The 72,089-nt window shown below is 37.9% G+C and overlaps 1 protein-coding gene across 2 annotated transcripts; it reads left to right on the forward strand.

The window, feature by feature from the left end:
* Window positions 1-6,352: 6,352 nt before the first annotated feature.
* On the forward strand, window positions 6,353-52,735 carry LOC108699815 (proline-rich membrane anchor 1). 2 transcript variants are annotated; one of them, XM_018232410.2, is made up of 5 exons: window positions 6,353-6,870; window positions 12,764-12,879; window positions 16,259-16,406; window positions 40,600-40,711; window positions 51,553-52,735. In XM_018232410.2, exons 2-5 carry the CDS (start codon window positions 12,796-12,798, stop codon window positions 51,620-51,622), a joined length of 414 nt encoding a protein of 137 aa, XP_018087899.1. In that variant the 5' UTR covers window positions 6,353-6,870; window positions 12,764-12,795; the 3' UTR covers window positions 51,623-52,735. The 2 variants fall into 2 exon arrangements, with proteins under 2 accessions (XP_018087899.1, XP_041430886.1); XM_041574952.1 differs by lacking the exon at window positions 6,353-6,870 and adding an exon at window positions 11,958-12,423.
* The last annotated feature ends 19,354 nt before the right edge of the window (window positions 52,736-72,089 follow it).

Below are 72,089 nucleotides of genomic sequence, written 5' to 3' on the forward strand. Positions count from 1 at the left end.
CTGCAGTACTCTACTATAGAGGGGATAAACATTAAAGGGATACTGTCATGGGAAAAAAATGTTTTCAAAATAAATCAGTTGATAGTGCTGCTCCAGCAGAATTCTGCACTGAAATCCATTTCTCAAAAGAGCAAGCAGATTTTTTAATATTCAATTTTGAAATCTGACATGGGGCTAGACATTTTGTCAATTTCTCAGCTGCCCCATGTCATGTGACTTGTGCCTGCTCTTTAGGAGAGAAATGCTTTCTGGCAGGCTGCTGTTTTTCCTTCTCAATGTAACTGAATGTGTCTCAGTAGGACATGGGTTTTTACTATTGAGTGTTGTTCTTAGATCTACCAGGCAGCTCTTATCTTGTGTTAGGGAGCTGTTATCTGGTTACCTTCCCATTGTTCTTTTGTTTGGCTGCTGGGGGGGGGGAAGGGAGGGGGTGATATCACTCCAACTTGCTACAGCCGTAAAGAGTGATTGAAGTTTATCATAGCACAAGTCACATGTCTTGGGGCAGCTGGGAAATTGACAGTATGTCTAGCCCCATGTCAGATTTCAAAATTGAATATAAAAAAATCTGTTTGCTCTTTTGAGAAATGGATTTCAGTGCAGAATTCTGCTGGAGCAGCACTATTAACTGATTCATTTTGAAAAAGAGAAATTTTTCCCATGACAGTATCCCTTTAAAACATTTAAACCTCTGTAACCACATACAATGTCCTTGGCATATTTCCGCTTTCATTATAGGTAATGTGCTCTTCTTCTACAGCTCCTTACAACCCCATAGAAAACAAGCTTTGTATTGAAAAGATTTCATTCCCACATTCAGTACAATTTATGAATTCTTAGTCTTTCCTTTAAGGACAATGTAATCCTGCAGAGTCCTCTGTGCTCAGAATAGCTTCTTACGAGTACAATTAAAGATTGTCCCTAGGTCACGCTTAACAGTGAAGTTTATGGATGTGTGATCCACTCCAGGGAATACTGTTTATATCACTCAGGATATCTAGGAACGGCTGTAATTACAGAAATTGCCCTAAATATGCCAAGTAAAATCCATGCCAGATGTGTGGGCGTGTTTCATCTTACTCCACTTGATTTATATCACAACCAATTTATTTTAATCTCTAGTCAGTAAACATGCCCCAGCAAAGTCCTTTTATTTGTGTGAAATAAAGTTTGTACCCGTCATTTTGTGGCTCTATATATGTCAGAGATATTGCTATAATGTTATAATTTACATGAAAAGCGCCCAAGCAGTACTTGCTAAATGTTTCTTTAAGGGATCCTGTCATCGGAAAACATGTTTCTTTCAGTTAATAGTGCTACTCCAGCAGACTTCTGCACTGAAATCCATTTCTCAAAAGAGCAAACAGATTTTTTTATATTCAATTTTGAAATCTGACATGGGGCTAGACATTTTGTCAATTTCCCAGTTGCCCCTGGTCATGTGACTTGTGCCTGCACTTTAGGATAGAAATGCTTTCTGGCAGGCTGCTGTTTTTCCTTCTCAAACTGAATGTGTCTCAGTGGGACATGGGTTTTTACTATTGAGTGTTGTTCTTAGATCTACCAGGCAGCTGTTATCTTGTGTTAGGGAGCTGTTATCTGGTTACCTTCCCATTGTTCTTTTGTTTGGCTGCTGTGGGGGGGGGAGGGGTGATATCACTCCAACTTGCAGTACAGCAGTAAAGAGTGATTGAAGTTTATCAGAGCACAAGTCACATGACTTGGTGCAGATGAGAAATTGACAATATTGACAATATGTCTAGCCCCATGTCAGATTTCAAAATTTAATATAAAAAATCTGTTTGCTCTTTTGAGAAATGGATTTCAGTGCAGAATTCTGCTGGAGCAGCACTATTAACTGATTCATTTTGATTTTTTTTTTCCCCATGACAGTATCCCTTTAATGCCATTAGGGATAATTTACTCATATAGATGCTAAATAGTACTAGTGCAGTTACCAGTATCAACCAATCAGTTATTGTTTTTGTTTAGACTACTGCAGAATAGAAAATAGAAGAAAATATGTGGTTGATTGCTACGGGCAATTGCACTTTGCCTTCTTTCACATTTTTCCTTGATGAAGCTGGATTGTGCACGTAATATGTTTTACTTGGGGTGATCGCAATTTTATGGGCAAGGCTTATTCATTGTTTGTATAACCAGGACACCATGAAAAACAACATTGCTAGTTTGTTTATCTCAGTATACCCCAGCCAACATATCCCCTTATTTAAACAAAAAATGTTTTGTGTTTTTATGCGTATGGGATCCAATGAATGACGTTATCCAAGAATGATGCAAATGTATAAAAATATGGGCAACAAATAAGAACACCTTTTTGTAATTGTTTCATTATGCTTCTTTTGTGCTCAAATGCTACTTTTATATTCTCCTTAGAGTGAGATGTAGCAACTTAAATGCTAAGCATAAAGATTAAAATGTAGGCTGTTTCCAAAGAATATAGGGCCTAGTATGCTGTCAGAAAAGTGTGTGCAGAGAGAAGTTCTGAGACAGGTACAATGAATCTGGTAGTCAAACAGTCTGCTGGCAGCTCATGCCTTGTTTCATTAAAGGAGAACTAAACCCTAAAAATGAATATGGCTAAAAATTCCATATTTAATATACTGAAGTTATTGCACCAGCCTAAAGTTTCAGCTTGTCAATAGCAGCAATGATCCAGGACTCAGAGCCCACTGAGCAGCTGTTGAGAAGCTAAGCTTAGGGCTCGTCACTAATTATCAAGCAGAAAATGAGGTTTGTCTGCAATATAAGCGGATGCTACAGGGCTGATTATTAAATTCTGATGCTAGTTGCACTGGTTTCTGTGCTGCCATGTAGCAATTATCTGTATTAATTACTAATCAGCCTTATATTGTGACATTTCTATTCTATGTGTATTGTATATTGTGAGTGGGTCCCTAAGCTCAGTAAGTGACAGCAGCACAGAGAATGTGCAGTGAATCAGCAGAAAAGAAGATGGGGAGCTACTGGGGCATCTTTGGAAACATCAATCTTTTCTACTAAAGGGCTGCGCTTGCCTTGGGCTGGTACAGAATTCCAAAACATAATGTACAGCAGTTCTAGCCTAATTATTTGGTTAAGCTTTAGTTCTCCTTTAAAGCTTGTGCCTCGATCCAGCCTCTCTGGCCTTATTTTTGTATCTTGAGCATGAAGGAAAATCCTACTGCCATAGTTCCACTTTCAGAGCCCTTAGGCCACTATTCTATTCCCAGAGAACTATGTATTTAAATGATGCTGTAAAATTCCAATCTCTGTTGTGCAAACGAGCTGAAAGGTCTCCAGGTCACTGTAATGGAAAGCTGTGCCATATACACTACAGTACACTGAACATGATAAAAAAGCACAAGAACCAAGAAATCTGCTATGGGAGATTTTATTCCCTATATAATGGACTTATCTTTGAGCCTGTCGGTTTTTAGCAGAAAGTGATACACACAGCACACATGTATAATATTTGTAGGAGTTCTGTGGGTTAATGAGCCTGCAGGGCAATGTACCCTCAGTCTTATGATGTTTGTGAAAACTCACTGGCACCCAAAAGGTTAAGCATTACCCTTGGCTTGTTTGGCTGCAATATCTGAATGATAATTATGGGAATGTAAGCAGCTCTGTGCTCATGCCCTGCTCATTGCCTCCCAATGGCCTGTTTCTTCGTTCTAATGTTTAATGGCATGCAGCCAAGACCCCTGCATTTAAGCAAACTGGATACATTATTCAGCCTGGGGCATCTCTGCAGCAATGTTTTGAATCAGTGATTTAGATGAATACTGGAAACTAGAAAGATTCCTACAAATACAGAAGCAGACAATCATATTAAAGATATCATAGTAAAATAAACAGTTTTTAGCGTTGCAAATGGTTCAAGGAAACAAATCTTAGGAAGTGAGCTCCTTGATAAGGGACCTGACCGTTATTTAATTCACACAACAGAGCGACCGTGATCTTGGCTATCTGCAGTACGTTTGTCATTAGTGTTTAAACACAGCAGGTTCGTTAAATACTGCTATAGGATTTTTTAACATTATTAATCTTTATTTATATAGAGCCGACACATTAATGCAACATCTAGTGAGCAACACAGTGTCAACACTACTCAGTGACTCAGTAACCTTGTAGGGACAGTATACAATCTTTTTAGCATGTACTGAATGTACATTTTCCTTATGGTCATAAATAAATATCACAGTTTTTTTGTTATTTCTTGCACTAAACAAGATATTGACACTCTTTTAATTTTGTTGCTTCCAGTCTCGCTTCCTTGTCCTAGAGAGTTCCTGTTTTAGGAAGAGTAAGGAGTAAATTAATTTACTGGTCCACAGATAAGCTCTTTATATAATGAGTCCCTCCTTGTCTCAAAGGGCTCTTACTGACGAGCGAGGTTGAGACGCAACATGCTGCATTTTTCCTGCATTCGGCGCCTACACGCGCCTGTGTGAGTACAGCCCCATTGGAAAAAATGTAATGCATCTATTCCTGCGCTCCCCTGCGGCTGAACGCAGAAAAACGGAACGCAGGTCGAGCGCAGGTAAAAACACTTGTCAGTAAGAGCCCTAAGTCTAACAAAGGCTGCAGCTTAGGAAAGCTAGGGATTTTTTGATACAAAACTCAGTTCCCTTTCAACAAATTCACCAGTTTACAGGTGGGTCGTTCCATGTAAAACTGCATTTTTTTTGACTTATGTGTGTGCATTTGTCGTTAAGAAAAGGTGTATATAGGTGTATACTGCCCCTTTAAGATTAAGATCAGCTGTGTCTGAGACTCACAGATCTGACCTGCAACCTACAATGCAACTGACAGCCTCTCTGTGGCAGATATAAATATTCAGATTTATTCAGTTTCTTTCTGAAAAATATCAGAATAGATGTATTCACTATGATGTCCTCCTGCATTAGTTAAATCACATTCAGCATGTCCATTGCCCACATGAAAATGCCTCCCCTGACCTATGGGCAATAAAAGGTGCAGGATATCCCTTGATAATGCACAAGAAGAGTTACATTACTATAATATCCTGTAATTTATAACCTAGTGAGCTAGCAGGCTGTCACTTAAGGCATATGACTGCAGCAGCATTCATACCTGTATGTTTTAGTTGCTACTGCTCTCTTATTGTAGTAAACCCACCATGTGGCATCAGCAAATGCTGTATTATGTAAGAGCACACATTGTATGTACAGAGATGTAGTCTGTATGCACTGCTAGTGTACAACATTCTGACTAATGTGATGGCAACACATACAGCTTACTGTAGTTTACTGGCTATGTACGTTGCAACAAGCTTGAATATGTAGTTTATTCATGGCTTTGGGAAAATAACATTTGTATTATAAGATATGCTCTAAGAGGAGTTTTGTGCCCTTTATAAAACATGCAGCCTGTAGCCTTGTGCATTTACTTTACCACTGTATTTATGTATAACTGCATTTATAAAGCGATATAAGGATATGCATGACTGTAGACTTTGACAACATAGAAAAGTACAAAGTGAGGATATACAATGTAATAAGTAAATATAAATATACAGAAATAAAGGGCCATAATGTTGAGACCCTGTAGAAAGGCAGTCCCTTACAATTTCAGAGAGGAGATAACATACAGGCAAAAAAAAGTCAAATATATTATGGTAGTTTAGCAGAGTAACCCAGAAGTTTACTTAGGGAATGTGCATTGCAAGGGTATATAATTTCCTATAAAATAAGTGTCTTTTTTTTTTCTTTCTTTTAAGAAAGGTACTTGTCAGCAAAGGTTTATGTATCTTAGTTGCGATCAGGGGTTTAACTACAGAGGAAGCAGACCCTGCGGCTGCAGGGGGTATAGGGGCCCCATGAGGTCCTAATTCATATACAGTACAATTTAAATAAATATTGGTCAACCTGGGGGACTGACTTGTCGCAAATGGCTCACAAATGAGACGGGTTTTTGCGTGAGTGTGCCTAACGTGCAAGTTTGCTGTGCGCGAAAATTCACAATTTGCGAATATTTTCTCCGCCACCAAAGTTGTGGCATGACTCAGACGCAGAGTATTCTCAATTTGCATTTAAAAAGCTCTTATGGACATTTGCAGTGCACAAAAAAAATGGCAATTCTGTTTGCACATTAAGTACCCCACTCTTATCCAGCTTTGTAAATATAACCATGCACAGGGCAAATATTTTGACTGTATGAACCATTCTGCCCTGCGCGAAGTTTATAAATGAGCTCCAGTGCATTTATTCCCAGTGTGGGGAGAAAGCAGAACCCTCCTTCCCTCCACCTACCCAGGGTCATGTGGCATCAGAGAATGGAATGATAAAATAACAGTGAGTGCCAAATACACAATGGACTCGCTAGATGGGGATGAAAAATCACTGCAGCATGCTGAGGATGGATTGCAGTCAGGGAGGAGAGCTTCTAGCTCCGGTCTCCTACTAGTTCTGCATTTCTCCTGCTCTGCTCATTTGGGATCTGCTGCGCTGTAGTTCTGATTAGTGGCATTTTATTTCCCTGTTGTCATAGTAGGATAGTTTTCTGGAATGAAAGATGGGAGGAATCCCAGTCTGTAGCTGCACTGGGGATCACAACTGCCTGTGAAACTGCTGCGCTCTGAATTATTCTTGGCTGCTGGGACGCACGGCGCTCAATAAAGCGCACGGGATCTGTCGCAAAATGCTGCCCGACTCGGGCCAGGTTGAACCATGGGAGATTTAATCAATAGCAGGGGAGGAATCGGACCTGGGAGGTTACTCAGAACCTCCTCCTTTATTGCCAACTTTCCCCTGAGGAGAGGGAAGGAGCCGGGAACCTGAACTCGGTGGAGAAAGAACATGTGAGCAGGAGATTTCATCCAGGCGCCACAGCATCTGCATATGGGTAAGATACACCTTACATGGGAATCATACTGACCACTCATGGATTTAGGATGCTTTATATTGAATAGGACAGGGGTACTACTCCCCAATGGCACACTAAATGCTTACTTACAAAGTTACTATTTGATTAAACAGAGCAGGTTTCTTGGTGAGGTGTGGCCTTTGGACCTACTGTTTGATTCCAATCCTATCAATAATCATTGATTCTCCTCAGCATAGGGCTGTTGGGCAGGTGCCATTGTATATTCAAATGGGCACAGGAATACATCTCCCTGATCAGAATGTCCATGTGTAAAAGAAACAATGAAAATAAATCCACTTATAATCAAGGGGTTTTATTAATATGTTATGGGTTTTTAGACTTTTGGCACTGAAAGATGAAAACTTGTGGAGGTTTATTGCTACTACAAGGTTTTATTATCCAACTCAAAAGCTTTTGGGGGATGCGGTAGTTTTGTGGTTCCACAACAACTGGATAAATGCAGGTAGGACAGTTGCTAAGTTGAAAAGTATCTACATGTCTGCCTATTGATGTTATTGTTTCTTTTTGATTGTCACATAAATTAATGGATAGTCTCTATTTGTGCTGAAGGAGATCATCTTTAGTATTGATGTGATATTCTCGAGTAGTTCTTAAAGTAGTACACACGCAAAAATTTAAAGGGGTGGTTCACTTTTAAAGGATAACTAAACCCTAATAATGAATATGGCTAATAATTCCGTATTTTATATACTAAATCTATTGCACCAGGTTAAAGTTTCAGCTTCTTAATAGCAGCAATGATCCAGGACTTCAAACTTGTCACAGGGGGTCACCATCTTGGAAAGTGTCTGTGACACTCACATGCTCAGTGGGCTCTGAGCAGCTGTTGATTATCCAAATTATCCAGCAGAAAATGAGGTTGGCCTGTAATATAAGCTGATGCTACAGAACTGATTATTAAATTCTGATGTTAATTGCACTGGTTTCTGTGCTGCCATGTAGTAATTATCTGTATTAATTATTAATCAGCCTTATATTGTGACATTTCTATTCTATGTGTACTGTATATTGTGAGTGGGTCCCTAAGCTCAGTAAGTGACAGCAGCACAGAGCATGTGCAGTGAGTCAGCAGAAAAGATGGGGAGCTACTGGGGCATCTTCGGAGACACAGATCTTTACTGCTAAAGAGCAGTGCTTGCCTTGGGCTGGTACAGAAGCCCAAAACATAATGTACAACAGTTCTAGCCTATTTATTTAGTAAGCGTTAGTTGTCCTTTAAGGTATTTTTTTAGTATGATATAGAATGGCCAAGTCTAAGCAACTTTTAAATTGGTCTTTATTATTATTTTTTAATATAGTTTTATAGTTATCATAGCAAATACTCTGTAAGGCTACAAATATATTGTCATTGCTTCTTTTTATTACTTATCTTTCTATTCAGGCCCTCTCCTATACATATTCCTGTTTCTTATTCAAATCAGTGCATGGTTGCTAGGTGAATCTGGACCCTAGCAACCAGATTACTGAAACTGCAAATTGGAGAGCTGCTGAATAAAAAGCTAAATAACTCAAAAACCACAAATAATAAAAATTTAAACCAATTGCATATTGTCTCGGAATATCCCTCTCTACATCATACTAAAAGTTATTTTAAAGGTGAACAACCCCTTTAAGTTTCTTTGCAGCTTTTTAGTAACGGAGTGCATGAGTTAGTTCACACAACTTAACAGCATTATGCTAAATGCTCCACAGCAGAAGGGAGGTTAATGTATTGCATATAACTGAAATGGTTAACCCTCCACCATGCATTATATTCCATTTAATTTCTGTTGCCTCTATTGTCACACATATGAACAACACTTTCATGCACCTTTTGGTGTTTTACAGTTCGATATACTTTAGCTCATCAGATGCTCTACCATAAATGCAATGAGCTGAACTGTAGAAGGTTTACTAGTTTCTGATAGGGATGCACCTAATCCAGGATTCGGTTCGGGATTCGGCCAGGATTCAGCCTTTTTCAGCAGGATTCGGCCGAAACCTTGTGCCTGGTCGAACTGAATCCGAATTTGCATATGTAAATTAGGGGCAGATAGGGAAATCACGTGAATTTTCATCACAAATGTAGATTTTTTTTCACTTTTTCTGTCCCTGCCCCTAATTTGCATATGCAAATTTGGATTTGGATTCGGTTCAGTATTCGGCTGAATCTTTCACCAAGGATTCGGCGAATCCCAAATAGTGGATTTGGTTCATCCCTAGTTTCTGAGTGGGCCAAGTAAGCCCCTCGGAAAACATGTTTTTTTCAAAACGCATCAGTTAATAGTGCTACTCCAGCAGAATTCTGCACTGAAATCCATTTCTCAAAAGAGCAAACAGATTTTTTTGTATTCAATTTTGAAATCTGACATGGGGCTAGACATTTTGTCAATTTCCCAGCTGCCCCCAGTCATGTGACTTCTGCCTGCACTTTAGGAGAGAAATGCTTTCTGGCAGGCTGCTGTTTTTCCTTCTCAATGTAACTGAATGTGTCTCAGTGGGACATGGGTTTTTACTATTGACTGTTGTTCTTAGATCTCCCAGGCAGCTGTTATCTTGTGTTAGGGAGCTGTTATCTGGTTACCTTCCATTGTTCTTTTGTTTTGCTGCTGGGGGGAAAAAGGGAGGGGGTGAAAGTACTCTAACTTGCAGTACAGCAGTAAAGAGTGATTGAAGTTTATCAGAGCACAAGTCGCATGACTTGGGGCAGCTTGGAAATTGACATTATGTCTAGCCCCATGTCAGATTTCAAAATTGAATATAAAAAAATCTGTTTGCTCTTTTGAGAAATGGATTTCAGTGCAGAATTCTGCTGGAGCATCACTATTAACTGACTCATTTTGATTTTTTTTTCCCATGACAGTATCAATTTAATGTTTAAAGTATAGTGTTGTACAAACGTTTTTAAAACTCATGAATGACATTGGTGTCCTCTAGCAGTTTTACCTACATCTTATAGCAATAAAGCTAGCGGGGATTGGGAATACTGGGAATTGTAGGTAAGACCATCTTCGTTGTCCAGCATTGACATGTACCATCAATAACAAAGACTGCCAGCTTATCAAACATTTACTCATGAACTAGTGGGGACTTAGTACAGGTAAAAAAAGTATCTGCCTTGCAAATGTTTTTAAACCAGGCATTTTATAACCCATCTCTATAAATGCATAATTGACACTACAAAGCTGAAACATTGTTTACAGATCCCAGTGGCCAAGCCAACAATAGATTTATCTGTTTCGTTGATGAATTTATATACTGAAAAGTTCAGTACACTCACTTTTCTAATTTGTTTCATAGTGATAGAACACAGTTTCAACTGTCCCCAGGTTCCAAAATGCCAGTCAGATATTCCCTGCCACCTAACTTAAAGGGGAACTGTCGCAAAAAAATTAAAATTTAATATAGGCGTCAGCATACTGAAATAAGAAACTTTCTGAATACAATCAATTAAATATTCTGTACCGTTTCTGAAAGAATCAAGTTTATCTTCACTATTCCTCTCTCAGCATCTGTTTCTCTTCATGCAGGAGTTGGGTGTCAGATAATAATTTACAGTTAGATCCAATATATCTTATAGATGTGTTAGATCTCACTCTATTAAAATCACCAGAAATCATGTCTCTCTACATGCAGGATTTGTGCAAAAGGCAGTTATTTTGTTAGATTTTGTTTGTACTGGAATCAGTTATTTGAGTGATCTCTAATACATCTGGTAGGAAAGGAAGCTCCCCTATAAGATATATTGGATCTAACTGTCAATGATTATCTGACACCCAACTGCCAAGAAGAGAGAATGAAGAGAAACAGATGCCGAGAGAGGGATAGTGAAGATAAACTTGATTATTTCAGAAACAATGCAGACTATTTAATTGATTGCATTTAGAAAGTTTCGTATTTCAGTATGTTGAAGCTTATATCAAATTTTCATTTTCATGATAGTTCCCCTTTAATGGTAGTTCCATTTACAATTCATAGACTTCTAAAATGTGCAACTGCTGTTCCAGTTCAGATAATTCTGAGCTTAACTAACTTTTTGTTCAGAAAGGGGTCAAGGGGAGATGCGATTTCTGTACCATTTGCACTTTCTATAGTGGAAAGGCAAACATTTTGAAAATAATTGGAATGCAACAAATCATACAGGGATACATATCAAAGTTTGCTGAAGCTGAAAAGCCAAGGGGAAAAAAATCCTTGGTAATGAGACATTTTGCTAAATCTGATGCAATTATTTTACACTTTTCTTGTCCGAGTTGTAAATTCTAGACACATCTCATGGCTGCAAATCTAAACATTTTTTAATTGGGATTTGGACTATAGACATTTTGTGACAAAAAGATAGACGAAGGGCACAGTTTCACTAGTTAATTGCAACCCTGCTCAAAGTTTTTATTTTTTCCTTCCTTTCCTTAATTTTTTTCAAAACTGACCCACTGTGCACACACACACACGCACACACATACATATATATATATATAGTTCCAGCCATGGTGCAATATGTGGTGTTTATACAAATGGCCTGCAGGTGTCACTGTGCACATGAGTTATACATAGTACTATCAATACTGCTTAAGAGTGATAGAGTTGGAAGTTACTGTTGTGTAATGGCTGCATGAGTCTGCTAATAAAGCACTGTTATACTCTACTAATCCTCAGCTACCAAAACATTACACACTCCAATAAAGTGTTCTCTTTATGCCTGGGTGCTGTCACATATTTTATAGATAATAGTTCCCCAAAATTGGAACTTGGAGCTTGAGAAAGGTCCGGAACAGAACCGAAACGTTGAAAATAAAAATATATATATAACAATAGGTATGTAGGTATTTCTTTATTTATATAGATGTACTTCTAAGGAAATTTCATGGGGAATTTATAGTACGGACATGGGGTCAAATGGTTGATTAAACAAAAAATATATAAAAACAAAATTTCACCTTGTAGTATGTAGGTATTACAAAACCTTTCGGTACTAGCTTTATTATATTGTTAATAAAGCTGAGTGCTTTAAAATGTGAGCAATTTGTCAAGTTTGGCAGAGGCTCGGCAACAGAAGAGGTATCTTCATTTTTAGCCTTGTGGATCCTTAAGCCCCGTGATTATAGACAACGTAAGTGTGAGGGTGACAGAAGGGAGCGTTTGCCACAGAGATTAATTAATTCTGCTGTCACGACCAGTCAGACAGCTCCCTTTTTCCTCCCCTCATAAACTTTCATTGCTGTGTTGAAGGTTAAATTACATTTGTGAGAAGCATCTCAGGAGCCAACAACAAGTCTCCTCCACTGAAATGTGCAGGAAGGAAATAAGTCAAAGTTGACATAAGCATATTTATAAAGCAGAAATCCTAGTGTCACTCAGTACCACAATGTACCATCACAATAGGAGTGCTGTCCCCATTGGGGGAGGATTGCCTTTCCTCTGCTTCATCTCTGGCTGTAAGGGAATTTGCTTACACTGTGTTTACCACCGCAAAGAATTCTGCAGCATCATCATCATCTCATCTTAAAGGATTCATTTGTGAAGGCTGAACAGGTAAAGTTTGGAAACTGTTAAGTGCAATGTCATATCACATCAGTGAGGCTGCGAAAACTTTCCAACCTCGGGTGTGTAATTCATAGTATCATCCATGGCAGCCCTCTCTGCTCATAAATAGTTGTTTTCTATCATTTGATTTACTGTGCATATGTCCAGGAATATATATATATATATATATATATATATATATATATATATATATATATATATATATATATATATATATATAACTTCAAATATGGGAAAAAAATATAGCCATGTTTAGAACCTTTTAGTTGTTATGCTAATACTGTAGTGTCTCTATGCTTCTTCACTGTTCTTTCTGCCTCCTGTTTAGTTACCACGGGTTTGAACAGTGCTTGAGGAGTTATGCAGATCAGAGGGACATTGCTACCTGGTTCTTTTACTCTCCTGCTTCATTGTCTCACTCTACCCTTGCTTGGACTCATTCAGGTAAGCCTGTAGATTTTAGGAGGTAAGAAGGCGCACACTCAATGCCAAAGCAAGGGGCTGATCCAGAGGGAGGCTACCCAATAAGTCTCCAAGGTATATAAGCTAAAAATGCAAGTTTGCATCGTACACAATTGGCCTATTGATAATGATTATGTATTTTTCTTTTTATATTTAAATGTCCTTTCTTTTTCATAAAAGAGTATGAGATACAAACTTGCATTTTTTTTTTCATTCAGGTAAAGCCAACAGGCAGATTGGTTTATTATAGAGGTATGAAATATTCATTCCACAATGTTTGCTGTGTGTAAATGGATTCAGTCTGCTCTTGTGAGCATGTTGCATTATTTAAATTGAAACTTTCTGCATTCTAAGCAGGGTTGAAAAGGAGTTCCTGGCTGCCTGTGAGCTGTGTATTTACCGAAGGGCTCCCCAGCCTACTGTAACCAAGAGATCAAAGCCCATCTGCCCTAGAATTCTAATTAACCCCTGATGCCTGCCGTATGTTAATGGCCTCTTTGGTTTACAGAGCATAATCAGATTCTCATCCCCCAGAGAAGTAGCAAACAGTTATTTCATGATTTGGGGGTTAATTAAAGACAAAAGCAAATGCCACAAGACTAAATCTATTTTTATGCCGACCAAGCAAAGCTACAACATAGCAAGCTGGAAAAATCATTTTAAGCAGTTTTTGAGAAAAGGAATTATATAGTATCTTGTCCAGCCTGCAGCCCTGTGCCCCCAAATGACCAATTTTAAGATAGTCTGATATATTTATTAAAGGGATTTTGTCATGCTTTTTGTGATGCAGTTTTTATTTCTAAATCATGCTGTTTACAGTGCATAAAATTCACTCTACCATATAAAATGTAATTCCTGAACCAGTAAGTGTATCTTTTAGTTGTAATATTGGTGTGTAGGTGCCATTTCAGGTCATTTTGCCTGGTCATGTGCTTTCAGAAAGAGCCAGCACTTTAGGATGCCACTTTCTGGCAGGCTGTTGTTTATCCTACTCAATGTAACTGAATGTGTTGCAGTGGGACCTGGATTTTACTATTGAGTGCTGTTTTTAGATCTACCAGGCAGCTGTTATCTTTAGGGAGCTGCTATCTGGTTACCTTCCCATTGTTCTGTTGCTGGGGGTGGGGGGGGATGAAGGGGGTGATATCATTCCAATTTGCAGTACAGCAGTAAAGAGTGACTGAAGTTTATCAGAGCACAAGTCACATGCATGGGGGCAGCTGGGAAACTGACAATATGTCTAGCCCCATGTCATTTTTCTAAATTAAATGTAAAAAAATCTGTTTGCTCTTTTGAGAAACGATTTAAGTGAAGAATTCTGCTGGAGCAGCACTATTAACTGATGTATTTTGGAAAAAAAAAAATTTCCCATGACAGTATCCCTTTAAAGTCTTGTAAATGGTAATAACACGGCCTTGAAAATCAGTCAAGAAATAATGAAATGTCAATGAATGTGAAGGCATTCATTGTTGAATACATAAATGCTTACTGCGCATGTGCGGGTGATGTGACATTTGAAGTAAACAAACGTTCATGTCTTAATGAGAATAGGTAGAGAAAGAACTGAAATGCTTCACTGTACCTATTCTCAAATTAATACAAATAGTGATAAAAATGGCCCCATTCATGCATGTAAAAAATATGAAACCCAAATCTTGCTGCAATATAAACATAAAAGGTAGAAGTTGTAATTAGGCAACAGGTTCATGATAGAAATGAGGCTCATGCATGCAAAGCTGTGCAGACCCGCACATCCACTGGTACTAAACTCTGTGCTGTGTCTTTCCTATAGACAATGTCAGAATAATTGGAAGAAAATACAAATGGTCACCAGAGAATGTAAAGCCACAATAACTAGACTGTTTTTGAATCAGAACACCCAGTATCTACTGTCAGGTTTCATTATATTCCAGAAACATTTGAATGCAGAAGAAACATGCCCACTTGCTAGGTCAGGGGTAGTATTTTCGGTTTGTTGCTGTGGAACTTATGTTTAGTAAAAGCTTTTGTAGGGGGAAAAAAATCTAAAGGCACCCGATCAAAATTTTCCGTCCAGCCTGATCGACGAGCCGATCGATATCCAAGTCTTCTGCCGATATCGGTCGGCTCTTTTCCCACCATACACGCACCGAATATTGTACCAAAATTTGTTTCATACCATTTTATCTGTGCGTCTATGGCCACCTTTACAGATCACTTTGTTACTTGATCAATGCCAGTGATGCAGGTATGCTTATGGGACCTATTATTCAGAATGCCAGGGAACTGGGGTTTTCAAGATAACAGATCTTTCTGTAATTTGGATCTTCATACCATAACTCTACTAAAAAAATCATGTAAACATTTGGGGCCCGATTCACTAAGGGTCGAATTTCGAGGGTTAATTAACCCTCGATATTCGACTAGGAATTTAAATCCTTCGACTTCGAATATAGAAGTCGAAGGATTTAGCGCAAATAGTACGATTGAAGGATTATTCCTTCGATCGAACGATAAAATCCTTCAAATCGTTCGATTCGAAGGATTTTAATCCAACGATCGAAGGAATATCCTTCGATCAAAAAAAGTTAGCCAAGCCTATGGGGACCTTCCCCATAGGCTAACATTGAGTTCGGTAGCTTTTAGATGGCGAACTAGGGGATCGAAGTTTTTTTTAAAGAGACAGTACTTCGACTATCAAATGGTCTAATAGTCGAATGATTTTTACTTAGAATCCTTCGTTTCGAAGTCGTAGTCGAAGGTCGAAGTAGCCCATTCAATGGTCGAAGTAGCCCAAAAAAAACGTCGAAATTCAAAGTTTTTTACCTTCGAATCCTTCACTCGAAGTTAGTGAATCGGCCCCTAAATAAAGCCAACAGGCTAGTTTTGCTTCCAGTAAGGATTAATTTTATCAGTATGGGTCAAGTACAAGGTACTATTTTAAGTCTGCACCACATACAAATGAGTACAGTAGAATGTTTTTACATATGTGCTTAGGCCATTGATCCTGCTTGTCAACCAAGAGCAGCAGAGAATGGAATTATACATTTATCTTTGGGCTGCTGTCCTAGGCTTAAGTCCTTGGGTGCCTATATAGTAAATACTGCCCAGATGCAAAATGCAGTTTGTATATTGACCCTCCCTAACATTAAATTACAGATTCCCATAATGCCATACAGAATATGGAGTTAAGTATAAAAACACATTCAAATTGACTTGTTATTTTATCCACAATGCAAAACATCATTTCAACTTTCAAACAGTTTACTCGTGTTGGACTGGCAGATAAATTAGAAACAGTTGGATGCCTTAACATCAAGTTATCGGATAGAACGCTACTGAGATTTACAACGATCGATAATTTGTATTTCTTTTTTTTTAGATTGCTCAGTCAGAACTCCAGAGAACATGTTCCAGATCAACATCTGAGAGCCTTCCCAGCGGGTGCCAAAAATCATGTCCTTGCAGACCTCCGCCTTTGCTCCCGCCTCCTCCGCCACCACCCCCGCCTCCAAGACTTCACCCACCCAGTGAGTACACATGGGACATATATGTGTAATGTGCAATATATATTTTTCAGATGTTAGTAATTTAAATAAAGTAAAATAGACCCCTGCTGTTAAATCAACAAGTAGTTCCATGACCATGTGCTTTATAGAGATCACAGAACTCCAAGGTGACTTCTAATATAATTATGTTTTGTAGCAGGAAATACATTATCCCTTTCTATACATGTAACTGGCAAATTAAAGGCATTACTGGGCATATCACTGACAATATTGTTTGGCTGCTTGTCTATATAGTGGTATTTAGTGCAGTAGAGATCTATCAGCATCAGTGAAGCTTCCTGATATTTTCCTGATTTATTATATTATGTTTTTGGTGTCAATTTGACATTTCATTCTGAAAGTGTGCCACAATAGAACGTAAAGATGGCAGTGAACGCAACACACTACTACATATTGCAATTACCTCCCTTTAGAAATGTGATTCATTCCAATTTCTATTTCAAAAGAAATATTGCAGTCCCTATTGCAACAACAACCCCATCTAATTCTGATAGAAAGGAATGAATCAAAGTTTAGCTGAAAATGGAGCCTAGATGATTCATATGAAAATGTATAAATCAGTGGTCGTCATTTAAGTGTTAGATTTCAGATTCAGAACTACAAGCACAGTGAATGACAGTTTACATTGGTACAGAGTTTGGAATTGGCTTTCTGTCCGCCAGAAATCTTGCAATTTTCTAGGTGAACATTTTGTATTGGAAAATAGCAGTTGAAACTCTTGGGAAGAGGACTGACAATGCAGTTCAAAGCTTTCTGCGGAATCCACAGAACTTTGACTGATCACTTTATGATGTAGAATGATTTTCAATAGATCTGGATTGTATCATTTATTAGCTTCCTTTCTAAAGAACATTTAGCCTCTGACCAATGTTGGCTAAGGGGGTTATTTATCAAAGTCCGAATTCAACTCAATATTTTCTGCTACAAATTCTGATCAAATCCGCTTGGGTTTTTTACGTTTCTTTATTATAAAACTTTCCCGAAAATGTATTTTGCGTGAAAAATTCAGATTTTCACGATTTGTTCAGGTTTATTCATCCGATTTTCATGATTTTGTTTTCTGAATTTTCACAAGAAACCCAGCGCACATCAAAAAATCATTGGGACTTCTCCCATTGACTTACAGTATATACAACCTCGACAGGTCTGAGATGCCGGATTTTCTGATTCTGACTTTTTCATCCTTAGGGTTTAATTAACTCCGAAAACGTCGTGATTTTTTAAAAGTTAGATTTTATTAAAAAAAAAATCACAAATATTTTTTGGGCAGAGTTTTTTTCAGAAAATATTGAGATAAATTGGGATTTTGATAAGTAACCCCAGAAGTGTTCAGTTAGTGAAATGGTTCAGTGAAAAAATAAAAACTGGGTAAATAGACTGTGCAAACTAAAAAAATGTTTCTAATAAAGTTAGCCATAAATGTAATCTATAAAGGCTGAAGTCAAACATAATAGCCAGAACCCACTTTCCTGCTTTTCAGCTCTCTAACTCTGAGTTAGACAGCAACTTTAAGGGGGGCCAAATGGGATATACCTTTTCCTTGAGTTACATTTAATCCTTAGCATGCAGCTCAGATTCTAAAGCAAATGGTTATGACCCATATGGCTCCCCTCAAGTCACTGATTGGTTACTGACTGGTAACCAATCAGTGGAAACCAAGAGAGCTGCAAAGCAGGAAGTAGTGTTCTGCCTATTATGTTAGTCATCCGCTCAATCCATCTTTTATAAATACAATTTTCAGCTAACTATATTAGAAACGTTTTTTTTTATTTTGCAAGACTACCTATCTACCCAGTTTTTATTTTTACACTGAACAATTCCTTTAAGACCAAAAGTGCACAATGAACACATTGGGTGCACAGATTGATGTTTTTCATTAAAAGTTCTTTACATATAAACACACTCCTTGCACTGCAGCATAGCATCTGTTTTGCCTCTTCCAATGCATCCTGCACAAGCCTGCCTATTAATGCTGGGGAACCCTGCAATTGCTGCCACACCCATGGGTCAGTACCAACAGTGGGCTACATCAATGTATGCAACAGTTGTGCCAAAAGAATCACATGCTCATGGTATTTTAAAACCTTATGTACCTCTGTGCCAAAAAAGTGTCAGGTTGGAATCAGCACTTTCATTATTGCTTTAGAACTATTTTTTTTTTAATGATATAAGTTAATTTTAATTTATATATACCTAAAATACTCATATACCTGGGTTTGTCTTCATTTGGAGCAATGCATTTTGAATGATAGCGTACCATCCAAAAATGCAGTTTTTTTCTTTAGCGAACCTGTGGCGTGCAACCAATTCTGCCAACAGAACAAAAATAGCCCAGCACTTATTGTCAATTAGGCTGGAAAATTGTGACTAATGGACTAGGGCATTTTATCTACATATAGACTGGTATGGACTGATTCACTCTGGAGACAATGTCATTTTTTTCCCATGGAGACTGCAATAATGTTTCTTCAAAGCTTGAAGATATAAACAGATCCAATACAGGAACAGCTTTGGCAGAAAGCGTTTCTAAACTGTGGGGATAATAATGATTTATTTATTTTATTGTTTATCTTTTTATAAAAACATAAATCAGTTTTACATAAATATTTAGCATTTTTACCAAGGATAATGTAACACTGAAAAAAAAATTGCCCTAACTTGTGTACAACTTGTATACATTTATTATGTTTTTATTTATTTTTCTTCTGAGTTTGCATAATGGAAATATTCCAAGCCAAACACATATTTAATTTGAATTTATTTCCAAAAAATCTGTGTAGTTATATCTAGCTCACATACTCTTTTTCACTCCCCCCCAAGACTCATATTAAGGGGAAAAATTCACTAAAGGCTGAATTTTCTCTAGCGAACGCTCAGCCACACTTTGCCAGGCGTAAATTCATTACCACTACACTAATTCACTAAAATGCGAAGTTGCGTCTCAGCAGCCGAACGCTGGTGAAGCGTTAATTCGTCAGCACAAGCATTTCTATTGATCTTTTGCTAGCATTCAATTCTGCGAAACTAAACTATAGTCTATAGTCGCCCGAAGTTGCCTCTGAGGCAACTTTGGGTGACTATTGAAAACACATCACCGCGTGTGCATTAGCGCAGGCGACTTTTCATTGTAGCCTATGGGGAAAAACGCTGAGGCAGTTCGGGGAATTAGGCGCTCAAAAGACGAGGCAATTAGTCGTCAGACGACAAAATCTCCCCGAATCTCCTCTTGTGGACTAGCCCTTAAAAAATGAAAAACACGACAGCATTTTTTACAACAGTTTCCGGAATACAGGATATGATGTCACTGACATAAGATTGAGGAAGAGGAAGCTTCATCTTATCAGTTCGCCAGTCTAAGGTGGCAAAGGAAACTCTGGAGAAAGAGATACTGTAACATTCTGTAAAATTCACACTTTAGTGTATTTGCCGAGTAATGATTGTTCACCTAAGCGAAAATTTGCCTGGCGATAGGTCGCAAAACTGCGCTAGCGACGATCTCTTTCGCTAGTAAATTGGCTATGTCCCTGCGGATGGCAAATTTTTGCTAGCGACAGCCAATTCACCCATTAGTAAATCTGTCCCATGTGTAATTCCTTTAGGCTAATAGCACACAAGGCTTCTAACTCGGGGTTTTAACTCTTATTTAGCATTACATTTTCTCGAAAATTACCTTTGCGGGAAAAGCTCAGATTTTCACGATTTTTTTGTGAATTTTCCCCGAAAACTCAGAATTTTTTTGAGAGATTTCACCCGAAAGCTCCGAAAACATTGTGAAATTGCCCGAAACCCCCGACACAACCAAAAATCAATGGGACTGTTCCCATTGACATTTATGCAACCTCGACAGGTTTGAGATGCCGTGTTTTTATATTCGGGCTTTTTAGTCCTCAGGGTTTAATAAATTCCGAAAAATTTGTGGTTTTTTTAAAGTTATTATAACACAAAAAATCACAATTTTTTTGGATTTTGGGGAATTTCGGGTATTCGGAGCTTATTAAATAACCCCCTAAGTCTTCTCTATCTCAGACGACAAACCATGAGAAAATACATTTGCATTTGTATCAGTGTGAATTGTCAGTGGTAAAACATTTGAATGACATACTGTAAGTGCTAGAAATTGCTCCCACTTCAAAGGTGCTTAATTGGGTATGCCTAAGTTTGCAAGGTCATCCTTGCACCCAGACTACCCCACTGATCCAGTGTGCGCTGACAGTCCCCTTCAAATGATGTAGTCATGGAAAAGCCCAACACACAATGGACACCTACTAGTTATCCAACCACTCTTGGGTGAGAACCCATTAGGGAGTATTCTCTGTCATAGTGCCTACCTACAGAGACAGAGGAAACTTCAGTTCAGGACACAGTCTATTCCAGTACAGGAAGAAGATTCATATTCTAGCTGTGAGGAAGATTTCCCTGTAGTGTGCAGGAACCTCCCTGGGTAGATCATTCAAAAACAGTAGCCAATATTAGCCACACTGCTATACTGGTACTTCTAGGCTTCAGCATGTGATTATGGCTCTTTCAAATATGCCATCCTTGCTGTCAGCCTATTGAAAGTCATCCCTCCAGGACATCAAGCTTGGCACATTGTCCTATGCAACGTCCTTAACATTTTAACCAAAATCCAATCTGGCTCCAGAAGTACCTGACTCTCAGCTCCGTTCTCTCATCTTACCAAATAGGCTGAACAGGCAAACATTTTGTCCTACGGATGCAAAAAAAATTGTATTATGTTTTTTGGGAATATTTCACTTTGTGAATAATCAACTCATTTATACTGTGCATGTCATTGAGCAATAATTGGGGTGGCTATTAAGCAAGGCTAGCAGACTTCTATGCTACAGGGTAGAGCTCCACTTCGGATCGACCCCCTGGCGACAAAACACATGCTACAAGTCGGATGGAGTCGCACGCGTGAAGATATAATAGGACTGAATGAAAGGTCGGAGGTAACAACTACGTTACATCCAAAGCGTCATGACTGTCCGATGTGGACGCAGAAAACAGCGTCTTCATACGACAGTCGGACCGTGTAGTTGTTAACTCCGACATTTTCATTCAGTCCAATTATATCTTCACGCGTGCGACTCAATTTGACTTGTCATGTGCGTTTTGTCGGTGGGCGTCGATCCGGCGAAAAACACTCGTGGGGTCCAGCCCTTACAGCTTATCAATACCAAATACAGCTGAATCACTGTGACAGCGAATGAAGCCTGTCTTGTTTCTTAAAAATTATGGTAACCCTTCTATTACCAAGCATTACTGCAGAGGACAAATTAACTGACCTATTAATTCTCCATACACGTGGGTGACAAAATGTAACATGTGCCATTACCCAAATAGCGTCTCCGTGTAATATTTGCAAAAGTTAAGATATACGGTAGCTCACTGTGAAGTTTTGCTATAATGCCCACAGGTAAAATAATACCTGTTGATATTACAACATAATTGACAGCAAATTATAATTTTATATTTTTAATTTAACATCTAAACCCTGAAGAGCTAAAAATATCATGTGTCTTTTGCTGATAATCCCATATCTCAAGGAGTGTTCAAATTTTGGAACCTGGCCCATGCCCCCATTGTTCAGTTGCAATTACAGAAAAGGCATATTGGCATTAAACAAGAGTTTTCTGTCTTTATATTCTGGCAGTAGTGATTTAGAATCATGTTATTACTATGGATGAAGCAAGGTTTGTTTTACAGCTGTTGGTTTTTTAATGTTTTCCTGCTCATTCACCTTGCTTTGATCAATGTAGGTTATTATTTTAGCATCCTCATTATTTACAAATAAGCATACTGTATCTACCTTTATTATTATTATTATTATTATTTTGGCTTCGGTTTAATGCTCTAACCTGATCCTCCTCTAAACACTGTGCCCTTTTAACCGTCAATAGTCCATCAACAGTCTTGTCACTCAGGATGCATTGTTGCAGTTTAACGCTTGTCCATCACTTAAGTGATCTGCATTCAGTCCTGTGCCCTACACATTCATGCATTACTTATGCCTAAGTAGAGCTCATTTTTTAATTTCAATTCAATTATATTCAATATGCCTTCCCAGCTTTCTCCTTCCAGTGACCTCTGTACCCTTTTTGCATATGAAGACAATGCACTTAAACTACTTGCAATGCTGGAATATATAGTTATGAAATATTAAGAGAGCAGCAGGTTGGAGTTCAGGGTGCAGGCTTCACTGAATTCCAGTAACAAATCAACTTAAACAAATTCCAGAAACAAATCTCACTTAAAAATCCTTTTTAATTTGTCGAAAACTTACATTATAGGGAATTATGGAACCTTTAGGGGCCGATTCACTATGGGTCGAATATCGAGGGTTAATTAACCCTCGATATTCGACTAGGAATTAAAATCCTTTGACTTCGAATATCGAAGTCGAAGGATTTAGCGCAGATAGTTCGATTGAAAGATCGATAATTCCTTCGATCGAACGATAAAATCCTTCGAATCGAATGATTCGAAGGATTTTAATCCAACGATCGACGGAATATCCTTCGATCGTTCGATCGAACTATCTGCGCTAAATCCTTCGAAGTCGAAGGATTTTAATTCCTAGGCGAATATCGAGGGTTAAAAAAGTTAGCCAAGCCTATGGGGACCTTCCCCATAGGCTAACATTGACTTCGGTAGCTTTTAGATGGCGAACTAGGGGGTCGAAGTTTTTTTTAAAGAGACAGTACTTCAACTATCGAATGGTCGAATAGTCAAACGATTTTTAATTCAAATCCTTCGTTTCGAAGTCGTAGTCGAAGGTCGAAGTAGCCCATTCGATGGTCGAAGTAGCCAAAAAAAAACTTCGAAATTCAAAGTTTTTTACCTTCGAATCCTTCACTCGAAGTTAGTGAATCGGCCCCTTTGTGAAAATGATGAAGTATATTAAAAGTGACTTTTTGAATGCCTTGTGCCTTTCTACGGTCAGAGATCTGTTCATTTCTAAAAAATACCAATTATGTGCTGCTTTCCAATTCCACAATGGTGCTATGTAATATCTATGATGTCTATGATTTGTATGTATGATTTGTAAAATATATTTATTTAATGTTGTGCATTGAAAAAGTCTGTGCTCAATAAAAACAGTTTAGGTTTTAGAGCTTGGGATGGGGAAAAATAATTGGGTTGGAGGAATAAAGGTTCACCAGACCTCAGCCTCCCAAAAGAAAACAAAAATGTATTTAAGCTTATGTAGTTGGAGATCTTAGGTTACATTTATCAGATGTTTAATTGGAAAGCCTGACATGCCAATGTTTGTACACTCTGCGGATGATTGAGTGACCATTTACTGCAGTTTATTTAATAAAGTGGAAAGCGTCTTAAGCAGATCTAAAAATAGCATATAGTTAAAACAAAGCCTTTGGCCTATTTCCTAAATAGCTTGCTCCGAACAAAAATAGTAATAATTTATCTAAAGAGGGGAAAAAAATGAATTGAATTATGTCGAAGCTATAATGAATCCATATTTGTTATACTATTTTAAACCCATTAAAGGATGCACTGCCTAATCATTAATGAATGTTGTTTTGTTTAGCCATTACAATAATTGATCTTGAGCAAGGAAGGGAAACTCTTAAAGCTAATGGGAAAGCTTAAGTAATTTTGTCATTGGACCTGGATTGCTGGATACCAGTTCTCAACAAATGCTCCTTTTCTCTTATTTTTGTGCAATTAATACTGTGCAATATTGTGCAAATAGTACTGGGGTTTTGTAGAAGGATAATGGCTGGTGGAAAAGAGAGGATGGAGTGGTTCTTAGCATAAGGAGATGGGGAAAGATCAGGAGTATGTCACATTGCAGAGCAAATGTGGGTTGGGGGGGAGAGAATGACTTATGCCTGGGAGAAACACATAGAAGAAACTGCCAGGTGGAAAAAGGGGGGGAGTAGCTTACAGTAGGTTGTTGCCAGCCTGGATGGTGGGCCCTTGAGGTCATGTTCTCTGGAGGGCCTCAGGTACCCCAGTCGGATACTGGGACTACCTATGTTGGCATTGCCATATGCTACTGAATGTAATGTGGGAAACATTGAGAGTTGTTCCTACTATGATGAATTTTGTTAGTGTCGTGTTCAAATGGTACCAAAGTCTATTATCAACTCTGCAATGTTCAGCCATCTAGTAAAAAAAGCCCTTCCCAGTATATCATGATCAGTGAAGCCTTATATAATATATATTCATAAACTACACTGCCAAAGGAAAGTAAAGGTATTTATAAATATATATTTTGTGTGTTGTAGACATGAAGCAGTACTGTCAAAAGTGCAGACTAGCGTAAATGCATTTAAGTCATTTTAATTCCCAAGTGCCCCTGGCCTTTCATAATAATGTAATAAATCCTTATAAAGTTCCTATTTATAGTCATCTGTCATGCTTATGTTTGCACAGAGAATTCGGAAGCTGTATTTAAAATTATTTTCCCATGGCCCTCTCCCTTGAACAGAGTAGAGCCTACATATAACCAGGTCACTGTGTGTTAAAGTGGAACTTCCATTTTCCAGTAGTAGCTTTCAGCAAAGACTCGTCTCAAAGGTGGAACAAATTATTCATTTATATAGCTCACCTCACCTACCAAGATGAGAATAAGGGTGGCCATACATTGTAAGATTTGCTTGTTTGGCAAAGTCACCAAGCATGAGAATCTTCCCAAAAATGGCCCACCTTGGGTGGAGATATTGTGCTAATGTTATTGTGTATTACAATGAAGGGGATATGAGCCAATGCCATCCTCGATCTGACAGATAATTAAGCCAATCAGGTTGATTTTTGGCAAGATAATGATTGGGGAGGACTGTCGGAGGTCCACATAGATGGGCAGATAAGACCCGAATTGCCAGCTTAAATCTGCCCCTATATATATATATGGGCACCTTTATAAAGGGTTGTTGTATATAGAATATTACAGCCAGGATCACCCTCACAGTCTATGGATAGATTTTGGTGGTTTTGAAACAAAGACTGAACTCACAAACTCAAAAAACACGATTGTCATTGAATTTAATAAAAGATCCAAATACGAGAAAAGAGCACGTTAGAGGCGTGAAAAATACAAATACTTTGAAAACCTTTCAAAGTCCAAATTGATTAACAGTGGTCCAATAAGCCCAAGGCAGTTCTGATTGACTTCTAACCTCAACACCTTTTACTTGGCAAGTTTGGTATTAAAGGTTTTCCTGTTTTTTTTCACTTACATTATCAAATACATTTCAAATTTGTAGAGATTTTTAGAAACATAGGAAAACCACAATTTTTTGAGATTCGAGGAAAAAAATCGCTATTTGATTGTTAGTAAATGGGCCCCTTAGTGTTGTGCTAACTAAATAGGCTGGCTCTGTGGTATGGTCTACTAAAATAGTACAGGTATGGCATCCAGAAACTGTTATCCAAATGACAAGGTGGCCATCTCCCTCTAATTATTAGAAATTATCTTCTTCTGTAATAATAAAAGAGTACCTTGTACTTGATCCCACTAAGATATAATACAGGACTGTATTTACTATATAGGCCCCCGAGAGCCTGTGCTTACGGTGGCCGCTTTAGGTAATGGTAAATAAAACTTTTACACAAAAAAAGTCCTCTTCCCATGTGCCAGATACATTACCACGGCAGAGGTGGAGGGGTGGAGGGTATCTGATGTGGGCCACAGGCGGAAGTGACATCACTTACAGAGGTGTTACATTATGATGTCATTTCCAGCGCACTTCATTGCGCATGCCCTGAATAAACTGAATCATTATTGGAGGCAAAGCAAACCTTTACCACTTCTCTTCACTGAGAAATTATTTATCACAACCCATTTGTTCCATATTTACGTTTTAACTATAAATGAGACTAGGTAACTGACAGTTAGTGGATGGGTTTTTGTTGATGTGGGTTGCTATAATATAAGAAGCAGTCAATCCCATTTCACCATGGATTGGTTAGGGGGGTGTTAGTATAATTTTCCAGGTCGTAAACCTTGTTGTGACATTTCCATTAGCCTGTATAGCTATCAAGGAAATAATTAAAAACTACATGGAGTCAGCAAGTAATGGATCAGCCTCAAAGAACAATCAAAATATCCAGTGCAGCAAGGTGGCTCAAGAGTAGAGATAGAAGAAAGCTCCTCTTTCATTCACAAAAAGGGCAGTTATTTTTATTTTACATCATGTTATTGTTTGCTCTTACTAATCCTTCTACTGGTTAATATAACCCTGTGTGCATAGTTAATAAACACTATCTGAACTTTCAAATATAAATTTTACATTTTTTCACAGACAGGGCCAGATTTTGTCTGTGGGGTCCCCGAGGGACCTCAAGTCCCAGAATCTATCACTTTACAATAAAATTAAATTAGGAATGGGTTGGAGGAGATTTAAAGCAGTTGCCAAAATGTCCCATGTAATTGCCATTAAAAGCAGTATCTGTCTGGCTGTTTATATTCCCTGAACTGCTGGTTATGACTCCTGACACATTGTAACAGAAGCCAGATGATTTACATTGTTGCACAAGAACAAAAGAACAAACAGTTGCATTTACAAATAACTTGAAAACCACTGACAAATGTGAATACATATATGTTGGAACTTTGCTTAGAATTACTTTTTTAATGATGAAAAAAACTGTTATTGGGTAGATTTGGTCTTTAAGGATGACACTGGGGATCTTTAACTCAATTTTTAAAATGAATTACAGGAACCAGGATATCCATGCTATCATAATTTTTATTTTTCCCCTCTTGTTAAATAATGTCCAAATATGTCCATGTTTTCTCCGTTCTCATTTAATCAATGCAGCTTGGATGACTGCTATAGCTATTATTTTATTTTATGTTTGGTACAGAGGAATTCTCATGTTTATGGAATATCTCTTAAGGCTCTGATAAAACCATGAGAGTTGTGCCTGCTATAGAGAGATTTGTTTGCAGCCCCATTTAGCTAACTACAATTCTTTACGATATTGTGCTCCCGGGCTTCTAATTCTCCTTCTGTCTTCTTACAGGGGACATATATTACCCTAGCAGAACTTTGAACGTTAGCTTGCCATCAGCTAGCCAGACAATAATAATATATTATACTTAATTTACTGTTTCCATTACACTAATACAAAAACAAAACAAAAAAATATGGCATAGTTACCCTTTCACAGCCAGGGAACTGGAAAGCTAGAGTAGATATTGTGAGCCTATTAGTGAGAATTAAAGCAGAAGGAAGTCTACAAATCACTGGGGGTAGCAGATGTTAGGCACCCCCAGTAATTTTAATAGCCTACCTGATTCCTTCGGCTGGTACTCCTGTTAACAGAAAACTGCACAGGCCCAGGTTATTTCTGTGCAAACACCATGGAACGAACCTCTTATTCTCCTTATGGCATTCCCACCACTTTCCTTCTCCTTTAAAGTATAAATGTATTGTGATATGTTGCAGTTCTCGCTGCCTATCTATATTTATATTTTTATTGCCACCTATATTAATTATCATTTTAATCAATAGATAGGGGAATATTTTGCTTTTAGAAGTTTTCGAAGTGTGTTTACAAAGGTTACAGGAAATCGTTTATGCCTAAAAAGGTTACCCTGTTGCCGTCTGAACATTGCTTTAACCATTCTAAGCTATGGTGATGATTTAACTCATTTTTGAAAAGTTTGCCAAATGTAAAACTCTTTAAAAAAAGTTTTTTTTTTAATTCTCTTTTTATTAGGTTTTTATTAAAAACAGGGATTACACATTGTCAAAGAAAAAAAAGAACAAATCATTGCTACAGTTATCCCCCAGTTCTACTATCCCTACTAAAATAGGGGGGGGGGCTAGATTGCTGTATCCCAAAAGTAACAAAATAAGAGAAAAGAACGACCTAAAGAAAAAAGAATCATATTATTTGGGCAAATTCCAGATAGGTGTTTATGCAATAATGAATATTTATTCATAAGTCTCTATGGTTTCCATTTGGTTGTCTCCCTCAGGTTCCAGATTTATTTGGCCTGTTAATGTATCTCCCAACACTTTAGAGAGCAGGAGGCTTATGTATTCGGCATTAGTCTTAATGGTCACCGTAGGCTTCCTGAATGGCATCCCAGTTGGTCCATGTTCTGTTGAAAAGGCCAACTGTGTAATTTCTGATTGCTGTTATGTATTTCATTCTCCTGATAAAGTGGACTCTCTCCAGGAAGTCTGTTTCTGATGGAGGTTGGGAATTTTTCCAGTTGCCTGCTATGGCACATCTAACAGCAGTAAGCAAAGCATTTACCAGTTTTTTAGTTGGGTTTTTGAGCTTGGGGATTCTCTTCCCTAATATGAATACTAGGGGGTCTGGTTGCAGATCAAATAACAGGGCTCTGCGTAACCAACGTCTTACTATAGTCCAGTATATTTGGACCCCTGGGCAAGTCCATAAGATATGTAGCAATGTCCCTTCAGTGTTGCATCCCCTCCAGCAGTTTGGGTATGTAGTCTGGGGAAACAGCTTGTGGAGAAGAGAGGGAGTGTGATACCAGCCCATCAGGATCTTATTCTTATATATATTCTCTTTTAGGGTCACACATATGGGTGTTTTACTTGCATTTGCCCAGATGTTGCCAATTCTATAGGATAGTTCGACGCTTCTTCCCATTTCATGTATGCGTGGGGAGCCGTGTTGAGGTCCTTATCATTAAAAAAAGAATACCATTGAGAAATTATTTTTCTTTGGGATATTCCCAAGTTGTTAAAATGTTTTAAAAGTGCAGTAATTGCTGTATTCAATTTCAGACAAAATGGGTCATTTTTTCATGACGTTAACATCATTGGTTGATGTTAGAGACTTGCAGCCGGTTGGGTACCTGCAGGTTTCGGGTATAAAGTTTAGAGAAGTAAACCTTTAAAATAAGTGAATGTAAAGTTGATAAGGAGGCTATTCTTAGGAATTTTGTAATGTACATTCATTATTTATTTTGTTTTTATTACAAGATATGAAAGGATACATGTACTGTTAATATGAATGAATTTGGTGACAACAGCGCCACCTGCTGGTCAGTTTCCCACCAAGTAGTCAAGGAGAAAGAAAGAGGCTGCTCTGATGTTCTTCTGCTTAGGAAAGATGTGAGTAAAGTTTCTAATTGTTTTCCTAAGCAGAAGCCTCTTTCTTTCTCCTGACAACTTCCTTGACTACTTGGTGGTCAGACTGGTTGGAAACTGACCAGCAGGTGGCGCTGTTGTAACAAAATGTATTTATATTAACAGTACATGTATTCTTTAATATCTTGTAATAAAAACAAAATAACCAATGAATGTACATTACACATTTTTTTAGAATAGCACTCTCATCTATTTTACATTCACTTATTTTAAAGGTTTACTTATCCTTTAAACAAGCAGTCGGGCAGTCTGTGGAAACCCTGCCTCAGTATCCAGCTAAACTGCAGATTTTATCCCTCCCAGCCACCCGTGATGATCAAGCAAAATATGGAAATGAAAACAATTTCTAAATAAAAATAGCATGTATAATTGATAAGTTTATAGTAGGGAATATATAGTAAATTTCATTTTTGTTTACCATTCCCTGTTAAATCTGTAATAAAACTGGTGGTGAATGCAAGTCAGACGAAATACAAACACTTGGCATTATTACATACAACTGTCTACCTCCAGGCTGTAACTGTTCTTCGCTTTCAAGGGGAAATTGTTTCCCTGTGAGGAGGAGAGTTAAACTCTTGCTGTGCTGGTGGGAAGTACAAAACCCATATGAAATGCTGCAGATAATATTACACATGGAACAACAGCTGGGTCACTGCATCTTTCAGCGTGTTGTTTATATTTGAAATACCACAAGGCTAAACATTTACATGGTCAAGAGAAATTCAGTGTACAAAAACAAAGGCACAAGTACAATTTCACTATATTTTTGAAGCAGTACATTTTGGTAAAATATGAGGAAGTAAATTCCCATTACACTGATATGTGGTCTTATGAATAATTTTATTAAGTTCTAAATCAAATTAAAATGTAAATGATTCTTTTTTTTATTTTCATTTTTATTGACTTTGCAAAGGAAATTGAATGTTGCATAATTTAGGGGTTAGTTTCCTAGTTTTGTTATGCATATGTTTTCTTTTATCTTGATTATTCTGCTTTGAGGTTTTGAACAAGGTTATAACTATTAATGCCTGGGCCCCAAACAGCCTGCATATGTGGGCCCTGCCCACCCTTCACCAGTGAACACTATGTAAATGAGTAGAGGGGGACGGGTCCAAGAATATGTTCTGGACCCTTCAAATGATTTCCCTTTTCTTTGTAAAAATAAAATAGCACCTTGTACTTGATCCCAACTAAGATATAATTAATCCTTATTGGAGACAAAACCCTCCAATTGGGTTTGATTTTTTAGTTTCCGATAGATCCCATTTCCATACCTCCCAACTGTCCCGTTTTCAGCTGGACAGTCCCGCTTTTGACAGCTCAACCCGCAGTCCAGCATTTTTAATGAAAAGTCCTGACTTTCTCTGCACTGAACAGCCAGAAAAAGAAATAAAGTTTCTAACTTAATTGGCTTTTGGCAGAGAGCCCAGCCACAGCAGAAGATAAGATACTTTGTAACAATTTTGAGATAAGCACATAGATAAGGAGGTCCCTTGTGAAAAGTTAGACTGACAGCTTAAAGGGCAATTCACCTTCATTAGCAAAACTGTAATAACTAAAAATATTATCATTATTATTATTAACGTGTATGTATATAGCACCAACATATTGCGTAGCACTGTAAAGTAAATGTGATTATACAACTACATCACATGAATTATATACATAGAACATATGGAGTAACAAACATCACAATCAATACAGGTACAAAAAGGTGAGGAAGGCCCTATGCATAGGCATACAGTCTAAAGGGAAGGGAGTAATACACAAGGTGTGGGAGTGGGCAAGATCGAATTAAGTGGGTGAGAAATGTGGTACTGTATGTGGTGTTGCGTTTGGTAGTTATATCCAAAGTGGGAAGGAGCACACCAGAATAAGCAGGCATTGCCTTAGGTCATTTGCAGATTTATTGAGTACACAAGCTTTCGGGGACACAACCCCTTCCTCAGGTGCAATTGGTAGTTAAGCAGAGTGAGGGTAGGCTTCTCAAAAGTAGTGCATACAGAATTATGTTAAAACTTTCATAACCTGACAAATTTTGTAAAATGAACATGGTCATTTTGGGGGTTTGGCCACAAAAATGGGCATGTTCAAACGGTTTTCGCCATTTTGTCCCTCTTTTTTTTTCTAAAATGTTGGGAGGTATGCATTTCCATAGATACCATACTGTACATTTATGCATAAAATGTCCATCTATTTATTACAAAAAAAGCTGAAATGACACATTCACAAACCCGAATACAGCAGGCCTCTGTTCTTTATTCTGGGGTTTTTGATCGGGCAGTCCGTGAAAAGAGCAGTGCACCCCTGAAAGCAAGCGTTCAGTATATGAGAACTAAGGGGCTTGCTTTTTGCACCCCTTAGTGCTTTTGCACTTGTGCCCATGGATTTCCTTAATAACCCCTATTTGACTCCTACTTTTTACAGGGCCACAAAACTAAAATAAAAAAAAAAAGGAAAATCATCACTTTAGAAGTTAGAAAACTACTACAATAATTCGCTCCGTTATTAGTCTACAATTGTAATTTAAAAGTGAGCATAGATTGAGATATGTAAAATTCTGTGAATTCCTCTGAAGGAATTGTATATAGTGTTATGGTGGTCATAGATGTAACAATTACCACCTTTCTTTAAAAAGATCTTTCCAGGAAAGATCATTCAAGTAGAGCTGAATCGTTATATATACAGGTAGAAACAATAGAATTCTACCTGTATCTGACGATGGCCGATGTTCAGTTGCCTTCAAAGGCGCCCAATCAAAATTTTACGCCTGGGCCAATCAACAAGCCGTCCGATATCCAAGTCTTCTGCCGATATCGGACGTCTCGTCTCCCACCATTCATGCCCCAAAATCGTACAAAAAATTGTTTTGTACGATATTATCGCTGCGTCTATGGCCACCTTTAGTCTTGCTAATGGCCAACAGTTTGCTTATACTGTATATTGCAACTAATTGTAAGAAAGCAGAATGGCAACACACAAAAGTCATGTTTTGTTCCTTCTCAAAACCACCAGAAGCACGTGGCATCTGGACACAATTCTCAAAGCAACTATGAGGTTGGAAGCACAAGTTTAAAACATGTAAATGATCTTTGTCAGTCAATAGCACTGGTAAGTCAGTTATGTCAGTGAGTCAGTGATTGTAGTACGGGAATCAACAGGCTGTTCCTGCAAAGTGCCAAGCAGTGCCACAGAGCTATCAGCAGGACTGAACTGGGATTCAAATTAGTACACAATCAGAATCTCTGATTTTGTCCAGGTGTAGTAATCCTGAGAAACCAATAAGCAGTTTGCTTTTAAACTGATTACTAATTGGTTGCTGTAGTAGACTAGAACTTAATGGGGATTTTCACCTTTAAATTAACTTTGTTTATGATGTAGACAGTGATAGTCTGAGACAATGTGCAATTGGGTTTCCTTATTTATTATTTGTTGCTAAGATGCAAACCATGCAACAATGCATGATTTGATTAAAAGACTGAAATATGAATAGGAGAGGCCTAAATCGAAAGACGAGTAGTAAAAAGCAGCAATAACAATAAATTTGTAGCCTTACAGAGCATTTGTTTTTAGATGGCGTCATTTGAAAGCTGGAATAATAATTAAAAAACTATAAATAATGAAGACCAATTAAAAAGTTACTTATAATTATTCTATAACGTATTAAAAGTTAGTTTAAAGGTGAACCACCCCTTTAAGCAAATGATGTAGCTTTTATTACAGTACCCCCCAACTGTCTTCAGTCACTAGAAGAAACTGATGATTGACAGTTGGTCAGGGCTCTTGTTCAGAAGTATGGGGTTTGGGCATCCTTTTAGCCTAGTGTTCTAATCTAAAAATCGATATTTTTTGATTATTTCTTAAACAAGGCAACCAGGGAAATTTAAGCTAATTCATGTTTTGTCCTGTTACTACTCTTCAGGGGGGAATGTAAAAAACATTCACAGACACCTTTATGAGCGTTAGCGGCCATGTTTGCGTCCTTTTTGACCGTTTTTTGACCTTAACGACTTCCTTGCAAAATTTGCAACCAAATGGCTGTTGCGAATATTTGCAGTGTAAGTAATAAGATTTTGTAAAGCGTTTTTGTGACAAAATATTTTACGAAACTTCAGAGCAGATGTAAATTCTGACCTCTGTGTATCGAAAATACGCAATGTAATATTCGCCAGCAAATGTTTTTTCATTGCGATGAGCGCTAAACATTCACAAAAATGCCATTTTAAGTAGCGATTGGGATTTTAATTACATTCCCAATTTGTTAGTAATGCAATATATATCACATGGCAGAAATCATGATTTAAAGGGCATGTAAAAGCAAAAAAATAAAATCCCATTGTTACTTTCTTTAATGAAAAAGAAACCTATCTCCAATATACTTTAATAAAAAATGTGTACCGTTTTTATAAGAAACCTGACTGTATGCAGTGAAATTCTCCCTTCATTTACTGCTGTGGATAGGAATTGTCAGATGGTCCCTAACTGCTGAGCAGAGAAACAATCATACTTATGAACAGCAGGGGGAGCCCCCACCTTACTTCCCAGCCATGCAGAACTCAAGCAGCTTTGTTTATGACGATCCCTAAGCAGCCCAGACCACACTGAGCATGTGCACAGTCTTAGTCTTGCAAAGATGTTTAACAAAGTTACAAGATGGTTTAGCTAATTTTGAAAGCATAAATTATTTGTTTGATTAGGCTTTTGGTGCAGTAAGTTCACATTTATATTTAGTATACAAAATACAGCATTTCTAGCCTTATTCTATTTTAGACTTTACACGCCCTTTAAAGAATTGGATGAAATATCTCTATTGTTGGTAAAGCTTATTTGTTGAATTGTAATGTTAAGGTTTTGACAACACTGGGACATGAAAAACTTCAAAGGCAGATGTTGAGTATTTTCTCAAGAAAGATTCATTATACAAATTCCATAGCCTGAACACAGGATCAATATATTCTATAAGAATGGCTTTCTCCCTCACACTTCAATTAGGATTTGCTTAGATTGTTACAGCTGCTGTGAAAATACCTGTAATAAAATCTGACTGGACAGGTTATTGGGTTTAAATGTAAATAAATCTGATTTATCTAAGGGACACACATACAGTGTGTAGCTCCCACCCTCTCCAACTATAGTCAGGTGATCCCACTGGTGTCTAATAAAAGGACAGCCAAGTTTGGGAGTTTTACTTTGAAAGCAGCAAGTAAGTTGCAAGTAAAACGTAGTCGTCCCTTTGTAAAATGTATAATGAAGCAATAGAATTCTCAATGAATCAGATGAAAATTGAGCACAGGACTGGCCAGATATGGGATGACTTTGACGTAGCTGGCCAGCTTAAATATATTGCAATATATGGACAAACAATCCCTGTTTTGTTTAAAGGGTAAGGCATTTTTTAGTAGCAGTATGCACAAAATGTCTCTGTCTTAAATATATTGATAATGGGTTGAGTGCAGAGGACTTTTGTAACTGTTGACACACATACAGTATACAGCCTTGTTCTGTAACTTCTACTCAGATCACAACATGTATTTTACTTTTTGAAGTATTTCATAGCCCACTTGCCTGCTATGTAATGATCTTTCCTGCAGCGTCTGTTTGTAAAGGATAAAGGATCTATCTGTAATTTGGACCACCATACCTTAATTCTGCTAAAAGTAATTTAAACCTAGTTTTTTTTTTTTTACCTATATGGATTCATGCAGCTTGGTTACCATCTACTACATGATACTGTTTTATTTATACAAAATTATTATTAAAGGAGAACTCCACACAAACATAAATTAAGCTTTTTGAAAAGTAAACATAATTTCAAGCAACTTTGCAATATACATCAATTAAAAAAATATGCACACTTTCGTGATTTTTAATGGTTTGGAACAGATCCCTAAGCCTAGCCCCCTACTCTCCTGACGATCTGTCTGACTACTTTGCTGAGCTGGCTGACTACTGTTACTTTGTATCAACAGCCATTTGTCCTCAGTCTGCATCCTCCAAATCCCACAATTCCCTTGATTTCAATAAGGAACGGAACATCACAGTGCAATGCATTGTGGGTTATGTAGTTCCTGCATGCTGTCTGTAAGCTCTGGAGAAGTTGCTACAATTTGTAACATCAGTGTTTTAGTCCCTCCTTCCCTGCCAGGATTTCAAATAATGCAGAAAGGGAAGAACTGTTAAACAGATGGATTTCAGCATAGAAAATGGCATTTATTCATACTTTTTGAAGAAACAGGTAACTGTGATGGGTATATTAGGGGTTTCTGTGTTATGTGGGCCTCTTTATCAAATTTTGGTTTGGAAGCCGGAGTTCCCCTTTAAAAATAAGATTTCTTTTGCTTCAAATAAACTCTATGGGAGATAGTGTTCCTGTAATTCTGTGCTTTCAGAATAAAGGTTTCCAGATACCTTTATTTCTTTTCCTTAACTACACAGTTTAGTGTTTTGCATCACAGTGGGGGGCATTGTTGTAGTAATGACCCAGATGCACTGCTTGGGGGAAATTTAGTCAATTGGTCAAGGCATTTACTAATACCAGGAAGGATTTATAAATCTCTACATGTGGCATTATGTAACTTTATTCCATGTAGTGGGCAAATTATACAGTAGAAATTTGTGGGCAAGATAATAATATATTCTTGTTATAGAGAGAGGTCTATGGTGAGTTTTGATAGGCTAGTAGTCATAAAAATCCATAACAAGACATCTGACATCTGAGGTCTGGCCATTTCCTATCAAAGCTGTCTCATATAGAGGTCAATAAAACAGTGCAATCTATTATGGCTACTATGGGATAATGTAATAATATTTGGATGCCGCCAGGTCTTAATAAGAGAGGAGCCAAGCAAGAGCTCTGGACTGGCAAAGGGGCATGATCGTTATCAAGGTTCTGGACGGAAGGCACAGTTCTAGGAATAGACAAAGCGCAGTCAGGCAGGCCAGGTTCGGTGTGGGCAGAGTTCAAGCAAGGTCAGACAGGCCTGGTTGGTACAGGCGGCGTTCAAGGATAGTCAGACAGGTAAGGGTCAATACCGGTTGAATCAGGATTCAAGTCAGGATTAGCAGAGTTCAGGATAGTCAGGCAGGCAAGGGTCATATTGGCAGAGTTCAGAATAATCAGACAGGCAGGGATCAAAACCCTCTTATAAACCAGGGAACCCTGACACACCATGGCCAAATTCTGAACTACCAAGAGACATGCTCCCCTTCCCAACTGTAAAATAGGTCCATCCTTTAGCTGGCCAAAACCTGTGGACATACCTGAATAAATATTGGCAAAACGTTACCTCCCTCAACTCATAAACATAGATTTCTGTACCATAGTATAGAAATCACACCTATTTTTGATTTGTTAATTTTGTCAATTTGATCTTGAAATTTGAATTCGATCTTCTAGCTCTTACTCAATATTGTTTTTGGCTTTGTTTGAAAACATGCCAGAAAGCAACCATTACCTGATAATCTTTGCCAAAACATGTATTCTTACACAGAACCACTGACAAGTACTGTATGCTGTTCAGCTCTATGCAATAGCTGAAAACAACTTGAGACTTCATGGTTTTGATTGACTTTGCTTGCAGAATCACTCAATACACTGACATCACTGGCACTCAGGCTCTGTGTGCTTATTAAAATCCTGCACGCCTGAAATGAAGGAGAAAGCAGTAAAAGCTAAAGTCCTTAGGCATAAACATCAATCTTCCCTTTGCTTTGTATAATAGTATTAGAATTACAAAAATCAGAGAGCAGCAGTCCTAAACATGAATCTGTAGTACATTCACTGGAGTTCTTAGTATAATTGTTTTAATGCCCAGAGCATAATAATTAGTGAGCTAGCTAGTTTTGGAATTTGATAAATTGTTTTATGGTTTGCAGGATCCAAAATAATTAGCCTGCTTGTCTATGTGGTACTCAATTATTTCATCAAAATTATTAGTACAGCAAATGAGCATGAACTGTGAAAGCTTATTTGTGTCTATTTAAAGGGGATGTAAAGGCAAAAAAAATCTCCCATATACTTTAAATAATTAAAAAAATAATAAAAAATGTGTATCGTTTTTATAATAAACCTGACTGTATGCAGTGAAATTCCAGCTTCATTTTACTTGCTCTAACAGCTACACATAGGAAACTTCAGCCGGTCCCTAACTGCTCTGCAGGGATACTATCATACTTTCAAATGGCAGGGTCCCTACTTCCCAGAACTTGAGCAGCTTTGTTTGTTTCCCTGTAGAGCAGCTGCCGACCGTGCAGAGTTTTGTATCCACAGACCCAGTACAGTCTGTATATTCTGATTATTAATTAGTCTTGCTCTATTGGCCTCTATGGCAGATATTATTTGACTTGTGCTGTCTTGATTATTCATGACGATCCCTAAGCTTAACCTCCCAACTGAAGCCCAGACCACACTGAGCATGTGCGTAGTCTTGGTCTTGCAAAGATGTATAACAAAGTTACAAGATGAAAGCCCCTTGTCATTTGTTTAATTAGGCTTCTGGTGCAGTAAGTTAATGTTTATGATTAGTATACAAAATACAGCATTTCTAGCATTATTCTATTGGTTTCAGATAGTTTACCAGAAATAAAGACCTTTTCCAATTACTTTCTATTATCTATTTGTGGCCATTTTTCTAATATTGAAGTATAAAGTTTCATTCTTCACCTTCTAAAGCAGCTCTGGGTGGGGGGTCGCTGACTCTTGATACATTTAGTTGATACATTTGTTATCTTTAGACCTACTGAGCAGAATCCATGAGTTTCATTAAAGGGGAACTCCGGCCTCCAAACCAAAATTTTATAAAGTTGCCCACATAACACAGAAACCCCTAATATACCCATCACAGTTACCAGTTTCTTCAAAAAGTATAAATAAATGCCATTTTCTATGCTGAAATCCAGCTGTTTAATAGTTCTTCTCTTTCTGCATCATTTGAAATCCTCACAGGGAAAGAGGGACTAAAACACTAATGTTACAAATTCTCCACAGCATGCAGGAACTACATAACCCACAATGCATTGCACTGTGATGTTTCTTTCCTTATTGAAATCACGTGTGCAGGGAATTGTGGGGTTTGGAGGATGCAGGCTAAGGACAGATGGCTGCTAATACATAGTAACAGTAGTCAGCCAGCTCAGCAAAGTAGTCAGAGAGATCAGCAGGAGAACAGGGGGCTGGGCTTAAGGAACTGTCAGAAACCATTAAAATCATGAAAAGTTTGCACATTTTTTAAATGAGGTATATTGCAAAGTTGCTTGAAATTATGTTTACTTTTCAAAAAGCGTTATGTAAAGTTATGTTTTTGTGGCGTTCCCCTTTAAAAAGCAGCTGTTAGAATTGATACAACAGTTGCTAATATTCCACAGAAATGTATCAACTAATCAACTAATTGTATCAACTAAATATAGCAAATTGTAACAGTTCAAAATCTGCTCCTGGATGCTGCCAGACTGAAACACTTACATTTTGAGAAAATAGTAAAAAACAAAAGATGGAAAACAATTGAAAAAGTATTTGTTTATGGTGAACAATCTGATAACAATATAACTATGAAGATTTTCATTCATAACCACTGATAACAACTGAAGATAAAAAAGTGTTTGAAAGATCAACAACCCTTGTATTTGCAGCCACCATGTTCAACCACTGTCAGCGCCCATGAATCTGAAAATGATCAGACATGGACTTTTCCTGACGATACCCCTATAGCCAGTACAAAAAAGAACATACTAGGCTTGAGCCTAGTTTCTAATGGTTTTGAACAAGACACAACATTTTTCCATTTCACACACAACATATGAGAACAAAGAAATTAAGGAATAAGGAGTAGGTAGAAGGGGAATACACGTAGGGCGCAAAGCTTGCGGGCACCCGGCATGTACCATGTTGACTACTCCTAGTCCAGGCCCATGTCCTCTCATTGACCGGTTATAAGGGAGACTCAGTGATGAGCAAGTAATGCGTGTTCCACTCTTCCAAGACAAAGCATCTGGACACTTGAGCATGGGGGGGGGGGTGCTGTAACTAGTTACAATTTTATAATCATACTGCCATTGCATGTCAAAGCCAACCTAATAATTTATCTCTGCTCACATTGTATGTGCCTGCACCTCCCTGCTTAGTCTTATATTTTGGTGGAAAATTGTCTCCTGAATATATAAGTTTAAACAAAGACAGGACACATGACTCCATTTATCAACACTGGGCAAAGCCCTTGGCCAGTATCCCCTAGTAACCAATCAGTGATTGGCTATTTTTCAGCCTGGTAGGAATGAATGCAGCAATATGATTTGTTGTCTTGGGGTACCACACACAGGCAAATTTGACCAATGTTGATAAATGATTCTTGATGTTCTTACATGTCCATCACCCTGTAAAGTTGCTACCTGTGCCTGGTAGCTTTTCACATAGGCAAATGGTATAGGGAACATGGACATCTCATACTTCAATGCGGTGAACCAGACAGACTTTTATTCAGCAGCTCTAACATATCTTGTAATAAAAACAAAATAAATAATGAATGTAAGTTACAAAACTTCTAAGAATAGCCTCCTCATCAATTTACATTCACTTATTTTAAAGTTTTACTTATCCTTACGTAAACAGAGGTTATGAAAAGATAACACGATTCAGTCTTGGATATGCAGTTTATCATATTCATTCTGTCATTCTAAAGGGCTGCATATATTGAAATCTTTTTTATTGCTGTCATTTTCTGTTAAAATCACTTTGCATGCCAGCTGTCATCAACAACATTTCTGAAGAAGATGAAAGGAAGTGATGCAGGTGAATGCGCCCATCACATCGTCCCTGACTTCTGTAGAATACTTATTCATTAACAGCACAAATGACTCCTTGAATTTCTTAAAAATGACATTTCTCCATCAGAGTATAAAAGGACAGTTCTGCACTCTTGTAGTTAGATATTTATTTTACTGAATTCCATTCAGACCGCAAAATAAAATGTGTTTTTACTGTTCCTTGCACTTAATTTAAACATCTGTACTCTGGAAAGCTGCTCTTACTCATCCATATTGTTTTTTCTTTGCAGCTGTTGGTCCTGTATGCATTCAGGAAAAGACCTGGTGGCATTTCCTGGTAATTATTGTTGCTGCAGTTCTTCTCTTTGTAGCTGTTATCATGTGCTACAAAGCAATAAAGAGGTATGTTGATATTTTTGAATCTATACTTGATACTATGAGTAAACATTTAGATTCATGGTAGTGGGATATCAGACTCACAGCTCTTTAGCTTTTGGGATCTTGGGACTTCAACCATCACTTAGTAAAATAAAGCTGGTCACAAAGTAATCCTAGCACAGACTCTTAGGGGCAGATTTACATAGAGTCAAATATCGAGGGTTAATTAACCCTCGATATTCGACTGCCGAATTGAAATCCTTCGACTTTGAATAGCGCTAGGATTTTAATCCATCGATCGAAGGATATTCCTTCGATCAGAAAATTGTTAGGAAGCCTATGGGGACCTTCCCCATAGGCTAACATTGGCCTCAGTAGGTTTTAGGTGGCGAACTAGGGGGTTGAAGAAAGTACTTTGACTATCGAATGGTCGAATAGTCAAACTTTTTTTAGTTTGAATCGTTCGTTTCGAAGTCGAAGTCGAAATTCGAAGTTTTTTTCCTCTATTCCTTCATTTGAGCTAAGTAAATGGGCCCCTTAGTTTTAGAGGTGTTGGTGGGTGCCCACCAACACAAAGCTTGAACATCAAAAAGTAGAAAGAGGCAGCTCTTCATTTATGTAGTATAATTACAATGTATTATTAGCATGCTATGATCATGCCATACTACATTATAATAGTAAAGGCAAATGTATGGTAAATAAAGGGAATGCTGCACCTTTCCACTTTTTGGCATTAGCAGCATTGAAGGATACAACAGTAAGGACTAGGTAATGCATGCTTTAACAACTCAGGTTTTCATATAATTAAAACTGTTCAGAACCTAATATTTTAGTATTTTAATATTTAATTGGTGAATTATGGAATGAGTTTGTGCAAGGATTGCAGGGTTTTTTTTGTCTTGGAGACCTCCTGGACATTTTCTGTGTAAACTGTTCACTAATAAAATCAGATGTGAGGGCTCACAAAGGTACAGAGTAATTCTCTCCACTGACATTCACTGAATTTGGAATGTGAACTCTGGCAATTTGGATAATCTCCACACCTATCATCACCAAATCTGCAGTATGCCACTACCTTGGTGCAATGGTGAAAGTTTAAACTTAGCGACCTGCAATATCAGAGTTCACATTCTGACCTAAGTGCTGGTGGTGGGCGAATTTATTCACCAGGCGTGAATTTGTGTGAGAATGTGCGAAATTCGCAGGCGAAAATTCACCGCCGTCCAAAAAAATGGATGCCGGCATCCGTTTTTTGGACGCCGGTGCACTTTCGCCAAAAAAAGAGCGTGTCAAAAATACGGATGCCAACGTCAAAAACGGACGCGGCGTAAAAAACGAGATGCCGGTGCCGCTTAATTTTTCGGCAAAGCGAAACGGCGCAGATTGGTCCATCACTAGTAAGTGCATATCAGTGATGCAATTTCTGAGTGTGACTGTGAAACTTCGGGGCAGATTCACTAACTTCGAGTGAAGGATTCGAATGAAAAAAATTTGAATTTCGAAGTATTTTTTGGGTACTTCGACCATCGAATTGGTTAAATTCGTTCGAATTCGAACGAAATCAAACGATTCGAAGTAAAAATCGTTCGACTATTCGACCATTCGATAGTCGAAGTACTTTCCCTTTAAAAAAAACTTCGACCCCTACTTCGGCAGATAAAACCTACCGAAGTCAATGTTAGCCTATGGGGAAGGTCCCCATAGGCTTGCTAACCTTTTTTTGATCGAAGGATTTTCCTTCGATCGTTGGATTAAAATCGTTCGAATCGTTCGATTCGAAGGATTTAATCGTTCGATCGAACGAAAAATCCTTCGATCGATCGATCGCAGGATTAGCGCTAAATCCTTCGACTTCGATATTCGAAGTCGAAGGATTTCAATTCGAGGGTCGAATTTCGAAGTATTTTTAACTTCGAAATTCGACCCTTAGTGAATCTGCCCTTTCATGTTCAATTGCACTAATGTACTAAATTCTCTGCACACTTTTGTTAACCTTGTTCTTTCCTTTAACGCAGCAAGCAGTGCACCTTGGCTCACTTACAGCTAATTTGCTCTTTAGCTAATGATATCTCTATTTTTCTCTCCTGCTTATAAATCTAACCTTTAAACCACCTTATTTTGGTTTTAAATGTTGATGTGAAACTGTAGACTATTGTGGAGTTAAAAGTAGTAAATCATATATTACCTTATCCAAATTATCGTCATACAATTAAATATGCAACATAAGTTGACTGATTTGCACCCTGCCCTGGTGGTTATGGTTTTGGGAGCAGTTTTTTTTCACTTCAGATGAACTTGTTTAGAGTAGTTTTCTGAGTTCTTTTGCAATTGACATTAATTTTCATATTTAAATGGGTTTATTAAAAAATAGCATTTTATGGCTGCTAATATTATGCACAATCTAGGAATGCATTCTAAAACTGGGGAGGTTGCCGGGCATGGTAGTGTAGCAACAGGCAATTTCTGCACATTTCTGTTACATAGTAACATAGTAAGTTAGGTTTAAAAAAGACACAAGCACATCAAGTTCAACCTTTTAGGTCTTTATATACCCTGTCTAACTGCTAGTTGATCAGGCGGAAGGCAAAAGACACAATTTGAAGCCTCAAATGGGGAAAAAATTCCTTCCTGACTCCAAGATGGCAATGAGCTATCTTCCATTACCCTGTATTTCCTCACTTGCTTAAAATCTTTCCAACCCCTTTTTAAAGCTGTATCAACCTGTAGAACTGATTCATGGAGAGAATTCCAAATCTTCACGGTTCTCACTATAAAAAAAACCTCTTCTGAATATTTAACTGGAACCTCCTTTCTTCTAATCGGAATGGGTGCCCACATGTCAGCTGGAAAGACCTATTGGTAAATAAAGCATCAGAGAGATTATTTTATGATCCCCTTATAAAATGTAATGTACAAAGTTATCATATCACCCCTCAAGCGCCTCTTCTCCAGCATAAACCACCCCAACTTGGCCAGTCTTTCCTCATAGCTAAGATTTTCCATACCTTTTATCAGCTTAGTTGCCCTTCTCTGTACCCTCTCTAATTCAATAATGTCCTGTTTGAGTGATGGAGACCGAATCTGTATGGCATATTCTAGATGGGACCTTACCAGTTTTCTGTACAGTGGAAGAATGACCCCTTCCTCCTGTGACTCTATGCCCCTTTTAATACAGCTCAAAACCTTATTTGCCCTTGATGCTGCTGACTGGCATTGCTTGCTAGAGCCAAGTTTATCATCTACAAGGACTCCAAGGTCCTTTTCCATTATGGATTTGCCTAGTGCAGCCCCATTAAGGGTATAAGTGGCTTGGATATTTTTACATCCCAGGTGACCATACAGGGCATGACCTTACATTTATCAACATTGAATCTCATCTGCCACTTAGCCACACAGAATGCCAGTTTGTCTGGTCCTGCTGCAAGGATGCAGCATCCTGAATGGAGTTCATTGGGCTGCATAGTTTTATGTCATCTGCAAACACCGATACGCTACTTACAATACCCTCCCCAAGTCATGGTTTATAATAGTCATTATAATAGAGGATTATTCCAATTGAATCCTTCTTATTATGTCTGATGCAGTTCTGTATACCATATCATTTAAGAGTTTTAAAAGCTGTATATGGTGCAGCATTACTTGTATCTAATGGGGTGGGAAAGCGAAGAAAAAAAGTTACCATATATTATTTCTAAAATCTATCACTAGTGTGTGTGTTTGTGTATGTGTATAAATAAAAAGGTAAGAACTGGCACACATTGTATAATATGCAAAAAATAATTTGCTAACTGGGCTTATAACCAGACTTCAGACTTATAATCAGACTAATCAGACTAATTACCATGAGCTACAACTTCATATTTATGTCTACACGCAACCAGGTTAATCCAAAACAAAATGATATAAAAAAATATATATACTATACTATATGTACGGGGGAATGTAGTAAAAGTTGGTAACGGAAAAACTATTTGCAATGTGAGAAGTTATGCCTTTGCGCAAAAAATGTTGCTTTGTGCATATTTAATCTAGCTTTTGCGAACCCAGAAACTGTTTAGAGACCACTTCCGACAGTGGAAGATCATTTGCCAATTTTAAAATTTGTAATAAAAATTCTTACTGAAAAAGTCATTATGTTTGCTCCAAAAGATTACGACACTTCTTAAGAGTTTCCAATTATAATTCGCAATGCGATAACAGTTTAAAGAACAATATTGCTTTGCGAGATGTGGATTTTTAGTCTTATTGGTGCAAATTGTTTTGCTCTTTGCAACTTTAATTACATTCCCCCGATAGTTGTTAAACATTGAACTGGTTGGATCATGTTCCTCCAATATTCCAATAAAAATAACTTGTAAAGCACTCTAAAAGCTATACATAAATCTAAAACATTAAAAGGGTTTTTTTCTGCTTGTGACCATAAACCCGATAAAATGTAATCAATACACAGCCTTGGGTACAGACTCAAATGAGAAAGCCGGGAGGAATATTTCTAATTGTGAGGACAAGAACACATTTTGTATTCATAAAGTAAAGTTGACGAGTTTTAACGTGGAGTCTGGGGTCTCTTTATTTATACTATTAGGATATATAAAAGTCTTAGAATATTTCTAAATCCAAAATATGAGATGTGCATAACTGTTTATTCTTGCTGCTTCCAGACGTAGACAGACATCATTCTGCCACCAGTCACAATGACTGCAGTGATAGCCCTTGATTTAATTGGCTTTTCAATTAGGGGCTTTGGACTCATGGTGAGTGGTGCTCTCATACAGTATTATAACAAAACTGTTACTTTAAAGTCTGTGTTAAAGTATTCCCCATGACTGATATAAAATGATGCAAATTTGCTGAGAAATACAGATTAAAACTGTAGGCTATAAGTCTGTTTACCGTTAGTTTTAATTAGAGAGAAAAAGTGCTCCTTAATATTTACTAGCAAAGTTTTGGATAATTTGTGAAAAATATTTTCTTCTCTTCTGCCTTTAAATCTGAAGTGCTAGAATGCTACATTTGTGATCCATGGGTTCATCCATACAAGAGACATATATGCAGCTGTATTCACTCAGAGGGTCTATGTAAATCAGAATTGGCTCAGAGCAGTACAGTAGCACTTCCATCCACTAACTACTGAATGCTGCTGCTAGTGTCCAATTTGACTTAAAGGGGTGGTTCAGTTAATTTCATGGGAGTATGTTTGTGAAGATTTTCATTGATCCAGGTCATGGTACTGTATATCTGTGGAAATAAAACAAATCAACTGGACTTTTTCTCTTCAAGACTTTTTACCAGTCATCCAACTGAATTTCTCAATGCAGAATAATTTATACAATCTTTCGGGAATATATCCTCTGGAATGTTGCGCCAATCAGCACAATCTGATTATCATAATCAGCAAGGTTGTCAGCCAGGGGGTAATTACTAAACCTCAACTCTTTCTCACTATAATAAAAAATAAATAAGACAAAACCCGAATACCCTTAATTTACCAATAAATCTGATCATAAAAGTCTGTGTGGATAAAAGTTACGTCAAAATCTTGAGGCAATTCTAGCAGTGCAACCTTTTCGAATTCACCCAGAAAACTCGACTTTATTGAATTGTCAACACGACTCAACTCAAATTTATCGAATTATCGAATGAAAACCAGTGTCAAACAGCCTGAAACTATTGAGAATCATGAAGGCAAAAAACATATGTTTTTCAATTGTTAAAGGAACAGCAACACCAAAAAATTTAAATAATGAAAATATCATGTACTGTTGCCCTGCACTGGTAAAACTGATGTGTTTGCTTCAGAAACACTACTACAGTTCATATAAAAAAGCTGCTGTGGAGCAATGGCAGAAATTGAAAAAGGCTATATGGCACAGGTGAACTAATGGATAACAGATAACACCATTAGACAGACAGAGCTTATCTGCTGTGTAACCTGCGTCTTTCTCCTTTGAATGGCTGCCCCCATTGCTACACAGCAGCTTATTTATATAAACAATAGTAGTGTTTCTTAAGCAAACACAGCAGTTTTACCAGTGCAGGGCAACACTGCATTATATTTTCATTACTTTAAAACACTTTTATTTTTTGACGTTACTGTTCCTTTAAAAGGACTTTCTGCCATTTTGACTTCTACATGATTTCGAAAGGTCTTAGCTAGAGTATTTTTCAATTCTGACTTTTAGCAGCTGCATAATAAATCTCAAAAAAAATTCGATTTTTTTTTCCCCCCCCTTTAAAGCTTGAACAAAACAATTAGAGGCTTCAAAAATAGGCCCCCATATATGTTAAAATGGCTAATTCTAAGCAAATTTTCAGTTGGCCTTGACCCCATCTTTCTATTCAGGCAGTCTCTTATTCATATTCCATTCTCTTATTAAAATCAGTGTATGGCTGCATAGTAATTTGGACCCTATCAACCAGATTGCTAAACTGGAGAGTTGTGAATAAAAAGCTAATTAGCTCAAAAACCACAGATAGAAAATGAAACTCAATAGCAAATTGTCTCAGAATATCAATCTCTACTTCATACTATATGCTAATTTAAAGGTGAACAACCCCTTTATCCAGTGACATCAATTTGGTGAACTGGGGCGTGCTAAATTACTTATTTGAGTACTGCAGTGGAAGTAGGGGAGGAGTTTCTCTGTACTGACATAAAAGCTCACATGCTATTTATACTACAAACAGTTGGTTCAAATGCAATCAGAAACGAGCATCTAGCATCAAGACCATCAGACTGAGGGGCCCAGGGCCCATCGGGGCTACTATCTCTGTGCCCCCCCTGCGGACCCTGAGGGCTGCTGCCTCAGGGCCTCCTGTCCAGTAACCCTCCTCTCTTTCCCTCCTCTCCGTGTGCGCAAAAAACGATGTGCGCTGATGCACATGCGCGTTGACGCTCATGTGCACTTGCACACACGAGCGGCATCGAGGTTGTCGGAAGGAAGGCCCTGAGCCAGAAGCCCTGAAGAAATCCAGATGCAGGGGGCCCATCGGGTTTTTTCCCGGTGTCCCGACGGCCCAGTCCGACCCTGAAGACCATAGGCTGTTGGCCTGTACTTGCAAGTAGATTCCCTGTAAATATAATAGACAAGCAGCAGAGACAATATATACAGGTGATATAGGATGGATTCCTTGACAAAAATGTAGTGAACCAAATGCCCTGTTTTTATTTGCCTAATTTCACTTTATCTTGTGCTGTATACTATTAAATATAAATAAGAGGGGTTTATTTATGTTGCATCTACCGTAGATTGTAAAAACAGTTTACATTATCTTTTTATGTATTTTATGCCACCCCCACCAGGAGGGAGCTTCCAGTGCTGGTGGCCAGCTGGCTCAATATATGTATCTGTGTGATGAAGTAATAACCACATGAATGTAATGAAAAAGCTGGGACTAGGGATGGACGAATCAAAAATCTGCCGCAAATATTTTTTTTTGCCGCACGCCGCCATACTAGTCTATGGGCGTCATTTCCGCGGTGAAACAAGGCGAAAAAATTAGCCCATTCCTAGCTGGGACCCTTCTACCCCAAAACATTGCATAATAAATTAGTAAGGGCTCACCCTTCCAGCAGTAACCTTTTGTGCCAGTGAATTGTGTCCTTCCACTCTTCTCATTATTCAAATGTGGGTACCAAAATGGCTTGTGTGAAAGACATAGGGACAGATTTACTAGGGACATGTGGTGACAGCTAGCAAACATTTGCCAGAAATACCATCCGCGGGGACATGGCCAATTTACTTCCAGACATAGAAGACAACGCTAACAAAGTTTTGTGCCCTATTGCCAGACGAATTTTTGCTCAGGCAAATGATCGTTACACCTCACATCCACTAAAGTGCGAATTTTACAGAACTTTACCTCTTTCTCCAGAGTTTCCTTCGCCAGCTTAGACCTGTCGAACTGCTAAGATGAAGCTACATCCTCCTCAATCTTATGTCAGTGACATCATATCCTGTATGCCGAAGAGTCATAAACGTCTTTAAAAGTTGTAACTGTTAAAAAATTTTAAAAAGTCGTTAACGTAAAAACGATTTGCAATGCGAAAAGTTATGCCTTTCCGACAGTGGAAGACCATTTGCAAATGTTATAGTTTGTCACCTGTGGTGGGCAAATTATTTGAAAGCTTGTTAATGGATCACATTCAGAATTATGCCCTGGTAAATGACATTATCAGGGGAATGTAATAAAAGTCGCAAAGAGAAAAACAATTCGCACCAATAAGACTAAAAATCCACATCTCGCAATGTAATATTGTTCCTTAAACTGTTATTGCATTGTGAATTTTAATTGCGCATTGCGAATTTTAATTGCGCACTCATAAGAAGTGCTTGAAGGTGTCGTAATCTTTTGGAGCAAACATAACGACTTTTTCAGTAAGAAGTTTTATTACATTGACTGCGCATTGGCGCAAACTATAAAATTCGCAAACGGTCTTTCACTGTCGGAAGTTTTCGCTAAACAGTTTCCGGGCTCGCAAAAGCTATATTAAATTCGCACAAAGCAAAATTTGTTCGCGCAAAGGCATAACTTTTCGCATTGCGAATAGTTTTTCCGTTAGCGATTTTTATTACATTCCCCCGTATGAGTAGTAATCACCATGACTTTATAAAGAACAGGGCCGGATTTCCCTCAGCACAAATCTGGGCCTGATGAAGGATAGGTCATGTCAGACAAATTTGATTGCTTTTTATGATGAGGTAAGTAAGATCCTGGACAGTGGGGGAGCAGTAAATGTGATCTATTTGGTTTTTGCCAAAGAATTTTCTAAACTAAGGGCTGTTGGTCCTAATGAAGTTGTTGCACATGGATAGGAAACTGTCTACAGGATCAGTGCAGAGGGTGGTTGTTAATGGTACATTCTCTACTTGGGGTAAGGTTCCTAGTGGGGTCCCTCAGGGCTCTTTATTGGGTCCACTTTTATTTAACTTGTTCATTAATGACTTAGGGGTATTCTAAGTAATGTATCAGTGTTTGCAGATGACACAAAACTATTCAAGCACAATTAATTCCATCCAGGATGTGGCAACCTTGCAAGAAGAACTTGACAAACTGGTAATCTGGGCAGCTAAGTGGCAGATGAGATTCAGTGTTGATAAATGTAAAGTCGTGCACCTGGGATGTAAAAATATGCATTATACCATTAATGGGACTGCACTAGACAAATCCATAATGGAAAATGACACTGGAGTCATTGTAGACAATATACGTGGCTGTAGCAAGCAATGCCAGTCAGCAGCTGCAAGGGCAAATAAGGTCTTGAGCTGTTTTAAAAGGGGCAGAGATTTATGGGAGGAAGGGGTTATTAAACCACTCTACAGAGTGCTGGTAAGACCCCATCTAGAATATGCTGTACAGTTTTGGTCTCCATCACTCAAACAGGACATTATTGTATAAGAGAGGGTACAGAGAAGGGCAACTAAGCTGGTAAAAGGAGTGGAAAAAACTCAGCTATGAGGAAAGACTGGCCAAGTTGGGGATGTTCACGCAGGACAAGAGGCGCTTAAAGGGATACTGTCATGGGAAAAAAAAAAATTCAAAATGATTCAGTTAATAGTTCTGCTCCAGCAGAATTCTGCACTGAAATCCATTTCTCAAAAGAGCAAACAGATTTTTTTATATTCAATTTTGAAATCTGACATAGGGCTAGACATATTGTCAATTTCCCAGCTGCCCCAAGTCATGTGACATGTGCTCTGATAAACTTCAATCACTCTTTACTGCTATACTGCAAGTTAGAGTGATATCGCCCCCCTCCCTTTTTCCCCCCCAGCAGCCAAACAAAAGAACAATGGGAAGGTAACCAGATAACAGCTCCCTAACACAAGATAACAGCTGCCTGATAGATCTAAGAACAACTCTCAATAGTAAAAACCCAGGTCCCACTGAGACACATTCAGTTACATTGAGAAGGAAAAACAGCAGCCTGCCAGAAAGCATTTCTCTCCTAAAGTGCAGGCACAAGTCACGTGACTGGGGCAGCTGGGAAATTGACAAAATGTCTAGCCCCATGTCAGATTTCAAAATTGAATATAAAAAAATCTGTTTGCTCTTTTGAGAAATGGATTTCAGTGCAGAATTCTGCTGGAGTAGCACTATTAACTGATCCGTTTTGAAAAAAACATGTTTTCCGATGACAGGATCCCTTTAAGGGGTGATATGATAACTATGTATAAATAGGGGATCATATAATAATCTCTCTAATGCTTCATTTACCAGTAGGTCTTTCCAGCTGACACACGGTCACCCATTCCAATTAGAAGAAAAGAGGTTCCGCCTAAATATTCGGAAAGGGTTTTTTACAGTGAGAGCTGTGAAGATGTGGAATTCTCTCCCTGAATCAGTTGTGCTGGCTGATACATTAGATAAGAAAGAAGGGGTTGGATGGTTTTTAGCAATTGAGGGAATACAATTTCCATTGCCATTTCCCCCCTCTGAGGTAAACTGGAGAGCTTTAGACAGGGATTTATGCATTCAGGCAGGTTATCTATAGACATAAAAGGTTGAACTTGATGGACTTTTGTCTTTTTCAGCCTAACTTACTCTGTTACTATGTTATCCTTATTAAAGGCAAAACAATCCATTTGGGTATAATTATTGTTAAAATGATTTTCTTTGTAGATTCAAGGCATGAAGAGCCAAATAACAGAAAGATCCCTTATCCAGAAAACCATGTTCCACGGATGACAGATCCTATACCTGTACAAACAGAAAGCTATTTATGTGCTTAATGTTATAGTTATTTTAATTAGTTAATGTTACAACAGACTGGGAAATAACTCATATTACAGTATGTCATTGATTTACCTACTTAACAAATATGAAAATGTCTGCATTTCTCTATTTCTTCTTGCTTCCCAAAGGAAACCAATGCGCAAAGAGGAGAATGGAACTAGCAGGGCAGAATATGCAATGTCTCTGGAAACTGCCTAGAACCAGGATCCCAGCTGTGGATATTATTATCATCATTGCATACCCTTCAAATTACGGGAGGCACAGAATGCACGTATCCCTTTTTCATTGTTTTGTTTTTGATGGATAAGTACTTGCAGAAGTCATGGAGAGGAGGACTTCATTTGGAGTCATATGCACCTGTTGCAAAGGCTGAGTGTGAGGTTTTTGTCCAACAAAGGACAAAAATGTACTTCAGAGCATTCACATGAGAAGAAGGTACCTTCATTGCATGTATCTGGTAGAAAGCCCAGGTACTCCTGTTATTGACTGACCACAGAAAGGATTGTATGGCTGTGAAGTACGGAGGGAGACTTGCAGTCATTTGGTCTCCAGTGGAGAATGTAGACTATGGCATCTGCATGTGCAGTGTTTTCCTATCAAGGACTGAACCATTGTATTATGGACACTCTGGGATGATACCATAATTCTGAGATACCCCAAAATGAATGCATGCACTTAATAACTTAACCCAGGACACACAGCTGCGGTATCACCACTATGCAATACCAATGGCTGAAGATGGTTCCAAGAAAGCAATGTAATTGACAAGATTTATGACTTTGTTGTTTTTAACTATTAGTTGCCAGTTTGGATCACATCGTCCCACCAAACAATAGTTAGACCCAACTGGTTAGGAGAGGTCTCACGGTGCTTTGAGCAGTAATTTCATGTTTCATTTCTTTCTTTTTTAATATATTATTTCTTTAGCCTAACCAAAAGATGAATTATTTTTTTTGCTCTCTGAATGGTATTTTGTTGATTTATCCATACCAGTGTGCATTTGTATTCACTGTGCAAGAGAAAGGATGGCAGCTCTGGGTGACAGATTTATCACTTCTCAGATGATTAGATGTATCAGCAATGGCAGCCTGAGCAGCAAACAATTGTCTGGACTGGTACAATTGTAATAATAATAATCCCAAATACATATTCATTGAAGCTTCTGGCTACTACAGAATCTGTTGGCAAATAGTACAGGCAATTAGCACTTGTCATTAATTTATCAGGGTGCAACACTGAGGGGGTGATTTATCAAAATCCAAATTTTCTGCTACAAACTGCGATCAAATCCTCTTGGGTTTTTTGTGCTTATTTATTATTACATTTTCCGGAAATTTACTTTTCAGGAAAAAAATCAAATTTTCACGATTTTTTTTTGCATTTCTCATCCGATTTTTTCGGATTTTTCACCCGAAAATATTTTTCGCCCGAAAACTCTGAAAACGTTGGGGTATTGTACGAAACCCAGCGCACATCAAAAAACCATTGGGACTTCTCTCGTTGACATAATCAACCTCGACAAGTCTGAGATGTCGGATTTTCAGATTCGGACTTTTCCATCCTCTGGGTTTAATAAATTGCGAAAAAATTCGTGATTTTTTTAAAAGTTCGATTTTATAAAAAAAAAAAAGATCACAAATTTTACATGATTTTTGCATTCGGAGTTTAGTAAATAACCCCCTGAATCTACATATCTTGTGTATCAGTTTCACAGACGCTGATTTTCTTGACCTGTAAAAAAAAATAGCATCTGTAAAATATGCCCAAATATGCCCAATTATGTGCCAGTGAACTGCTAGGGTATACCCATGGTTAGATTGGCCTTCCAGAATAACCAAGGTTCTCCATGTGATGTGGGCCCAGGCCCTAGAGGACCCCTGTGTAGGAAAATTCCCCTTCACCCCTTTCAACATAACTCTAGATAACCTCTATAACGTTTGCCACTGTCACTGCCTTATTGAAAGAGATCCCTGATAGCCAGACAATCCCAACTCTTAAATTGCACCACAGTTAAACTGAGTCTATGGCTGGTTGTGTGTAAAATGATAAATAGAAGGCAAGTCTCTTGGCACTTATATTTTAGCTTATCATCAAAACAAAATTCCTCCGAGTGGAAAGTTAAGTCAGAGACTCACTAGTGGGCACTGATTAAGTCAATTTCATCAATGCTAACAAAGATAGGGATGAACAGAAAGTCTGCCATATTTTTGAATTACTTCTCTTATTAATGTCAGTCTCTGCTTTTCTTAAAATGTTTTACTCTGACCTACTGGCTGAAGCATGGGAACAATTACGGTTTACCAATGAAACATGCTGCCTCAAAAATATAACAATTATATTTTTCATTTATCTATATCCAGAACCAGTTTCAAAAAATAAACATTAAATTATATATGTATTTAAACGCATGCTGCAACACAGGTACTTATACTGAAAAATATAAATTACAATTTATATGAAGTTACATATAGGATATGCTGAGTTATGTCACCCATTAGCTTCTCTTCTCTTATTTTGTGTTCTAGAGTTGTAAACCTCAATGTATCTTGTCATCAAGTCATCCAAGTCGTTTCACACCATTGGATACAGACACCTGAATGTTAAACATCCTATATAAAACCAAAGGGATTAATATAAAGTTATTCTACCTTTGCTGCTATATAGGTATGAGACCTGTTATCCAGAATGCTTGGGACCTAGGGTTTTCTAGTGGTCTTTCTGTAATTTGGATCTCCATAACTTAAGTCTACAAAATTTAAATATTAATTAAGGCCAATAGGATTGTTTTGCCACCAATAAGGGTTAATTATATCTTAGTTGGAAATTAAGTACAAGGTACTGTTTTATTATTAAAGGGGTTCTGTCACAATTTTTTTATTTCTAAATGACACTGTTTACACTGCCAGTAATTCACTCTACAATATAAAATGGCATTACTGAACCAGGACGTGTATTTTTTTAGTTGTAATATTGGTGTGTAGGCGCCATCTCAGGTCATTTTGCCTGGTCATGTGCTTTCAGAAAGAGCCAGCACTTTAGGATGGAACTGCTTTCTGGCAGGCTGTTGTTTCTCCTACTCAATGTAACTGAATGTTTCTCAGTGGGACCTGGATTTTACTATGAGTGCTGTTCTTACATCTACCAGGTAGCTGTTATCTTGTGTCAGGGAGCTGTTATCGGGTTACCTTCCCATTGTTCTGTTGTTAGGCTGCTGGGGGGGGGGGGATAATATCACTCCAACTTGCAATACAGCAGTAAAGAGTGACTGAAGTTTATCAGAGTACAAGTCACATGACCTGGGGCAGCTGGGAAACTGACAATATGTCTAGCCTCATGTGAGATTTCAAAATTAAATATAAAAAAATCTGTTTGCTCTTTTGAGAAACAGATTTCAGTGCAAAATTCTGCTGGAGCAGCACAATTAATTGATGCATTTTGAAAAAAAAATTTTTTCCCATGACAGTATCCTTTAAAGAGAAAAAAAGAAATCAATAAAAAAAATTGAATTATTTGATTAAAATGGAGATGTCCCTCCTGTAATACGGAACCTTCTGCATAATGGATCCCATACCTGTAGCAGCTATTTCTACTATTGAAAGGTGTTCCACTAGATGTTAGAACATTGCTGATAGGATTAACATGGGCTGTGTGATGTTGGCAATTAGACCTTGCTCACAGGTGACATTTGATTACATGCCACAGGTATTTATTTTGTTTTAGGGCTAAAAGTAGGAAGAAATTGGAATGGTCAAGAATGCCATTGCACAGTGTAGCTTTACGGTTTGCTTTCACTGGGTCCAGGAACCTTAGCCAAAACCATGTAAAACAGTCCTGTCCACTAAATTACAACTTTTCAATGAGACTGCCAGATGGTGAAATAAGATTCATTGGTCCTAAGAAGTAGGGTTGCCATGTGTCCAGATTTTATCCTGACAGTACAGTTTTCAGAGGGGCTGTCCAGGTCAAAACTTCCTGAACAAGGAAATCCAGACAGGAATTCCCATGATTGATGCAGCAATCGGTCCATGGCTGATTACCATATAATAGTCCGGACCCCAACATCACTAGTCCTGTCCCTGATGTCAGCATTCTACCCCAGCATCAGCAGTTTCACCCTGTGATGTCACACACACTAATCCCGTCCTTTTAGAGTGCTGGTAGCGGAAAAGTGACATCACTACTCAGTGTAGGACTGGCCCACCAGGATAGCAGGAAAGCTCCCGGTGGGCCCAAGTGTCAGTGGGCCCTCTTGCTTCTAACCATTTGGCCTATTTCATGGTTATTCTCTATTTCTTTATGGTAAAAAGAGGCTTAATAATGGAAGTATATTATAGTAATAATAATAATAAAGTACAGTAAGTAGGTATAAAAGACTAGGAGAATAAAGAGGTTGACTTCATACAGGAGGAATAATAGTTTGGAAAGTGGGCCCCTAGTCACGGTCATCTAAAGTTTTCTGGTGGGCCCCTGGTATTCCAGTCCGACACTGTCACTACTGAGAACAGCCTTTCACTGCTCTATAGTCCAATGGCAAGGAGCATTACACCATTCCAGCAGCATATTGCACATATTAACCATTTGCTTATTTATAAGCCCAACCCTCCCAGCTAATTCTTTAGTTGACTCTGCCTCCATATACAGTCTGCAATTCAGCAGTGACTAAGGACATGACATTTGTCAGGAAGAATTTTAATTATTCCTCAAAACTGGATGAGAAAGTTACAGCCATGCAGCTGTTAAAGAACCCCTAGTCTCCTGCTCCTAACCTAGACAATTGATTTCTAGGGTTAAATGGGTACATTATTTCAACAATAATCTTGGAAAGATCATACCATGATGATAAAGAGGCAAGTATCTGCTATTACTCTTTTTTCAAAAAAAATATGGGACACTCATTTACATTACATTTTGCAGAAGTTCCTCTTATTACTTTGATGTATTTTTATTCGGAATGCTTGACAACTAGGCATCCAAATAAGGCAAGTCAGGCCTGTTTTTTGTTTTAAATTTGATGCCAACCAACATGACTTTCTCTTTGCTGTGTATTGCTAGTTGTAACCTGTCCGTGGATTCTCCAACTATTTGTTCTTTTAGTAGTGACTGAAAAAGAAATTACTGGTAGAACATCCCTTCTACAGCTGTAGCCAGAAGACCCCTCAACAGTTAAGTGCAGGTTTCCCTTGAGCTAACATCTCTCTTACTATTAATAGTCCAGAAGCTACAACCAGGAATTGCTGCTTAAAGGAATATGAATATTTACATGCATATTTACTATAATCCCTGCAACTGTACAAAATGATTTCAGCTATAAGGATTGTGTGTTTTAAATAATGCATGAGATGGTGTACCAATATACAGAAAAGATCGATTGCTTTTTTTTATAGAAATGCTTTAAAAGTGGCAAAATACTCACAGAACAATTATCCAATGTAAAGTTGTATTGTCACTCCAGCAAAGCCATCAATGTATATTCAGTATATTTCAGGGTACGACTAAATTATACGTACCAAAAAGTGATACTTGCATATTGTGCATTACCCAAAAAGACACTATAAATATTTTTTATTTTCAATAAATATGTACTTTAAAAAATTGTGCTGTCAGTTGTTATTTTTTGAAGCAGAGACACCAACTTGGTTAGGGTGTGATCAGCTTAAAGGAGCAAAAAAAACCCCTTAAACTGCAAGACATGCAGTGTAAAGCCTTCTGAAAACAGAAAGTATTTACTTGCATTGTGCCATATACATAGCACTGCCTTAATACCAAAAATTAGATTTTGACTCTCATATAAGGCATTATGGGCAGAGATAGTGATGGGCGAATCTGTGCAGTTTCACTTCACAAAAATATTTTTTGATGCAGCAGATTTTTCGCTGGCGAATTGTCACCGCAGTTTTGCAAATTAATTTGCTTGTAATGAAATGCAGAAATTCTCCACGAATTTGTGTCTGCCAAATTTATTAGCCCATCACTAGCGGAGACATATAAATCACTTTGAAGCAAACTTTAAACAATCATAGCTTTAGACTTTTGTGCCCTAAGTATAATCTTGCTATTCGTCCCCACCATTCTACCTGTGCTCTCTATGTACCTTTAAATGGAAAAACCAAAGCCAGTCACATTATTCACAATGACCAGTAGTATAGCTGTATTTTGTTATACTGTACATATGCTGGAGTGAGATTATACAAGCCGTGCATTTTTTTTTACTTTCTTTTTTTACTATGAAAGAAAGCCAAATGTAGACTGTAAATCCTTTCTAATAAGGGTTATTTATCTCTTTTTGACAGCTACTGCATAAGATAATGAATTTTGAACATTCTGCCTAATCTTAGAAAAGGAACATCTGAGGAATTACCAGAAAATGAAAAGGCTCCAAGATGATAGCTTAAAACAGTAAAAAATGGAGACTCTACAGTAGACAAATGAGTAGTATTATTCTATGCAAGCTCAGCCCACGGAAGAAAGTCGGCCCAAAGTGATTGATTAATGGAGATGTAACAACTGAGATGTTGCTTCAAAGATTGTTTTGTTCTTTTTGTCTGCCCATAAGTTTGTGGACGGTATGCAGAGGAAAAATACAAATCAATACCTATAAGAAAGCAAAAGGCCCCTCCAAAATCTAGACACAAATTTAAAGGAAACAATGTTCAATGGGGCCCTATGAAACTTATTTATATTAGAAAGAGTTCAACAAGAGACCTAGTAGAGGGGAGGGTGGGAAGGGGAATAAAATGAGACATTTTACTACATCAGTTCCTTTCCACCCAAATGACAGTATTCCCTTTAGAGGGAAGTAATTCCACAATGAAATCCATGGAGATATGGGTCCATGGCCTTTCTGGAATAGGAAGTTACTGTAGCAGCCCCTGAGTTAAGTACCTGGAAGGTTTTGCACGTTGTCAAACTGGACAAGAATCAATATAATTATCAACACCAAAAGCCGAAGGGCATTTTTAGATATTCATAATGCCCCTCTGAGTGTTAAAGGCTGTCTTCCATTGTCCCCTTCACTGATTTACTAAATTACTATATATAAATTATATGCATCCTTAGATCGAGTTTTGTAAAGATTGTGGCGCCTTTAACTCTATCGAAGATTTCAGAGATCGAGAGAAGGAGGGCAACAATTCTTGACCATGATTTTATTTAGACCTCTATAATGTTGTCAGGGCCTCACGGCCCAATTAGGGGACAAGTCCAGACCAAGGAGGAAGCACTAGGTAGTTAGTCTTATTAACCTTTCTTAATATCTCAATGGGGTTTGTTTCAGAAGGAAATGATTTTGGTCCCATACATATCCGATAAAACTGTACTGAGTATGAACAGTTTTGTTGCTTTTTCAACTAAAACACCTAAGGAGGAATGTAATTAAAAGTTACAAGTCTTATTTAATATGCCATTTTTGCAAAATGTGTACTGCTTTTTTTTTTTACTGTTTTACCGCTGCTCGCAATGTAAAATAATTCCGTGGTAAATATTACAGCTCTCATTATCGCTAAGCAAAGGTTAGCGTTAACACCTGCTCTGGAGTTTTGTAATAAAAAAAATGCTTTGTGATTGCAAAATTTTATTACATACACTGCGCACGTTCGCAAAAACCATTTGTTTGAAAATATTGCGAGGGAGTCATTGAGGTCTGTAATCGGTCAAAAAGGACACAAAAATAGTTGCTAATGGAATATTGCACTTGAAATGAGAGCAGATATCTTAGTAGTTGCATGCCTGAACACCGCAAGTTTGTATATATATAAACATTACAAAGACACTGAAGCGAAATGGATACTTGTAACTTAAAGTATCAACCAAACACTTCAAAGCAAACCAGTTCGGTGTATGGCACATACAAAGTAGCTAATGGTTAAAACATAACCTTTAATATAGTTACACTTATAAGAAGAACGCTCGTTAACCACACAATCACTGCTGTGACCATCTGTCAGCAGTGCTGGACACGTGTCCTTAAAACATAAACAACTAAAAACTGTACTTGGCGCAGTGGCGCCAAGTGTATAGTTAAATGCACCTCAGTTAAAGGGGAACTCCACAAAAAAATAACTTAAGCTTTTTGAAAAGTAAACATAATTTCAAGCAACTTTGCAATATACATCAATTAAAAAATATACAGACTTTTCATGATTTTTAATGGTTTCTGACAGTTCCCTAAGCCTAACCCCCGCTTTCCTGCTGATCTGTCTGACTACTCTCCTGAGCTGGCTGACTACTGTTACTATGTTGTATCAACAGCCAGCTGTCCTCAGCCTGCATCCTCCAAACCCCACAATTCCCTGCACACGTGATTTCAATAAGGAAAGGAAAATCACAGTGCAATGCATTGTGGGTTATGTAGTTCCTGCATGCTGTCTGTAAGCTGTGAAGTTGTTACAATTTGTAACATCAGTGTTTTAGTCCCTCCTTCCCTGCCAGGATTTCAAATGAAGCAGAAAGAGAAGAACTGTTAAACAACTGGATTTCAGCATAGAAAATTGCATTTATTCATACTTTTTGAAGAAACAGGTAACTGTTATGGATATATTATAGGTTTCTGTGTTATGTGGGCCTCTTTAACAAATGTTGGTTTGGAAGCCAGAGTTCCCCTTTAATAAGAACTTATAGCGTTTAGGTAGTTTCGATAGCACTACCTTCCCCATGACCAAATAGTCATGACCAAATAGCATCCTCTTTTGATCTCTCCAGCACTAGTACTTTTTCACATATATTGTTGAAGGTTACCATATATACTCAAGTATAAGCCGAGTTTTTCAGCCCCCAAAATATGCTGAAAAACTCTACCTCGGCTTATACTCGGGTCAAGCGCAAAAATGGTCGCCGGCGTCTAAGAATAGTCGCCGACGCCTAAGAATAGTCGCCGGCGTCCAAGAATAATCTCCGCGTCCAAGAATAATCGCCGGTGTCCAAGAATAGTCTCCAATAGGAGCAGAAACCCTAAATTTTTTGATTGAAACTTACCAGAAGCTGCTGCATTTCTCACCCTAGGCTTATACTCGAGTCAATAAGCTTTCCCAGTTTTTGGAGGTAAAATTAGGTCAAATTAGGTACCTCAGCTTATACTCGGGATGGCTTATACTCGAGTATATACGGTTTACTGTCCTTTAATGGGACTCTGGCAATAACAGTTCTCTGATAAAATACATTCTTTCTAGTCTGAATATCAAAAGATTCAGGATAGAGTCACATGAGCATCTGGCAGCTGGAAAGTCAGTTTCCCAACACATCATTGGAGACATATTTTATAAGCAGCTCCAGTGTGACATTACACATACCATTAGGCATATTGCATATTGAAGGGAAGGCACGGAAAGTCATTGCACCATATTTACAATGTATAACATTGTATTCAGTATCTTTTATGAGTGATCCCTTTCAAAAGTATTTCTCCACTTTTAGACAAAATGATAATTAGAAAATGTGCTGGATGGTCCTACTGCTCCCTCCTTCATAAACATTTCATTTGTGAATCTTTACCAATAGAGCAAAAAATCAAGAAAATAATTATCCCAAGACGTTGTTTCATTGACACTTGGGAAATAGAGTTTATTGATTGGTTATTCTTGCTGCCAAAATTCAATGATAGTCTAATTCTGCTTCAGGCTTGTGGTGCTTTTCCTTCTACATTACCTAACGATAAAGATGTTATGGACAAAATCTATATTGTTGACAAAATGCTTTATTTTCAACTTGTCTGTTTTTCGTCAACTAATATATACATGAAAGTTCCTGACAGTAAGTAGAGAAAATGTGGAAATGTGTACCAAGCTCTCTAAAATCCGATTTCACTGTTATTCTGCTTGCAAAGTATAATTTCATTATAAAGACGTTCAGTAGTACAATTAAGGGGAGGCTATCCCTGGTAAAATAATTCTAGTAATGCTTAGGAAGAGATGTATAGAGGTGAAGCTGTGCTAATCCGGACATCTTTCCCCTCCTTCTTCCCTCTTAAAGCTAAATTATAATCTCCATAAATTGATCAAATATGAATATACTGTATTACATAGAAATCATGAATATAAAATATCTCCTTACTTTTAAAAAAAAGTGCTAGTGATGCCATCAGCTCTTAGTGATAACTTATTTGTGCAACAAAATATTGAATTGCGCTTATCCTAACAAATAATGATCTGTATTAAAATACTAACTTCTGGAAATCTACCTTTGTATCGTCATGGAGCTCCTTGGTGACTTTTAATATGCTTATAATGTAACAGGTACATAAAAGGTAATATTTTTTATATATATTCCTGCTCTTATCTACAATATAGATTTCCATTCACTTTGTCATTCATCAGGTGGTGCAGTACCTCTTTCTGGACAGTAACTACTTCTCCATTGTCTTGTGCTTTATTTCCTTTACTTCTCTTATGTTAGCATAGTCTGTGGGATGAGTAGAAGTATTGGATCTTAACTGGAGTATATATATTATATACTGATACTTAGGGGGTTATCTATCAAAGTCCGAATTTATCTCAATATTTTCTGAAAAAAACCAAAGACCAAATCCGCACGGGTTTTTGGGCTTATTTATTAATACACTTTCCCGAAAAAATGTTTGCGGGAAAAAATCGTGAAAACAGATTTTCACCATTTTTTAGGATTTTTCACCCGAAAACTCAGAATTTAGCCCGAAAACATGAGGGTATTGCCAAAAACCCAGCGCATATCAAAAAATCATTGGGAATTCTCCCATTGACTTATATGCAACCTGGACAGCTCTGAGATGCCGGATTTTCAGATTCGGACTTTTCCATGCTCGGGGTTTAATAAATTCCGAAAAATTCGTGATTTTTTTAAAAGTCCGATTTTATTTAAAAAAATCACACATTTTTCGGGTTTTTTGCATTCAGAGTTTAGTAAATAACCCCCATAGTCTGCTAAGTTTAAAAGTTTCAACAAAATATTTATCCAAGGTTTCTTTCATGGGATCTCTGCTAAATTGAATGTCAAGTAACCTTTGTTAGAAACAGTCACATCTTCTTTTTACAGTTACCTCCCTTGGGCTTTTATAGCTGCAAAATCTGCTCATCACTACTCAGGAGTCTTCCACTCTACAGAGATCCACTAAAAGGATGTAAAATAGCCTATTATTTCCTATCAATATTCCATTCCTACTGTGTTCCTTTTATCCTGTGACACACTTTTAAGATATTTAGTCATGATCTAAAGCCCCAGAAGACAACTCACTGATAGCACTGATAATATTACACTTGGTTTGACAGTAAGATAAATAGCCATTCCTTAAGAAAGATAAGAATAAATATTTTGGATAGGCATCACAAGACAAAAATAGTAAAATACAATTAATAGTTACAGGATTTCCAGTAAGATACAGTGAGGCACCTGCCTAATGCTGCTATAGCACGGCATCATTATAGATACTGCAGGGACACTTGGCAGTTATATGAAGGACCAACACATTTCCCTGCTAAATCTAAGTCTTGCCTGATGCTATATATTAATAATTGTGTTGGCAGATCATTAAACATTTGTTTTAAATTAATATAATCATGAGAACTTGCAAATAAGGGGTCAGATTTAATTGATAAGAAAATATTTACCATTCCAGGGGCATAAATCGTACGTAGAGCATCAAGAGTCAAGAGCATGTGTGCTCATTTAACAAGCACTGAGGTAAGCTGCTCCTCATGCCAAATTCAAAATGCATATGTGCCCCCCCCTTCAAAAATACAACCTTGACTAATACAATGATGGGTAAGCAGCAGATCTTTGCACTCCAAAATGACAGTTCATGCAATGTAGGACACAAAGTGAAAAAGAGTGACTAATTGCAGGCTTTTTTGGTTTTTAAAACCTGTTTGTCTGTTAAGCCTATGACAAAGTGTACATAAGCACACAAACACTTTAAGGTATTTTTTGGTGCATTACATAACAGTCCATATAGCATATATAGCATTATTTTACATATATTAAGGGGCAGATTTATCAAGGGTTGAAGTGAATTCGAGGGAATTTTCGAAGTAAAAAAATTTCAACTTCAATAGTTCGCCAAATTAGACCTTTGTAGTCGAAGTAAAATCGTTCGATCGACCGCTGAAATCGTTCGAATCGTTCGATCACATCTTGTGTGAGTGGAAATGAAAGATTTCCAATAGTGATGGGCGAATTTGCGCTGTTTCGAAATTCGTGAAACGGTGAAAAATTCGCGAAATGGCGTTTTTGACGCCGGCGCCCGTTTTTGGCGCCGGCGTCTGTTTTTTCTAAAATAAATTTTTTGACGCCGGCAAATTTTTGCCGCGAATTTTTGCCGTGAATTTTCGCGGGCGTTTCGCTAATTCGTGCCTGGCGAATAAATTCACCCATCACTAATTTCCAATCCTAAATCTCTTGGAACACTTACCTGGGATTTTTCATTCTTGTTTAGTGCATTTCTTCACCAAAGCATGGCCTAGAAAGGACAAATATTTTTGTTTCCTTACATGACCAAATATAAGGGTGCAGATTCCACCTGCCTGATTTCCTTAATAAGCTTATGGTTTATTTCAGCTGGAAAAGGAAAAAAAGGAATTCCACATATGTAGCAGATTCTGGAGATGCAAATTAAAGGGTTTCATCTAAAGCTGGCCATAGATGCAAAGATCTGATCGTTCGAATCCTCGAACGATCGGACTTCCCCATCTCTCGATCTGCCACTAACCATTCCGATCAAATAAAGTAGTAAAAGAACAGATCAGCCGATATTCTGCCCCTACAGCAATTGTACGAAAGTTATGTCCGACAAAAGCTGGTGAAAGTCTCCCACTGAAAATCGTCTGATCGGAAATACATGCAGAGATATTATCGGCAACCGACAGAAATCTTTTAAAGGGATACTGTCATGGGAAAAAAATGTTTTTTCAAAATGAATCAGTTAACAGTGCTGCTCCAGCAGAATTCTGCACTGAAATCCATTTCTCAAAAGAACAACTAGATTTTTTTATGTACAATTTTGAAATCTGACATGCGGCTAGACATATTGTCAATTTCCCAGCTGCCGCAAGTCATGTGACTTGTGCTCTGATAAACTTCAATCACTCTTTACTGCTTTACTGCAAGTTGGAGTGATATCACCCACCTTCCTTTTCCCCCCCCAGCAGCCAAGCAAAAGAACAATGGGAAGGTAACCAGATAACAGCTCCCTAACACAAGATAACAGCTGCCTGGTAGATCTAAGAACAACACTCAATAGTAAAAACCCATGTCCCACTGAGACACATTCAGTTACATTGAGAAGGAAAAACAGCAGCCTGCCAGAAAGCATTTCTCTCCTAAAGTGCAGGCACAAGTCACATGACCAGGGGCAGCTGGAAAATTGATAAAATGTCTAGCCCCATGTCAGATTTCAAAATTGAATATAAAAAAATCTGTTTGCTCTTTTGAGAAATGGATTTCAGTGCAAAATTCTGCTGGAGTAGCACTATTAACTGATGCGTTTTGAAAAAAACATGTTTTCCGATGACAGGATCCCTTTAACCTGGCCAATCGACCAAACGACCGATCTCCGTGGGACGAAAAATGACGGGACTCTCCACACACGGTCCGAAAATAGTACGAATCGAGGATTCGTATGATCGGATCTTTGCATCTATGGCCAGCTTTATTCATTATCAGAACCCACAGTGATTTGATGAGCAGAGGTTTCAGAAGCTAAAGCTTTCATCTCATCAAAGGTCTATGAGAGCATATGTTTAAACCAGTTTTTAAAAGATTCTAGTAACCCCCCCGCCACCACCCTGGTTGATCTTTGAACACAACAAATTGATATGGAAATTCATATGTATCTGGTTAAGCTTGAGAGCAAGATGGTGCTTAGGCTATCTCTTCCTCTGTCCACCTCAATTAGGTTTATGTGACATATATGAAGAGAAATAAACCAAATAAGAAGCAAAATGGCACTGAAACACCCACCACCTGAGCATGTGTTCATTGTTGCTGCCAAAGCTACAAGCTATGTACCTCTGTAGCCTTAAAATACACTACTGCCTGGCAATTTGAACCATGGAGGCAATCACCACCCAAAACAGCAATACAACATCACCGACCTCCCCCATCCCCAGTTTTACCACCAGCAGCGCAGCACATTGGAGTATATAGGCCTTGGAGCTTCCATCTTGTATGACATCATCAGCTAGTAACCCTGCATCTCTGGTGCTCGCCTGCCAGAGTCAGCAAAATTGCCACTAAACACCTTTCATTCCCAAATCTGCTGCCAAAATCACTGCAGTCCAAAAGGGACATATTCTGGAGGACATTTTTAGTAATTTAGCGTCCTTAATTTTGCAACCAGCTTAATGGTTTGAATGTCCCTTTTTTGTTTTATACAGGTATGGAATCCATTATCCAGAAAGCTCTGAATTATGGAAAGGTTATCTCCCATAGACTTAATTTTAACCAAAAAAATCTAATTTTTAAAAAGTATTCCCTTTTTATAAAAACATTACTTTGTACTTGTTCCAAACTAAGATATAATTAATCCTTATTGGAGGCTAAAAATACAGAATTTTGGGTTAATTATAATGTTTAAATTATTTTCTAATAGACATAAGGTATGAATATCCAAATTACGGAAAGATCCGTTATCTGGAAACCAGGTCCCATGCCTGTATTTCAAAAATATTTATGAATTATAGTATTTTAACAACATTTCCCTTTCCTAATCGGGCCCTTTAATGCCAGCTTTGTTCTAGGCCAAAACCAGATCATTGACTAAATCTGATCTAACCAAAATAGATGAATATTTGACGTACAAGTGAAGCGACATCTACACATTAGCATTGTTTCAATCCTATGAGATCAGTGTCTTTCTTTTTTTCTGTTCAACAAATCTCTAGAATCCTATTAGGTGCAAGATGCTAAAAAAAAACCTTACCTACCCCTCATAATACCATACTGTGACTACTGTAATATTCTGCTGTTTGTCCTTACACAATAGCAGGATCCATTGACTTACCTATTGCTCTCATTCTGCAGCTCAATTTAGCCATCTCTATATACAGAACATTACTGTGACTAAAGGGTTCATGATCAGGCATAATATTATAGAAATACGGTTTATGTATGGTGCTATGTATAAAAAAAATAATAATAATAACTTACAAAATCCATTGAAAGTCTTGTAATTTATAAATCTCTATATGAGAAAATTTCTATCGCTCTGTGTCTGCAACTAAACCTTGGACTGAGTGAAATGCATCAGAAATAGTATTTTCCTTTTTGCTTCAGACAGAATTTACAGTATCACAGAGAAGGTGTTACCAAAATTTCAGCAAGCATTACAGTGTAATTGACAGATCTCGGTACTGCCTAAAATTCCATTGTCACAATAAATGTCTTCTCATTCAATTTGAAAAAGCAACTAGAAAAAAACCCCAAAGAACTCCCTGTTAGCTGCATTTTCATTTGTTTACTTGCCATGCCATATTTTCACCTGCAGGGTAAGTGCACTCTCTCACCCACTGTTGGCATCTCCGTCATAATCTCTTCCATCTAGCTGAGTGCTTCTCAAAACAGTCATTCTTTCCTGCCACAGGATATTCTCCAGCTGTCTTATCCAATGAATCTAATCAACCGGCTGCAGTGAGCTAAATTATTCAAAATGTAAGGCTGATTGAAATGAATCAGTCCGCACACTTGACCCCACAATGAGATGATGTTTTGAATATTTTACCACAAAGAGAATCTGATCAACACTTCAAAGAATACTAGCTGCAGGTAAGATTAGTGCATTTAGTGTTAATTGCTTTAAAAGAGGTAGACACAAAGCAATTTAAAAGATGTTTTATACTGTTTTCCTACTTTACACGTTTTCTATTTTAACTATATCCAAGTCTATCTATATATATATATATATATATATATATATATATATATATATATATATATATATATATATATATATATATATATATGTATATATGGGTTAACTAATTTTAACATTCTAATTTCTTGGCCCCAAGGTATCAGAAGTCAGGGAGTTTGTATAAATAGAGTTTATATGGTGAGCTAGGGATGCTGCTAATTTCACCAAAGACACTGCAAATTCACTAAAGGACGAAGCGCCTAATGCTAGCGTTAATTTGCTAGCGTAGCACATTTTCGTTAATTCGCGGATTCACTAACGGACACTGGCGTAAATTCGCTAGTGTTACTTCGCACCCCTTACGAATTTGCGCAACGGACGTAACTGCGCAAATTCACTGGCGCGCGCATTTTTCTGAACGCTACCTTTTACGCCAGACTTCCTTCGCCACCTCAGACCAGGCGAAGTGCAATAGAGTAGATAGGGATTGCTTCAAAAAAAGTAAAAAATGTTTCTAAGTCCCAAAAAACGCTGGCGTTTTTTCTTTTTTTATGGGTGATAGGCTGAAAAAGATCTCAATTTTTTTTGGGGCTCCCCTCCTTCCCCCCTACATTTCCTAACTCATGGCACCTAAACTATACAGTGGGCACATGTGTAGGGCAAAATAAAAATTTTATTTGCTGTTTTGAAGGTTTCCCATGCTTGTGTAGTTCTGCTACATATACCTCCATTGTAACTTCAATTTGGCGCCGTATGCAAATTAAGCATCGCTAGCGTAACTTCGCTTTGCTTGGTGAATTAACACTAGTGCAACATCGCAACCTTACGCTTCCCCCGAGCGCAACTTCGGATTTAAGTGAATTTGCATAGCACTGACGAAAATACGCCTGGCGAAGTGCGGCGAAGCGGACGCTGGCGCAACTATGAATCTTAGTGAATTTGCCCCACTGAGTACAGTGCCATTCCCAGAACTACACATCGAAAACTGATTCAGCTGCTTTGAGGGGTTGCCACTGTACGTTGTGCAGTAAATATGCAGTTTTTACCACCAGAAGGCATTGGATAAAACAGAGAAATATTTTAAAGGTCATTTAAGCCCAAGGCATGGGTCCTGAGTTAAGCAGCAATCCTGCGGTGAACCCTTCCTACATAGCTGAATGCCATGTCATTCTACATGCTGATCCTGTCAGAATCCAGTATGTGTTGCTGCTTATACTGGTGATGATAAACACTCACCATTTAACTGCTACATGTTCAATAAAAAATAAACAATTTACAGGAAACACTGGCAGCCTTATTGTTAGATAATAAAAAAAACTATGAACATTTAAAGGATTAGTAATAAAATGGCACTGGATACCAGCTGCTTATGCAATTAAAGCCACTTATGCAGGAATCTTCTTTAGGCCAGAAAGCAAGAATTAATTTGCAGACAAGCTGTATGCATATAAGTGAGTTCAGTTACTTGAAATATATAGGCAGGTAGAAAGTATGTGCCTGGGAGACAGGTGGAAGGAATTTTTATGGGGTGACATAAACCAAGAATATCTGTAGTTGGCAGACATAGGACACATTTATTTGCCATATAACAAATACCCCTAGCAGGCAGGTAGCAGTGATTTATATCAGAGGCCAGTTACATTAATCTGCACCTAAAGTAGATAAGAGAAATGTGGTAGTTGCGTAGCAAGGATATTTTATGAGAACCGGAGGAAAGAATTTGCATCAATAGAAAGCATTTGCTCAAGACACAGAAATAGTCTGGTAGCCGTACTTTGCAAGTAGCAAGATTTACATGAAATGCAAAACAAATGAATTTATCTGAAAGGCAGGGAGCTAAAGGGATGGTCAGTGAAGCAGAGCAAGTGTAGCAGCAGCAGGAGGCACCTTGCAGAAATCTACATGGAAAGCAGAGTTAAAGAAGTGGAGTGTGATTCAGTGCTGCAAAGTGGAAGACAGGCAGGAAACAAGCTTTAAGGACTTCTAAACAAATTAGTAGTACAGGTATGGCATCGAATACAACGGCGTAACTATAGCGGAAGCAGACCCTGCAGTCATGGGGGGCCCAGGAGACCTGAGCAGGCAGATAGAGGGAGGGTCGGGTAGGAGCTGCTGTGTACACCGGGCACCTCTGAAGCTTTGGGTTGGAGGAGTCACCAAGTAATGTTAAACCACTTATCTGATATCCAGAAAACTGCAAATTATGGGAAGACTTTCTTCCACAGTGTCAATTAGAATTAGACCCTGGACTCCTGCATGAAAAGATAGTGAAGAGAGACAAAAGCTGAGAGGTGGAAAGTGAAGATGCACTTCAGACTTTTGAATTCATTACATGTAGGGGTCGATTCACTAACTTCGAGTGAAGGATTCGAAGTAAAAAAACTTAGAATTTCGAAGTGTTTTTGGGCTACTTTGACCATCGAATGGGTTACTACGACCTTCGACTACAACTTCGACTTCGAATCGAAGGATTCGAACTAAAAATCGTTTGACTATTCGACCATTCGATAGTCGAAGTACTGTCTCTTTAAGAAAAAACTTCGACCCCCTAGTTCGCCATCTAAAAGCTACCGAACTCAATGTTAGCCTATGGGGAAGGTCCCCATAGGCTTTCCTAAGTTTTTTTGATCGAAGGATATTCCTTCAATCGTTGGATTTAAATCCTTCGAATCGAACGATTCGAAGGATTTTATCGTTCGATCGAAGGAATAATCCTTCGATCGTTCGATCGCACTATTTGCTCTAAAGTCCTTCAACTTCGATATTCGAAGTCGAAGGATTTTAATTCCCAGTCGAATATCGAGGGTTAATTAACCCTCGATATTCGACCCTTTGTGAATTGGCCCCGTAGAGTTTTCTTTCTTTATTATATTATTATATAATTTATTTATTATATTACATATATATTTAGAATTATGATTAGTATTATGAATCTTTTGAAAATCAAATTTTACTATCCACGATAGTTGCTAATTAAGAATTATTTTCCCCATCTCTGCAATAATATAATAATAAAACAGTACCTTGTACTTGATCCTAACTAAGATATAATTAGTCCTTATTGGAAACAAAACAATCCTATTTGGTTTATTTATTGTTTAAATATTTTTTTAGACAAAGTAAGCTTTACGGACTAAAAGCATTTCATTACAAATCTGTTTCATTCAATGTTTATGGTCAAAAACCGATGCCTCAAAATTTAGATTAGACCTCAAGTTCTTCATACAGTAATTACCTACCAAATGTCTAAAACAGCATTTTATGGGGCATTACAAAAAACAATGAATTGCTGCACAACCACTTGGGAGTTTACAAGCTTATAGATAGTGGCAATCAATAACAATCACTCAAAACACTAATGAGTCTCCTTATGAGTAAAACAGATGTAGGCATGTAGGACTTTGTGATCATGTTGTCTCTCTTTTAAGTGCCCCCCAAAAATATTAAACTAGATTTGGTAAGTTGGTAATTTGGTCCCAAATGTCCTGCTTTAGAATATCTAGCTTTCTGTGTGTTGATCCAGAAAAACATTTTATGATCATAATCTCTGATAGAAAGAATATTCTCAAGGTTTATCCTTTCATCCATAGTCATTATTCCTACCGTTTTTGTAATGCTTAAAGAGCAAAATAAGTTACATCAACTCTAAAGCCATAGGTGGATTTTCAGGCTTGGGGAGGCATAGGGGCAAATTCACTAAGATGCGAAGTTGCGCCAGGCGCAACTTCACCGCACTTCGCCGCACTTTGCCGCACTTCGCCAGGCGTAGTTCCGCCAGCGCTTCACAAATTCACTAAAATCCGAAGTTGCGCACAGGGGTAGCGTAAGGTTGCGGAGTTGCACTAGCGTTGTTTCGCTATATAAAGCGAAGTTGCGCTAGCGAAGGCTAATTTGCATACGGCGCGAAATTCAAATTTCAATGGAGGAACACGTATCTACACTACAAATGCCTAGAAAACCTTCAAATCTGCAAATAAAAATTGTATTTTGCCCTACACATGTGCCCACTGTCTAGGTAAGTTGCCATGAGTCTGGAAAAGTAGGGGGGAGGAAGGGGAGCCCCAAAAAATTTTCGATCTTTTTCAGCCTATCAGCCATCATGTAGAAAACACGCCAGCGTTTTTTGGGACTTAGAAAAAATTTTGACTTTTTTTGAAAAAATCCCTATCTACTCTATTGCGCTTCGCCAGGTTTGAGGTGGCGAAGGAAGTCTAGCGTAAAAGGTAGCGTTCGCTACACTGCGCAAAGTGAATTTGCGTAGTTTCGTCGCTAGCGAAGATTCGCCTGGCGTAAGGTTGCGAAGTAACACTAGCGAAACTACGCCAGCGTTCGTTAGTGAATTTGCGCAGTAGCGAAAATGCCAAACGCTAGCGAATTAACGCTAGCGTTCGGCGCTTCGCGCCTTAGTGAATTTGCCCCTAAGACTCCCCAAAACTGTTTTTCTAAAACATTTTAAAAATTAAAATAAAAATCCTATCTGAGTTTGTCTGGGGGAAGGGGCATAGGGTGCTCCTTACTAGTGTCTTTAGAAAAAAAATCCCTACCTGGTCACTCCAATGGTGTCATCATGAAAATTTGCACTAAAAATTTAAAACTGAAAAATTTATGAGCACATACCAAGCACAGTTACTAGGTGTGAATGAGCTTTACCCAGAATGGTTGTTTGTGCTGGCGATCACAGGCCAAGAGACAATGTAGATGTTCATCCTTCACCTGCTTGTCTACTATGTGGGTATTGTTTAATACTTACATTACATCTCAACTCATCCTGGATAGGAGGTTTTGAAAGAATATACTGCAAGGGGTTATTGGCACAAAACATAAATACCATTGTCAATGGTTGTTCTATTGAAC

This window comes from Xenopus laevis, chromosome 8S (assembly GCF_017654675.1).
Source record: "Xenopus laevis strain J_2021 chromosome 8S, Xenopus_laevis_v10.1, whole genome shotgun sequence".
In the NCBI taxonomy this organism is placed as follows: Eukaryota; Metazoa; Chordata; class Amphibia; order Anura; family Pipidae; genus Xenopus; species Xenopus laevis.

Bases quoted from the DNA above. Each gene is read 5' to 3' on its own strand.
- LOC108699815 (XM_018232410.2), top strand. From the start codon at position 12,796: ATGCAGATCAGAGGGACATTGCTACCTGGTTCTTTTACTCTCCTGCTT. The intron at 12,880-16,258 runs GTAAGCCTGTAG...CTTTTTTTTTAG, and splicing joins CCTTGCTTGGACTCATTCAG to ATTGCTCAGTCAGAACTCCA. The intron at 40,712-51,552 runs GTATGTTGATAT...TGCTTCCCAAAG, and splicing joins TGCTACAAAGCAATAAAGAG to GAAACCAATGCGCAAAGAGG.